Source organism: Sapajus apella, unplaced genomic scaffold (genome assembly GCF_009761245.1).
Source record: "Sapajus apella isolate SASKATOON/1434 unplaced genomic scaffold, GSC_monkey_1.0 scaffold92, whole genome shotgun sequence".
NCBI classification, from domain to species: Eukaryota; Metazoa; Chordata; class Mammalia; order Primates; family Cebidae; genus Sapajus; species Sapajus apella.
The window spans coordinates 3,164,003-3,236,091 of NW_022437032.1; positions in this window are offsets into that span (position 1 = coordinate 3,164,003).

Consider the following 72,089-nt stretch of genomic DNA (forward strand, 5'->3'; position numbering starts at 1 on the left):
TCTTTTCCCCTAGCATGGTTGATCAAAACCTTTTCTATTATTGATAGTTTACAAATATTTATGTGAGCTCTATAACACATTATTGGTAATGTCACAGACATTTTTAGAATTTGACATTTTGCGAAAGCCTCTATCAAATTTCTTTCATACATGAGCTGTAGAATTTAAGGGAAATTTCAAGCTTTTTTAGTGTAGTGACTAATCTTAAACACTCTTTGAATTAAGGATCCCCAGTTACCAGTTTGTCACTTATACACTTACTTAATGGTGTATTATGAGTTTTATGTTATCTTCATCTATGTTAGTATTCTGTGTCAAATCAGCAAGAAATTTAAACACTGGAATTATGATAATTTTTTAAATTTCCATCAAAAAAGAAAAATAATATGTGGTGCATTTATAATTGTGCATGCCGCATTAATGAATATACTCTGGAGAGAAAAGAACTTCCAATTTGACTAAGTGTTGATGAGAATCAAATCCTCTACTTACAAGGGCACACATATCTGATCATTAGACGAATTTTCAGCAGGCTAGCTTTCTGCTCTTTTTATTCTCCTTTATTTATACTCTTTTTCTCCTCTACTTCCCACTGACAGTACAGACATCTTAGGATATATTTATATTGCTGTGTTGCCATTGGTCTCACACCTACTCACCAACGCATTGGGTTCATAGGCCCTGCGGCTGCACAGGTGTTTGTAAAAGTCATTCCTACACCAGGATACTAGCAGTACCTTAACCATAAATGAAAATGAGGGACTACCATCATGCAGGTAACCCATCACTCCCCATATAAACCTATCCTCAACTCACCTTTCCAGTAACTGGATCCTAAAATGCCAATGGCCATGCTAATGCCATCTAATTCAAAGAGGGGTATGGTAGAGAGGAGGTAAGCATGGGAAAAGATAGCATCTTAACCAGTTGAGCCTAACACATTATGCTTTACAGATTTTAGAGGTACTTATAGCCATGACAACACCTTGGTAGGACCTTCCCAGGGCTTGAAATGTGAGAGTCTCGGAAGCTTAAGCTTCCTTGGCCTCAATGTTTATCAGCACAACCGGAAACCAGATCTGAAATTTCTGACTGTAGCAGAGCCTCTTCCCACTATGCCTGAGGATGTCCCCATTCCAAAAAGCATCTGCATAGTCTGGGGACATCTTCTTTCTCTATATTAGCCGCAATTAATAATCAGAAGCAGAGACACAGCCACTTGACATGTATCAACCACTCTTTTGGGAGTGAGCTGTCATCCTTCAGTTCTCTTTTCCCGAGATAGGGAAATTGATAGGTCACTGGTGTCTGTGAATAGCACTCAAAAGGTATCATATTTATTTTAGCTGCAGCTTCAAATCAGTGGCCATCTGTATTATGAAGAACATCATTCTATAAAACACATTTGGTCTTCATTTTTCAAATGCTCCTGAAGGAAACATATGGTAATCTGTTTAACCCTGTATTCCATAGAGATACCTAAACTCCATCCACCAAACACTCACGCTATTTTTACTGTAAAATTCATGTCCTTTTTCTACCTTAAATATTCCCCCTTTCTGCTTAGATGTTTAAAAATACCTGAGGCCACAAGACTACCCTGCTTACCATCAAATTCATGAGTCATGCCCAATAGTCATTAAATATACCAGAAATATGATTCACGAGGGGGTTGACAAGTACACATTGGTGGAGCCCGTATTCTTCTGAACTATTTTGAAGTTATTTGTTTTGTATTAAGACTCACACTAACACACAGCCTTGATTTGATCTTCCGAATTTTTGTCTCCCACTAGAAGCTAACCTTGGCAAGTTTCTTTTGACTGTCTAGTTTTGAGGCTGCACCTTAGAATCTGATTAGTTTTCCAGATCTGAATACTGCTTTTTCTTGCTTCTATTTTCCCATTGATAGTGTCCTTTAAAATATGGACTCTACTTTATAAATATTCCTAAACCGACTGCCCTTCCCTTTTCCCAATGAGAGCTCCATGTGGAATGTGACAATGAGAACTCCAGGTCTCCATTCTAATGATACAGTTATTACTGATGTTCAAACCATAAACCAGAGTTGGCGTTTAATTGGAAGTTGCTTGCCAATGCAAGGAAGGAAGCATAGTTCCTAAAATTTTGTTTGTGGGAGAAGTGGAGTTTCTCTTAAAAAGTCAGTACAGTTCTTTCTCCCAAAGCAGGCATAAACATGAAATATTAACCTGTCTTTTGTTACACATAGCAGTATTTCCAAAAGATGGTCTGTGACCAGATGATTCTCTGTGGTCAAATATATTTAGAAAACATGTCATTTTAAATCCCCCTCTTTGGTTTTCATAATGCTCATTAGCATATCTGAGGTTCTAGAAGTCGTTCACTAAAGTAAACAAACAAAATCTTTTTGCTTTTTTAAGTTTCTCACTTGCCCTTGATTGTGGAACATTTTTTTCCTCTAACATCCAGTGACACTCATACTCCCAAACCATACTTTGGGTAATGTTGCCATAACAAATTCGTTCTAAAGTAACATGCTTTTAATGAATAGATTTTATGCAACAGACAAACATCTTAATATGCTTACAACTGTTTGATTAAACTTTAAGATCGATAGAAACAATAGAAGAAATGTTTGCATAAAATAATGTAGAAATTTTATGTAAACAAGAAAAATCAGAGTTGAGAGTTTGAGTTCTTAAGACCTTGAGTGACCTTTCTGCAACATCCTCAAAGCATAATTAATGGGTAGGCAGCTGACTAAGCATTTATTTACTCATTCATTAGTCACTAGTTCAGTCTTTGATTTATTGAGCAACTGCTATGTGCCAAGTACTTTTCTAGGTACTAAAGCTACCATAGATGATGTGCCCACCGGGAGTTGTAGCCTTTTGAAAAAACATTAAATAATAGCACAAACACATGTTTAATTTTAATTGATGTCAGTTCTCTAGAGGAGAGGAAATTGGTGGAGTAATAACATGTAACAGGAGAAAATGACACAGTTAGGGGGAGGAGGAGGTTGTTTCCTGAGGAAGTAACAATTAGACTGACATTGACAGGATGAATTGAAGCAGAGCAGGTTGAGGCAGGGAAAAGGATGTTAGCCCCCTAAAAGGAGTATGCAGGAAGGAATTTTATTAGTTCAAGAAAATGGAGGGAGCCCCTGAGGTGGAATCTGGAGAGAAAAAGAGGAGTGGGATGAAGCTGGAGTGGGGGGGACAAGGGTCAGGTCAGCTAAGGCCTGGCAAACCAGGAACATACATGTGCGTATGTTAATTCCAAGTTCAGTGGGGGGCATGGTTGATCCAACCTTCTACTTTCAAGGTCATATGAAAAAGAGTTATTGATTTAGTGAACAAAATGGATTCTCTCCTGATCTACTTAAGCAGCATTTAATGATAAAAGACTGCATGCAATAAATGATGAGAATTAGGCAACCCAAAATAAAAGAGGCTTCGGTTATACAAAGTGAATGAAGCCAGTTTCAAATCCAAGAATTCCACAGTGATGAGATGAGAATGTGCTGCTGTGTAACCGGAGGTGGTATCCCACATGAAAGCAACCAAAAGACCCGTCACCTAACCGGGTGGCCCCAAATCCACTTTCCTTATTATCCCTCTTTGATACATCTCAAATAAATTGGTTTTAATCACAGTTCATGAACAAAGAGAGAAGGTGGGATTTCCCTCACTTCAGCATAACAATTTTCTCAGAACAAGTCATCTTTATAAATAATTCCATATTATCCCAGTCATACTGTCTGGATATCCGGGACTTATTTAATGGAATGGTTAGCTTTAAATATTTCTGGAAGAAGCTTTTTAAAATATAGAGAGTATGTCTTCATGACAAAAGGTTAGGGTGTGTGATCAAATATTATGTCTTTGGATTTAAAGTATCGTATTTGATGTGTGACTGGGAGAGGGTAAATCTCCCAGAATTTAGCAGATAATTCTTGGGTGGGAAATGCCTGCTTGACATTATTTATGATGGTTAATAGCAGTTATACAATTGCCTTAATTCTCCAAGCTATTCCTTTTGTCTTCTTTATCTTTGCAATATGGCATTTCCAGGATTCTAGGCACCCACCAACAGAACCGTTCTCTTTCCTATGTCTCAATGGCCAGGTAGTCTTTAAGTCTTTTTGAATCTATTTCTCACACCTGCTCCCTGCTCCTTCTCAAGCCCAAGAAACCCAGATCAGTTTTCATTACCTCTTTTTAGAGAGGTAATTGTTTTGAAGGTCCCAGAAAGAGATATTAGTTAAAGTGGATTTGGGGTCACAACTACTATGTTAGTGTAGTAAAAAGATCACGAGCTCAAATTCAGGTTCAAATCTCAGAGAAGTCACTGCACTTCCTTAAGTCTTGTTTCTGGAGACAGAGCCAGGTTATGACTGTGCTGGTAACAGTGCCTACCAGAATGGATCCTGGAGTCCAATCCGCCTAAGCTCTATTCATTGCTCTCCCATGCGACTTTGGAAAAATCATTTAGCCCTTATACACCTTAGTTTTCTTATGTAGAAAATGAGAATAAAAAATGGTACTTCCCTAACGGGTTTGTTGTGAGAACACAGTGAGATGATATATTCAGGCACTTAGGGTGCTGCCTAGTGCCAAGTAAGCACTCAGTAATTATTAGATTATGAATATTAAGATTACACATGGCCCTTTGAGGGCTCATCCAGATGGCACTTTAGGACTGACACTCTCTCCTAAAGCCACGTTATCAGTCACAAAGTCATAACCTGGCCCCTGTCTGTCATATATGTTGACACAAATGCACCAATCCCTGTTCCCCCTGGAAACCCTGGAATGGTCCCCCTCTTTTGCATTTCCCCTGCCGCATCTCAAAGCAGCCTCGTGTTCACCTGCCTCCCTGCTTGACAGTTCTGTAGACCAGGGATGATCTCTTGTTTCACACTCATGTAATTGGCAATAAGTATTTCTTGGTGATAAATATTTGCTGCATTTGTTGCATGGCCCCATAAAGCTGTATTCTCAATGGAGTCATTCCACACTGAAAGGTCACCATTACAGTCCTACAGAGTGTCGGGCTGGCGTCCCTGATGCAGAAAGCAGCCCGGTACAGAAGGAAGTCAACCCCCTCCCGACAGCTTGAAGACCAGCTTACCCAATTTCACTCTAGGCTTTTGTAGGTTCAGAATTTTAATTTCCCAAAATCAATCCATAGGTGGAAATTTCTCCTTTTGGAAATTGACTGATTTTGCTAGGTTATCTCTCTGATACACCAGGACAATGTGACCAATGGAATGAACATTTACAGTATAGTCAGGTTTTTGGTTCTTTGTTAAGGGATTTTAACTTTTTAAGAAATGTTTGGTGAGTGGGCGCTATAATAGAGGCAGCATAGTATAGCGTTTAAGAGAAAGAATTAGACTTTCTGACTTCTAATCCCAGACTTACTAGCAACCTTATTCAAGTTATTTATCAGTTCTTTTCTTATCTATAAAATGAAAGATAATATTGACTCTTCATAAAATTGTTAATACAAAAAATGGTTAGAACCTTACCTTGTGCATAATACTCTTCAATTCCTGTTAACTTCTAGACTTAGGAGTTCCTTCAGTGATAGATTTTACTATCAATAAAATTTGATCCTCTCCAGGACCAGTTAGGTCTCACTACTGAGAATGTTCTTGTAAGTTTTCTTTATAGCCTACAAGTGTGGTAGTCGAGCGTGATGGCAGGTTGGGGGCATCCTGCTATGTGCTGAGGTTCCAACAGGTATAAAGACAAAGAGCGTGTCTGCTTTTATTTTAAAAGAAAGATTTAACAAATATATGAACAAGTTAATTTGGGTTATATGTACCACGTAGCTCAGAATGCAGGATGTGTGATACAGAACTATCAGAGGGATGATTTTTGATGCATTTTTCATAGGTGGTGAGGGAGGAGCTCTCTGAGAAGGTGGGAGTTAGACTGAGACATGAACACAACAAAGGAATTATCTTGCGGAAAGCCAGGGGACAAAATACCAGACAGATTGTTTGGAAAATATAACTAGTCAAGCATTTATCTGAATAATGTCTGTCTTACTAATCTAGACCAGAGATCAGGAAGCTCCAACTATAGGGCAAATCTAGGTAGTGGCTTGCTTCTTATGAAGTTTTATTAGAACATAACTATACTCATTGGCTTACATAGTACCTATGTCTGCTTTCGTGCTACAATGGCAGACTTAAGGAGTTGTTGCTATGGGAACCTATGGTACACAAGTCTAAAATAGTTACTATCTAGCTCTTTACAGAGAATCTTTTTTGGCCTGTGGTCTAAGCCTTAAGACCCACAAGGATGAGGATGATATTTGTCTGCCTTTCTCACTGCTGTCTCCTTCAACTTGTGTTTGATAGTAGACTCCAGGAAATAGCTGGAGAGGCAGCCAATGTAAGGTGTTTGGTGCCAGTAACAATTTTTTTTTAAATTTCTTCAATGATGGATTCAGGACACACAGTTGTCCTTTGAGAGAACATCACTGGTTCCCACATGTACCAAGAAGCAGAAATACAAAGTGGTGGCCCAGGTAGTAGGTAGACATTGTAACCCACCACCATATGAATGTTCCGCAGGGTACTTAGATTAAGATTGTTTCCACCCTGAAAAGCAGCAGTGGTTCTGTAAGATGTCACCCAATTTGGCAAGGAGCAACGTACAAGGAAATCACCCCCTTAGTCAGCATTGCAGGAAACCTTAGCATGTGTGATATGCTAATGCAAAGTAGCGTCTCTTTAGCTCGGCACATACCACAGCTTCTCCATGTCAGCTCTGTCAACATTTTGGGTCAGACAAGTCTTTGTTGCGGGGACTGCCCTGTACATTGTATGATTGAGGGCACCTACTTCTCCAACCAAGACATATCTGACAAATGTTAGAGCAGGGGACAGGAGAATGAGCAAAATCACACTCAGTAAAGAAGTGCTGACACACACTGAAAATCTCTTCTTCTTCCTTTCCTCCCTTTTTTTTTTTTGGACACAGTCTTGCTCTGTTGCCCAGGCTACAGTGCAGTGGTGCAATCACGGCTCGCTGCAGCCTCTAGCTCCTGGGCTCAAGTGATTCTCCCACCTCGGTCTGTCAAGTAGCTGGGACATAGGCATGCGCCACCATGCTCAGCTAATTTTTTTAAAAAATTTTGAAGAGAGGGGGTCTCCCTATGTTGCCCAGGCTGGTCTTAAACTCCTGGGCTCAAGATATCCTCCTTCCTCGGCCTCCCAAAGTGCTGGGATTACAGGCATGAACCGCCACCTCCTCTTCTTTTTATGATAACTTTTAGGTGTTGGAAGCAGTTGCTCTCACAAATGAATGTTTAGCAATCTGTGATTTTAGCAGCCAACTTTTCAATTCAAATCACCCTGTGTATGTTCGCATCCATTGAGATGTGGGTGCCAATCAAAGATGACAGTGTTATAATTCCTAGTAACATTATGGAGAGTAATTTTTCCTACTATGAGAAAAACTTTTTAAAGTCATGAAATTTAATTTGAGGTTGAAAGTTCTGTGCCCTCTTTGGAGTTGAGGAGTTGTTGGGGTGATTTTTTTTAACACTGTCGGCACAAATGAAATCAGTGCTATGATTCCCACACCATTCATAGATCAGATGTGATAAGAAACTTCTGAATTCTCTCTTTGATCTTCATGATGGCTGAACTAAATCTGCCTTTTTACCGATAGCTGGTACTCAGCAAGGTACAGTACCAGAAGCAGATGCACATGTGGGTGGCATTCTTTGCCAAGAGGATCCAAGAGGGGAGAACAAAAAGAGAGAAATAGGAAAAGTGAATGTGGCAGGCAGGCGCATTCAGTCTTCTCAATGAGAAACGAACCAGTAGGAATATGACCTCTTGGGAACAAATATCAGAACAGCGCCATCTTGGCCTACCTGGGTCTTCAGCCTAAACATTTATGATTACTTTGCTTTATACTCCCAATGTTATTATAATTTTTGATATATTTTATTATTATATTTCAAATAAAATTTGCAAAATTACAAAAATTTTAGCCTGGGTTGCAAACCAAACACCTATATATATATATATGTATACATATATATAAAGCATGTACAAACATGTGTGTGTATATATATATTATATGTACACACATATACAAGTATATATGCATATACATATATACATATGCACATGGGTATATACGTATGTACATCTATAATAGATACATACACACATATATTATGTTCACATTTTGGTTTTAGCTTTAAATTGTCAATGTTTACAAATAAAGAAATTGGCTGGGCATGGTCACTGATGTCTGTAATACCAGCACTTTGGGAAGCTAAGCCAGGAGGATCACTTGAGCAGGAGTTTGAGACCAGCATGGGCAACATAGTGAGACCCTGTCTCTAAAAAAAAATTAAAGTAAAAACAAATTAGCCTGGCATGGTGGTGCTTGCCTGTGGTCCCTTCTACTCAGAACGCTGAGGTGGGAGGATTGCTTGAGCCTGGAAGGTTGAGGCTACAGTGAGCTAGGATTATGCCAGGGCGACAGCCAGGGTGACAGAGGGAGACCCTGTGTCAAAATAAATAAATAAATAAGTAAAAATTTGGATCTCTGTCTTCTCTTCAAAATCCAAAATATATGACACCCCCATTATGCTTGCCTTCTTAAATGATGACTCCACTCAAGTCAAGCAGCAGGGCATGTGCTTAGAGTTTACCACACTCCCCACCATTCCCTAATACCTTATCCTTGCCCATTTTACACATTTAGATCAGCTGCCTGGGATGCATTATCATCTCTGTTTGCAGCCTCTTATATAGATTAATTTGATCTTTATTTGTGGCCTCTTTCTGCAGCCAAATCAAGTCCTTGTGACTTTCAAATAATTTTGCCCCCAATGCATCACTTCCATAAAAGTTTGTCTGATTGACCTTACCAAGATTTCTTTCTCCCACAACTTCTCCACTCAAATATATCATACTTCATTTATGACAGCATTTCCCAAAATGTGCACTATGGAACAAATATATATTTTGTAGAAAATATAAGAATTCTATGATTGAGCAAATTAAGAAAATTCCATAGTACACAAAGTTAAAAATGTCTTTTCAGTAGTACTTTCCAGAGCCTATAAAAATGCAAATATGCTTTGTGATTCTCAAAGAATATGTGAGCATTTCTTAGTTTTCCATGGAACTTTAGAAAATTCATTCTCTCATGAGGCAAGATTTGCTTGCCCTTTAAAAAAATGTATATTTGTAGTCTCCAATACTTTTGATAATTGTTTTCAACCATAGATATGTTGCAGAAAAGAGAGGCATAGACTATCATAGGGGCATCATCTTTTCATTTTGCAAAGATCATTAAAAAGAAAAATGTAACTACCATCAATAATGAATGACTTTACATAGAAAAGTCATTTAAGAAAATAGAAAAAAATACAACATCTAGATAAAAGACCATCATTTAAATTGAATGTGTTTGCCTTGTAAAATGTGTGCTATGTTTCCCTTATTTCATTGTATGCGTATTTCCTTTATTTCATTGAATATTTGTATTAACAAAAACTTTGTCACAGACTGTCAGCAGTATACAAAACTGAGTTTGGGCAACATTGGTCTACATTGTGTTAAATCTGGCAATGGCACACACTCAAAAACCACTGTAAAAACAGTTCACCTGTGAGAAGAGAGACCACTGGTTTCTAAGGAAGGATTTTCTGTGAGGCTGTGGAAATACACTGAAGCAATGAGAGAAGACAAGAATAAGATGAAACTGGGATTTCCTTTTCAATGATGTTTGTAGGTTTCTTTCCACCAAATGTGATCTTACCTTGGGTCACACTGGGGAGGTTTTGAAACTTTACCTGAGCTATAGGGACTGCCAGTCACGGACTGACACGGACGGGGACAGAGTGATGATCAAGATACAAAGTGAATGACCTTAGCAGTTTGGATCAGAACAGAGAGAAACAGAATGGTCCTTTGTGAGTTAAGCCAGTGCAGTGTAAAATCTTGAAAATGTGTTATTTATTTAAACCATTGTAAGATGAAAAGGGATGATGATACTTATAGTAGATTTTAAGAAGGCAGAAACTCAGGATATAAATATGTTCCAATTATCCATCGTATAGATAGATCTTGCCTTCTGACTGGTGGGTTGCTATTTCTTGCTGAGCAAATTCCTTGAGTTATGCTCGATAGGAACTCATGAAAGTCCTAATATATTTTATAAAGTTTTTTTTTTTTTTTTTTTTTTTGCCATTTGACCATTACCACTTGAGGGGGGTGATAAAATATACAGCCTTCAAATAATCTACTTTTTTATTTTAAGAAGGATTTTGTTTGTTTTTTTATTGTTTTATGTATTGGTGTCTTCCTGAAAGATTAGTAAATCCTTGAGAGCCAGAACTAAAACTACACATTTTAGGATCCTCACTGCCTGGTGCCCAGGAAGTCCTCACTAAAAACTTTTATGAATAAATGAATGTAAAAATAGTGAATGAACAATAGAAGACAGCATGTCTATTTTTTTCCATTTTTCACTTTTTATGTCAAACTGCATTGTAGACTCACATGCAGTTGTCAGACAATAACACAGAGAGATCCTTGACCCAGTTTCTCCTGGTGGTAGCATGTGGCCAAGCTATAGGACGGTGTCACTACCAGGACAATGACACTGATACAAACACAGAACATTTCCAGCATCACAAGGATCCTTCCTGCTGCCCTTTCATCCTCACTTTCCTCCTGTCCCAGGTATAATAGAAGTACAGGCTCCCTACTCAGCTTTGGTTGACATCGGAAAGGTTAGGAGGGGTCTGGGTTCCCTAACTACTGCTGGGTGGGGGGTAGTTCTAGATCTCCCTTAGGCCTCCGCTGTGGTGAAGTTCAAATCCTCCCCTGGGCCTCCCCGACACCAGCCAAGTGAAGGTACTGTGGCACCTCACTACAAGTCTCATGAGAAAGAAAGTCTTAGCTTACCAGTTGGCCTTGGCTTGCATGAGTAGTTTGGGACCATATATTTTTCTGTGTTGTTTGGCTAAAGTAGAATGTGTTTCTTATTGAAAAGTTTTCTGTCTTACTAGGCTGCCCCTTTCCTGGCCCTTTGGTTAGAAATAACAGGTTTTGTTATGGCTTTTTTTTTTAATGTGGTGATGTGTGCCTTCTTCAGCTCCAAGTCTGGCATGTATGAGGCACAGAGAACCCAGGGAACTCACCATTATGTAATTCTTTGAGTCTCAATAACCCTAGCCAATCTATCTGCTTTTCTCCACCTTTTAGCCTGAGATATTTATCTATACATACACATACATATATAATATACCCACATACATATACAATACATACACATGCACATATAATACATATATAATACAGACACACATACGTATAATATATACACATACATATTTAATACATACACGTGTATATATAATACATACACATACATATATGATACATGTACATACATATAAAATATATACACAGTCATATATAATACGTACAGATACATATATAATACATACACATACATGCACAATACATACATATAATACATACAGATGCATACATACATAATACATACACATGCACATACAATACATACTCACACATATATAATACATACACATGCATATAAAATACATACACATATATAAAATATGTATACATACATATGTGTACATATTTATAATATCCAGATTTTTAATAGTTGGACTCAGTGGGAAATTAGGAAAAATTATGTATACTCTATCTTTCTGGAAATGGAAATCCTCACTTTACATTTAAAAGGGGGAAGTTAAAAAAAAAAGCCCCTGAGTATAATACATTTCAAGGTTCTCATTAAAGAGTGTGTGTCTTTTATCTACATGGACACCTATTCAAATATTATTTTAGTGTTCATCCATCTAAAAGCAGTACCAATCGAAATGTAACTGGTGAGTAGTAGGCACCCCATAGTCAATTTAATATATAATAGACCTTCTACTTCAAAAACAAATTCTTATGCATCCTAACTTTCTTACTTGCATGCATAAAATGTGCATATATACATTTTGATGTATTACTTTTCTGATATCGACTACTCCCTCATAGAGCCAAATGGTTTACTTTGAATTAACTTTTCTGAACATAAAAGAAACAAAAGGTCAAAAACGTGTAGTTAGAGGCGTGCATCTTGATCTTACTTCCACTCTATTTAGCTAAGGTTAACAGAAACAAACACCACAAAAAGTATTTTCTTGAATTTCTCCCATAAAAACATGTTTTTCCTTTTTTTTAAAGAAAGTTCACAAATGTAAGAAATCACTGAAGCCTTTTCAAAATAGAGAAAGAAGTTTCAAATCACAGATCCATTTCTGATGTGCTCTCATTTAGGAAATCATGTTATGTTAGCACATGGGGTTTTTAGCACATGTGATGTTGAAATTTGCCAGACTTTGGGGAAGGTTGCAAGAATAACAATGAGGATGGGAAGAAGCCTTATGCCTAAGATGTTTCGATCTTCCCCACTTGCATGCATGCCAGGCCCTTGACTTAACTTGACCTTTCCTTCTGCCGTTGTGTGGGGCAGGCCTACTGGCAGTCTCAGAGGAAAACACGCAGTCCGAGATCTAAGAATCAGAAGTAATTAAGGAATAGAAGCTGACGTTACAGGCTTAGAACGTGGTAGAGATAAAGTGAGGCCTTAGGGTTATGACAGGAAATTTGGAGCTGAAAACCAGAAATGTCTTTTAATTATAAAAATTCCAATTTGAAACCTCAATGACTAGAAACCTAGCTAACAGAGTCACTAGATTAGCTAGGAGCAGCAGATTTCTTCCTGTCTTAAATACACACACGTGTATATATACACACATTCATACACATTCATATAATTTAACTTTGAAAATTTCCAAGACACATGGATAGGTCAATAGACATTCACAATCCATTAAATCTTCTCCTTATTGCTTACCGCCTTCTCTCCATGCTCAGTCTTAAGAATACCCTTAGCAATGTGAGTTGAAACCTTCATACAAGATCACATTATCTTCCACACACTGTCTTTACCAAGGTTGGAAGGAAAGACCTGTGCTTTTTGAAGAACAATTCAAAAGAGTGGAATCAAATTGACAACCCCTTTCTGGGAGCTTTCTCTAACTCTCCATCACTACATTTGAGGGAGAGGACCCTACTGTGTGCCACCCGTCTCTGTCACAGAATTTATCACCTCAGCTGCCTGAGGGCTAGCGTGAATGTCTTAGTTGATTTGATCTGATTTCCCCAATAACCTGCAGGAGTGACTGACAGATGGTTAGTGGGTCACAGCTGAGTGAATGAATGAGTCTTCTACCAACTGACCAACGAAGAAACTAAAATGAAAACAATAGGCAATCTAAGAGACAATACCTTGGCACCACATCACCAATGTGAGGAGTAGTAGACAAACCAGGATTGTCATATTTTTCAAGATAGACATGTACCGCAACACCATTTAAAGCGAAAAGTTAGAAACAACCTATGGCCTCAGCATGAGACTAGATAAATTCATTGTAGGATATTCAGCTGTTTAAAAGGAATGAGCAAGATCAATACCAACACAAGGGACCTTAGAAACACAGTTGAACAGAAAAAGCAAATTGCAGAATGGTCTGTGTCACAACGCTTTTGTATGAAAATAAAAAGAACAGCAAGCAACTCTATACATTTCGGGTAAAAATAACAAAATAATGATATACATTTTCTCAGGGAATAGAACACAGAAGCAATTTAATTATTTGAATGGTCAGAAGGCTATATTTTAAACCTCATAACTGGTTTCCTTAGGGGAAGGAAAGAGAACTAAAATGAGGATAGTATCAAAAGAGCCTTTACTACTATTCATGTTGTTCGTTTCTTTTCAGGAGTGTACTTAATTACGCCTATAACTTGCATCTGTAACGTGCAATTTTCCTATACACCTAAAGCTGGTACGTTTGTAGACTTGAAACCTTTGCAAATAGTGACCCCAGTGCTCTAGAATATCTTATGAGGATTTGTGGGACTTTTCCCCCTTTCTCCTTCTTCATCAAAAGCTGAGAAAAACATTTGTGAAGGATATTGTTTAGGCCAATCCTCCTCCTTTTGGAACGATCTCCTTGTTTGTCAACTGCCAGCTTTGACATTCTCTCTCACTTCCCACGGTCTGGCAGCCGAGCAGGGATCTGAAGCCAATTTGATTCTCCCCCTCTGAACAAACAGCCTAGCAGTCTGTACTGTGTTTGGAGAGAACTAGTCAAATGCGCCTTTTTTTCCCTCCTTATTCCAAATGCCCAGGCCTGTGTGTTAAGATGGGGGAAATCTGCCTCATGGCAGAAATGTGCTGTCAGCATCTTCCATAGGAATTAATCTTCCGATATGTCTGGGTGTTTGATGAAGGACTTGATAGTGCAACAAAAAAGCTTCCAGACCCATCCATGACTTCCAAAAGTTTGCAATTGAGAACAGACACTATGGACCCAAATGTTTCATAATAATGACAAACGTGGATTGAGTACTATAGATCGCAACACCTCTCTGAACTAAGTCCTACTGCTAGCCTACCCATTTTAAAGATGAGAAAACTGAGGCTAGGTGAGTTGCAGAAGTTGCCACATCCCTAACATGTGGCAAGGCACAATTCAAACTCCTGATGTCTGGCTCCAGGTTTTCATTCTGTCTCATGTCAGAGTCTCTCTTATCTAGTTCTTAGCATATAGAAACCCCTCAATAAATACTTATTGAATAAACTAATGAATAATTTACATCTGATAGACCTTTGATTAAAGGACATTGTGCAAAACCAAGGGCATGGCTAGCCTCTTTAGCAGTGTTGACAATGAATGGCAGGACTTCCGGTAGGGATTTGAGTCAGAAACACATGAATACACTCTTTGACTCCTCCACTTACAAACCTGGGTAGTTTCTCCATCTTAGGCAGGATTCTAAGATGCACCCAAGATTCTCTCCCTCTGGAGTTCAACAGCCTGTGTAGTCTCCTCCTGTATAGTGCATGAAACCTGTGAATATTATGGGCTATCACTCTTATAATTGGGTTATTTATCAGTTGACTTGAAGTTAATCAAAAGAAAGATGATCTGGGTAGGTCTCTGACCTAATTAGAGGAGCCTTTAAAAGAAGACCAAGCAGCTGGGCATGGTGTCTCATGTTGTAATCCCAGCACTTTGGGAGGCTGAGGTGGGTGGATCACTTGAAGTCAGGAGTTTGAGACCAGCGTGGCCAATATGGTGAAACCCAGTTTCTACTAAAAATACCAAAATTGGCCTGGTGTGGTGATGCACTCCTGTAATCCCAGCTACTCGGGAGGCTGAGGCAGCAGAATCGCTTGAACCTGGGAGGCAGAGGTTGCAGTGAGCTGAGATCGTGCCACTGCACTCCAGCCTGGGTGACAGAGCGAGACTCCATCTCAAAAAAAACAAGGAGATGGAACATGGAAGGGATGAGTTCCTGCTGGCCTGGAGGAGAAAGCATACTGCTGCCCTGTGAGCTGCTTCTGGGGCCATGTGACAAGAAACGATGTGTGACCTCCAGAAGGTGACAACAGTCTCTGGCTGACAGCTAGCACAAAAAGAGGATGTCAGTTGTACATCCACAAGCAAATGAGCTATGTCAAACACCAGTGGGAGGCCAGGTATGGTGGCTTATGCCTATAATCTCAGCACTTGGGGAGGACAAGGCGGGAGGATCATTTGAGGCCAGGTGTTCAAGAGCAGCCTGAAAAACATGGCAAGACCCACCTCTACCAAAAAAAAAAATTAGCCAGATGTGGTGGCAAATGCCTGTAGTCGGAGTTACTCAGGAGGCTGAAGTGGGGGGGCATTGCTTGTGCTCAGGAACTTCAAGGAGCTATGATCAAGCCACTGCACTCCAGCCAGGTGACAAAATGAGACCCTGTCTCTAAAATAAGTAAAAAACCAATGAGTGCGGGAGCAAACCAGAGATTCAGATGAGAATCACAGCCTCAACCAATACTTGATTTCAATCTCCAGAGACCCAAAGCAGAGGACCAGCTAATCTATACCCTGACTCCTGACTCATGGGAATTGTGAGATAATGTTTATATTTTTTTTAATCTACTAAGCATGTGTTAGCTTTTACGTAGCAATAGAAAACTAATACAGAGAGTGACCCGTCATGTAGGGACATAATGAAATAATATAGGTGAATTGTCTAGCACATGTGTTTTGGCAGTAAATTGTTTGGCCCCCTTCCTTCCTTTGAGATGTGAGGCTGCCACTTACTACTCTGAAGTGAATGTGATGGCTGGAGCCCCAACAGCCACCTTTGCCAATGAGGACAAGAGCCACATTAGAGGAAGTGGAAAGTCGGAGGGAGCCGGGAGTCTTTGACCATCACAGAACAACCACACCAACCAGGACTTATATATGAAGCAATGGCTCTCATGATGGAGCTACGCTTCTGGAGTTGCCCTGTTACTTCAGCCCAAATTGATTCTAACTAAATCAGTTATGTAAATTGGCACATAATTCAATTTACTGACTCACGTCAAGCTTTCAACAACCAAAAAATTGACAATGCTGACTTTATGTCCAGAAGCAGGTAATTTGGACTTTCTAGAAAAGAGGAACCCAAGTTATATGTATATATGTGTGTGTGTATATACACATATATATGTACATATGTATAACTTGAGTTATAACATATAGATGTATATATACTTACATGTACAACTTGAGTTATTCATACATACCTGTATAATTCAGATTATATATACATATATAAATATATATTTATATATGTATTATGCACATGCATACATATATATTTATGTATATTTATATATGTATTATGTGCACATACATAAATATTTATGTATGTTTGTTTATATATGTATTATATATATGCATATACATATAACTTGAGTTATACATATATACCTGTATAACTTGGAGTATATATACATAATATATAAATATATACATATATATGTATGTATGTATGTAGGGTTACTTCATTTTTGGTCAAGAATTCTGGAGAAGAGAGGTGAGATTTTGTCTTTGATTCTAGGAGGTAGGAGTAAATAATGAGATTGCAAGAGAGAACAAGGCCTCCAACATTTTTGAGACCCATCGTTCAACAGCTCCGTCGGAGTAAAAGGAAGACCATTAGCAGAGAATTCGATTCTCTCTTGGAACCCATTTTGACGCTTAAACCACAGGCCTCTCTTTTTCTGGAGAGAATTCCTGTTTTATTAAAACTGCTGAATGTAACCCCACTTATGTATGAATATTGCTCACACACACAGAAAAGAGCTAATGCGATTAAACACAACACTAATATTAAATTACCGTAACTCATTTACCCCTCCTGCACATGACTTTCTCCCCCCTCCCTTCACAAGAGCTTGTACATGCACACAAAATCTATAAACTCTTCCCGGGAATACAAAAGCATCCTCTATGATGTTGATAAGAAACAGGACAGTCACTCTCTCCTGACATATTTGTTCTTTAAAAACAAATCAATGGCACAGGCATTTGGCACCTGAATGCAGAACAACGGCTTGATGAGGCAAAGATTGTCTTCATTAAGGACATTAATATTCATAGGGAGTAGAAAATCTGACACAAGAGAGGACTCACTAACCTTTTCTCATATTAGATTTTTACTTCTTAACACAATTACAGTCCGGCAATGACTTAATTAATGCTGCTTTTCGTCAGCCGCCTTTAAAGAGCTGTCAATTTGGTCCTGCAGAGGCTGTCAACGAAACAGAAAGACAGTCATCTTGGTGAAAAAGACACAGGAAGAAATTCAAACACTTAATAATATTCAAAGTGCTAAGCAAAGTCACATATCAACTGGGATTAAGGAGAATTTTTGTCTTTTCCTTCCATCTTGTCTAAGTGAGTCCTGCTGGTGGCGCGATTAGGGCCTGACTAGTGCTTGGGGTTGGAAGATGCAGGGAAATACAGAGTGAAAGACACGGGGTGGAAGGAAAGGACCTCCCTACCAGAAAAAAAGTGGCATGTCAACGACCTGGGTGTTCTGCTTTTTCACCGTCATGGGATGTGGAGTTGGAAAAGACTTGAGAAAGCATACTGTCCAAGCACCTCTCTTTATAGATGAGGAAGTCGGTCAACTCCCTGTATCTTTGACCTAGATGTTGCAAACTTAATCTCTGTGGGACAAAATTTCACCTACAAATATTTTTTTTCTTTTCTTAGCATGCACAGTGTTAAAACTGATTCAAATAAAGAATTTGCCAAGATATAAAGTCTCAAGATGCAAGCTTTTTTTTTTTTTTTTTTTTAGACAGAGTCTTTTTGTCACCTGGCGCCAGGCTGGAGTGCAGTGGCGTGATCTCGGCTCACTGCAACCTCCGCCTCCCGGGTTCAAGCAATTCTCCTGCCTCAGCCACCTGAGCAGCTGGGACTACAGGCACACGCTACAATGCCCAGCTAATTTTTGTGTTTTTAGTAGAGATGGGGTTTCACCATATTGGCCAGGATGGTCTCCATCTCTTGACCTCATGATCTGCCCGCCTCGGCCTCCCAAAGTGTTGGGATTACAGGTGTGAGCCACTGTGACTGGCCAAGATGTAAGCTTTTCTTCGAGGCTTAGAATGTTTCACAGCTCTAAATCTAACTTTCTTCACGGTCGTAACAGGCAGAGCCTCAGAGCTGGTGACTCTCTTTGTTTTTAACATGATTTCCCTTGCATACACCTGCTTGCTTCACTCCTTTCTTTCGGCCACTTAGAGTTTCAAGGTCCATGCAATTGACTCTCCTGCTTTAGGAAATTTACCTTCACCTCTCTTCAGAAACAACCTCAGGAGTATCAGTTTGAGAAAAAAAAAAAAACTACTTTTTTCTGATAATATTTTCATCTGGCTGTTTCTTGGCTGTTCTTGTCAGTCTATTCTTGTCACATGGCTGGAATACTCCTCCCAGCCCTTAGCCTATGTCAGTCTCCCTTCTGTGGCACTATTGATATTTGGGCCTGGATCATTTTCTGTGGTGGAGGTTGTCCTCCACATTGTAGGATGTTTAACAGCATCTCCGGGTTCTACCCACTAGATGCCAGTAGCACCTCCCCGTACCTTTTCAGAGTGACAACCCAAAGTGTCTCCAGACATTGTCAAGGGTCCCTAGCAGGTCAAGTCACCCTCTGCTGAGAACCACTGGGCTAACTGTTCTCTTCAGTACCTTCAGCTTCAATGCCCCATCCTCAGGGAGGCCTGCCCTGATCAGTCTAACCATTCTTCCCTTATGCCCTGCTGTGGTGCCCTGTGCATTTCATACACTGTATGGTGCAGGGTTTTTGTTTGTTTTTTTGTTCAGTATCTAGATTAAAAGCAGCATGGGAGTAGAGACAACTATACATATTATTTGAATAAATAGGATTTGAGTAAATGCTTCAGCCTCTACGGTAAGGTCACCTCTTAATTATGCCTCATCAGCAATGAGTTTCTTAGATCTGGTTTCATGAATGAATGGCTTTGGGGGAGAAAAGCACAAGGCTACCATTCCTTCCTGTTATGCTATCAGTAATGGGTCACACGGACTTGAAAAACACCCTTTCTTATGACTAAGAAGCTCTGAATTCAGTATTCAATGGCTTCTGAGATTAAGTCCCATTTGTCACATTCCGGACCTTGACTTTTGGTTTGGAAATTATAAATAATCACATAAAAAAGTGACAGAGTGGGGATGCCTTTATTTTTCCTGCCTGAGAAGCTACTAGCAGTGACTCTGCCTATGAAGACACAGAGGAATATTTGTGGATTTTCTTCACCCTGGGAGGCTGCTACACATCCTACAGTGTACAAGACAGCCCTCACCACAGAGAAATACCCAGACCCAGATGTCAATAGTGCCACAGTTGAGAGCCACTGATGTACCCTAAGAGCTGAGAGGAGTATTCCAGACACATAGCAAGAGTACACTGTTTTAGCTAAGAAATAACCAGAGGAAACTATGGCCAGAAACAGCATGGTTTGTTGAAACTGATCATCCTGGGGTTGTGCACAGGAGATGGCATGTGGAAAGGTCTGGGACTGTGTTTGAGTGAAGCTACTGAGGCAACCGTATGAGCTAGAAGGGGCCAGGTGGCAAATGAACTGTCCTGGGGAAGCACTTCCCAGCCACACAAAGGAAGTCCAACTGGTACTCATTTTCTGAAAGAGGAAGATATTGCAAGACTTTGATCTGCAGTGGACATCAGAGTTGGTCACTGCACAAGAGAGGGTCAATTTACATAGGGCACAGGAAGCCTGATGCAAAGAAATGGTTCTTGACTTATTTTCCTTTTGAGGCTCATTATTTTTAGACCATCTGACTGTCTGAGGTATCCCCATGTAAAGTCTCCTGACAGGCCCCAAAGAACATTTTAGTAGGTGATCCAGAGTCAATATCAGCCCCTAAAGATCTGTTGGAGAGACCCGTCCAGGGCATATCCCATGAGACTAGGGCCCAAGAGACTTCAGATCCTGCCATTCAAACACAGAATGGCGTACTGTCTAGAAATCGTTGAGCACACAAGTAAAACCTAGTAGGGTTTAAACTATTGGATTTTAAGTTTAAGCTTCCACTCTGGTGGGAGCTAGGATCTTAAGCAGCAAAAGGCATCCTTTCAGGGGTGGGCAAAGCCGCAGAGGCTGCGTGGGACCCGTTCTCAACAGTGACACCTTGTGGAAGCACCAGAAACAGCAGCAGCTGGGACCTGAGGTCAGTTTCCAGGCTTAACCAACCATTTCTCTCTGACTGCTTTTGAAGCAATGGTGACGCTACAAAATGAATGCAACCCCTGAAATTCAGGACCAATCCATGTGGGCATGAGAGCAGGGTATGAGGTCAGGGAAAATGACAAGAGAAATATTCTAACGTTTCTACTTATGAGCTTATGGGAGTTCGAGTAATTAATTGGAGCTAATAAAAAAGGTGTGGCTGTTTTTATTCCTCAAGTTGTAGAATCACATTATACTAGTCACGCCTTTCAGAGTATGTGAATGAATCCGGTACTGATGTCAAAGACAACAGAATCTGTTATGGGACTACCAGTGAAGATAACCTGAATGTTAAAGTCTCAGAACTTAGTATGTGAGATTTATTGCATTTATTGTTAGGCTTTTTTCTATCTATTAACCCATTGATTGATGGAAGCACATTCATTCAGCCTGGCAAGTTTTAAGATACAGAAGCAGAGAACTAATCGTGCCTTCCTTCTGTGCCCTCAGCCCCTAGCTACATAGGATTAAATACATAGGCCTTAGCACGACACGGGACTGGGTTCAAGTCCTGGCCCTGCCACTAGTTCGCTGTGTAGCCTTGAACAAGTTACTTAACCTCCCCAAGCTTCAGTGTCTTCAAATGTAAAATTGTGATAATAATTTCAAGACAAAGTTAACATTTACAGTACAGAGAATTTACTGTAAGCCAAGATAAGTGGGTTTTTTCTGCATTATTTTATATAATCGTTTTGAAATCTCTATGAGGTGCAGACACTAGTTTGACAAGCAAAAATCCAAGTTTAGAGATATTAACAAATTTTTCAGGCTGATGCAGCTAGTAAGTTGTAACAACAGGAGGCAAACTTCGGCTGCCTTAGAGCTTGTGCTCCAACCATTACGCTATGCTGTTTCTGTCATGAGGTCTTGTGATTACTAAAAAAGATCAGGTATGTATAAGCACTTAGCACAGAATACAGCACATTGAAAGTGATCAATAAATGCTCTCTCTTACAATGTACACACATTAGAATCCTACTAAAAATCACCCCCTCCCTTATCCTTTTCAGCTACAGTGAAATCACTTTGTTCACTTATCTCACGTTGGCCTAATTCCGCACACTTCTGTCTGATGTCAAAGTCTTCATTCTAAGAATTTTTGTTCACCAAATTACTCCTGTCATTGCTTGAGCTCTTGTCTTCTTGCCCATTTGCATGTATGCAATAAGTAAAAATTTTCATACAATTCTAGCATAAATGTCGGAGTGTCTGTCTAAATTGAAGGTCTGGGACCCATAATAGCATCCTTGCCCCTAATAAGACTTCCCCAAGTTGTAAGTGAGCTTTTCAGTATAACTGCATGTATTGAACTGAGTCTGCAAATAGACTGAAAGATTACAGTTGACTGTCAGTGGAAGTTGATTTGGCCTAGAAATCTCTCCAGGGGTTCAAATCATATTTTATCATTATCAGATTCTATAGATGAAACAATTTGCCTTTAAAATTATCATTGGAAGAAAGATGTCCTGATTTTCCCAATTCAGTACCACCTAATCCTTAGCAGGCCTGGAGCACGACGTGGTGGGTGGTTGAGTGGGCATGGAGGGCACTGATATTCTTCATTCTGCTAAACTTGAACTCAACAAAATGTCACCCACAGGTGGTCCAGCAGACGCTCAGAGGGTGAAACACATTTATCATTGAATGAACCTACTTATCTCTGAGGACTTTATGTCTTTCGGGAGTCACACCTGTCGTGGGGAAGACTGAAAACACCTTTCAAAGAAAACCTAATTTACTTAAAGAAAAGTGTGTGCGCCCCTTCAACAATCGTTTTGTGTACTATTCATGGACAGGATGATGGAACAAACAATTTCCAGCCAAGGCACTTTTCTAAGACACCTGTCTGCAGATAACTGATCATGAAATACAAGTGTCTCCAATGCCCAGGAAGAGGGATTGCAGCTGCATCCACTGTGATAGGCTGCGGCAGAGATGGATGCTTGCACACCTGTTTTAAGTAAATCCTTCCCTTCTTAAGGAAATGAAGAAAGCTTGTCAAATCTAACAAAGAGTCATCTTCATCCTGGACTCCTTTTGCCCTCCTCATGATGGAGTCTGAATCATGTGACAGGGAAATGGAAAAGATCATTCTCATTCTATAAAATGGGCTCAAAGCAATATGGGGAGAAACTTCACTATAAATAATGATAAGCAATCTACTTGCTTGGGAATCAGAATGCAGATATAACAGAATACACTTAAAATGCAGATCATACTACTATTTTCATAATCATTAACATTTGTTTGTGTTGATGTATATTTACATAAAGTCAAATGAATAGACAAATTTATTGAATGTTTACTGTGTGCCGGGTAACATTCTAAATTATTTACATAATGTATTGTATTAATCCGTTCTCATGCTGCTGTGAAGAAATATCAGATACTGGGTAATTTATAAAGAAAAGAGGTTTAATTGACTCACAGTTCTTCATGGCTGGGGAGGCCTCAGGAAACTTATAATCTTGGTGGAAGGCACCTCTTCACAGGGTGGCAGGAGAGAGAATGAGTGCCAGCAGGGGAAATGCCAGACACTTATAAAACTGTCAGCTCTCGTGAGAACTCACTCACTACCATGAGAACAGCACAGGGGAAACCACTCCCATGATTCAATCACCTCCCACCGGGTCCCTCCCAGGACACCTGGGGATTATGGGAACTACAATTCAAGATGAGATTTGGGTTGGGACATAGCCAAACCATATGACCCCTCTAATTTATTCTGGACAATAATCCAATATGGAAGGAGTCACTATTTACATTTTATGGGTGGGAAACTGAGCTTGTTGAGGATAAGGTCCTTGCACAATATCACAGAGTTAGTAAGGAGAAGAGAATTGAAGTGAAGCCTGTTCTCTCTCACTTTGACATTTTATTCTTACTATTATGCAATATAATCTCATCTCACACACACAATGTGTATACAAATTTGTGTCTTTGTTCACATTCCCAACTTCTCATGTATGTTTGTAGATTGCATTCTGGGATGTCTCAGATAATGCATGAATGCAGAAATAGTGGGATTGAATAATTGTGCACAGCAATAATCTTCAGGGTGGCTGTCAACAAGGCTTAATTTAGAAATAAACAAAGTGAAACAAAACATGCAAATATGGTAATAACAGGATGCTGCATTTACCCCTTGTCTCTTTAATAAACAACACGGAACCCTGAAACAGAGAAGGATTTAGTGCTTGGGTGTGTGGAATCTCATCTAAATGCCTAACACAACTTCTATATCAAAGGCACTCTGTGACAGGAAGTATTGCATTTAGCTGCACCCATTTGGGACACTTTTCTGAAGCAGTTATTGGAGGAAGAGATAAAAATAAAATTTTCAGGATAAACTTGTGCTAACTCTTACATTCACTTTTAATGAACAGGTCATCTGTGGTTCTAAGTATTTCTGCAGTTTTCTTTAGACCTCATTTCTTCCCTTCGACTGTAATGAGAGGGGAAGAGAAAAGTGGAGAGACACTCCAAGTCCTGCAATAGTTCATAAATATCTTTTTAAATATGAAACTGTCTAAACCCTCGGTGGCTATTACTTATTTATTAAGCTCCCTCTCCAAACTTCTCTTCATATCATGACCACTCTCTGAACTCACACGATGGTCTCTCAATATGTCAAACATCGAACCATTCTCTCTCAGATCCTATCATTCTCTCTTATCCCTTTGCAATCACCTTTGCATTGGCCCACCTTCTCTTTTATGTTAAAATTCAGTGCAGTGTGCAGTTTGCCGCTGATTCTGTCATGTCCAATGCCCTGGGATCAGGCATGAATGTTGGAAATCATTCTTAGAACATGAATATGTTCTCCAACCAAAATCCTTTATCCAAAAGATAACCACAAGCGTGTCGCTTTACATCTACCTAACAATACACTTATTTTTACAAAAAGAAAGTAAAACACATAGGGTTCATTAAAAACATTTTTAAAACACACAAAATAAAACGGTGAAAAAGAAACATTTTTTAAAGCACGACAAACACTCTCACCCCAAAATAACAATTTTAAATATTTTGGTGTGTTCTTAAATGGTCTTTGTGCGTGCATTTTTTACACACCTTTTAGAATGTACTATATGTAATATTGTGAGTTCTCCTTTTAGTAGAATATAAGATTTTCACTAGCCAGTAAAAATGTCTTCTAATCATCACGAAAGAAGCACAAAGGGAATGCCGCTCTTAAAACACAAGCAAAATAACATAAAAAGAGGGGGTAAAATTTTACTCCAAAAAGTTAGTTTCAGATATGCCAGCTTGTTTACAAGTCAAATAACATTCTTCCTAGTCTGCAATACAGTATATCTGGTATATTACGGATGGTCTGTATAGCTGACTGTTGTCTTGCTTATTCATAATTATTCTACCAATGAATTGCCTTTACAAATATTTTAGCTGATTCTAAGTTCCATCAGACAAGGTACCGTATTTGTCCGATTTTTGCTGTAAATCCAGTTCCTAGCACAATGCCAGGCACACAGTAGAAGCTTAGGAAGTATATGTTGAATGAGCAAGTCATTGATCTCTGGTTCCTGTCTAATCCTCAGCTGAAAATTAAATGCCAATCAAATGGCATTGAGATCAGACTCAGAGAAAAGGAAAACAAGGATGCTTCATTTTGATAGTGAACATAACAAGAGGTAAAGACACTCCTATCTAAAGCAGCATTGTTGTTTTTTTAATTATTCTGCCTGTTTAGAGAAATAAATAATTACAATCCTTTTGTGAATTTCAATATGTTTAATCTCTGAAAGATTGGATCAAGCCAGGGAGCCCTTATAAACATGTTAAGCTTTCTTAAATGCCTTTTGGGCAATTCTAAGACTTCTTCATGTTGGGTTGATGGTAATTAATACCATCCCTATAGTACACCTGAGCACTTTATTATTCCAAAACGCAAAGGCAGGAAGCAGTCTTATAAAAACAGCAAGCAGAATTAGGTGACATCATTAAATATTGGGCACACCCTTGAATTCTGTGAGATGTTTTATAAGCCTCAGTATATGAGAAAATTGTGTGCATAAGACTCTAGATGTAGAAAGAATCATGGCTCCTTTCCAGATTTATTTACCAATTGTACTTTATTCTCCTTTAGAAGTAGGGATAAAAATAGTGTCTACCTCATAGAGTTATCATGGTAGTGATTAAAGAAATTGATATCTAGAAGCATTGCCTAGCACAGAGTATGTACCACAGTTTATACTTCTACCCCGTAACAGATAGTTTCCATGTTTCTCATTAGAAATGTTAAATTATTTTTTTACAGTAAAAATTTTAAGAAAAAAATGGAAAAATCACATTTCGCTCTCCATCCAGAGATAAGCATTGCTATTACAAATAAACATCATTTTATTTCAGTAATGCTGGTGGGTTTTAAGTGTTCACAGAACCTTTCACACTCCTCACTTCAAAAGGTAGAGCCTGATATGGTTTAGATCTGTGTCTCCATCCAATCTCATGTTGAAATGTAATCCCCACTGCTGGAAGTAGGGCCTGGTGGGAGATGACTGGATCATGGGGGTAAATTTTTATGAATGGTTTAGCACCATCCCCTTGGTGCTGTTCTCATGATGGCGAGTGAATGAGTTATCACGAAATCTGGTTGTTTAAAAAGTGCGTGGCACCTCCCTCCTCTCTCTCTTCCTCCTGCTCTGGCCATGTAAGATGCACCAGCTTCTTCTTCACCTTCTGCCATGCTTTTAAGTTTCCTGAGGCCTCCCCAGAAGCCGAGCAGAAGCCACTATGCCTCCTGTTCAGCCTGCATAACTGTGAGCCAACTAAACCTCTTTTCTTTACCAATTACCCGGCCTCAGGTATTACTTGGTAGCAGTGCGAGAACTAATGCAGAGCCTAATTCTCCTTGATTTGAATGGAGGGCTGACTTAGTGATTTTGATTCTAATGAATAAGTTGAGGAACAGATGCTGTGTGACTTCTGAGGCTGTCATAAAAGGCTTCACTACTTCTGCCTTACTCAGTTGGATTGTGCATTCTAAGAGAAGCAGGCAACCAAACTTGGGGAGGCATCAAGATGCTTGAGGACAGGCCTATGTGAGAAGAAACTTATACCTAAGCCTGTCTCAAACAACCAGGACCACTTTTCAGCTGTGTGAGTGAGTCATCTTGGAAGAAGAACTTTCCAAGATGCAGCCCTAGCTCACATCTTGACTATACCTTTATGAGGCCTTGGGCTGGATTCTCTCAGCTAATCCATCTGCAAGTTCTTGACCCAGAGAAACCACAAGATAATAAATGTTTGACTTTTAAAAATTATTATTATATTTTAAGTTCTGGGATACATGTGCAGAGCATGCAGGTTTGTTACATAGGTATGTACGTGCCATGGTGGTTTGCTGCACCCATCAACCTGTCATCTACATTAGGTATTTCTCCTATTGCTATCCCTCCCCTAGCCCCCCACTCACCACAAGCCCTGGTGTGTGATGTTCCCCTCCCTGTGTCCATGTGTTCTCAATGTTCAGCTCCCACTTATGTGTGAGAACATGGGGTGTTTGGTTTTCTGTTCCTGTGTTAGTTTGCTGAGAATGATGGTTTCCAGCTTCATCCATGTCCCTGCAAAGGACATGAGCTCATTCTTTTTATGGCTGCATAGTATTCCATGGTGTATATGTGCCACATTTTCTTTGTCCAGTCTATTATTTATGGGCATTTGGGTTGGTTCTAAGTCTTTGCTATTGTGAATAGTGCTGCAATGAACATATGTGTGCATGTATCTTTTTAGTAGAATGATTTATAATCCTTTGGGTATATACCCAGTAATGGGATTGTTGGATCAAATGGTATTTTTGATTCTAGATCCTTGAGAAATTGCCACAGTCTTCCACAATGGTGGAACTAATTTACACTCCCACCAACAGTGTAAAAGCATTCCTATTTCTCCACATCTTCTCCAGCATCTGTTGTTTCCTTACTTTTTAATAATCATCATTCTAATTGGTGTGAGATGGTGTCTCATTGTGGTTTTGATTTGCATTTCTCTAATGACCAGTGATGATGAGCTTTTTTTCATGTTTGTTGGCCGCATACATGTCTTCTTTTGAGAAGCGTCTGTTCATATCCTTCTCCTACTTTTTGATGGAGTTGTTTGTTTTTTTCTTGAAATTTGTTAAAGTTCCTTGTGGATTCTGGATATTAGCCCTTTATCAGATGGATAGGTTGCAAAAATTTTCTCTCATTCTGTAGGTTGCCTGTTCCCTCTGATGATATTTTCCTTTGCTGTGCAAAAGTTCTTTAGTTTAATTAGATCTCATCTGTTAATTTTGGCTTTTGTTGCCATTGCTTTCAGTGTTTTAGTTATGAAGTCTTTGCCCATGCCTATGTCCTGAATTATATTGCCTAGGTTTTCTTCTAGGATTTTTATGGTTTTAGGTCTTGCGTTTAAGTCTTTAATCTATCTTGAGTTAATTTTTGTATAAGGTGTAAGGAAAGCAACCAGTTTCAGTTTTCTGCATATGGCTGGCCAGTTTTCCAAACACCGTTTATTAAATAGGGAATCCTTTCCCCATTGCTTGTTTTTGTCAGGTTTGTCAAAGATCAGATGGCTGTAGATGTGTGGCATTACTTCTGAGGCCTCTATTCTGTTCCATTGGTCTATATATCTGTTTTGGTACAAGTACCACACTGTATTAGTTACTGCAGTCTTATAGGATAGTTTGAAGTCAGGCAGCATGATGCCTCCACTTTCTTTTTGCTTAGGATTGTCTTGGCCATACAGGATATTTTTTGGTTCCATTTGAAATTTAAAGTAGTTTTTTTATAATTCTGTGAAGAAAGTCAATGGTAGCTTAATAGGAATAGCACTGAATCTATAAATTACTTTAGCAGTATAGCTATTGTCACAATATTGATTCTTCCTATCCATGAGCATGGAATGTTTTTGCATTTGTTTGTGTCCTCTCTTACTTCCTTGAGCAGTGGTTTGTAGTTCTCCTTGAAGAGGTCCTTCACATCCCTTATCAGTTGTATTCCTAGGTATTTTATTCTCTTTGTAGCAATTGTGAATGGGAGTTCACTCATAATTTGGCTTTCTGCTTGTCTATTATTGGCGTATAGGAATACTTGTAATTTTTGCATATTGATTTTGTACCTTGAGGCTTTGCTGAAGTTGCCTATAAGCTTAAGGAAATTTTGGGTTTAAACCACCAAGTTTTGGGGTACTTTGTTACACAGCACTAAATAACTAAAAAAATGACTTTACTTAGTCATGTATTATTTCTAGAATTTCTGTTAGATTTTTTCCTTTCAACTAAGGTCATTCTTTTTTCATCAACTTCCATTATAAAGTCTATATGTGGCTTCATCACTTTGGATATTTTACCATAGTGTTTTAAAATCTCTTTTAGATTGTCTTATTATCTGTAGTTATTTGGGAAACAAACTGTCAATTTTTGTATGCTTTTTCTCTCATGGTTGTTTACTTAGTTGTGGGACTTGTAATTCCTGACTCTAAACTCACTTGTCAGTGAGTTCAGGGAATTCCTTTAATTAGGAACACCTCTCCGTGGGTATCCACCCACAGAGTGTTCCTCTGCTGAAACCCAATGGCTTCTTCCAGTTCAGACCAGTTCTATGTAATTTATGGTTTCCATGTTTCACACTCAATAACTAGTGTGACCAAGGACCCTACATCCATGCATGATATGATGCAGGCTTGGAATTTTGAGTTCTCGTTTTGGATTCTTTCACTGGTCAACTAACAAGTAAGCTTCTTTACAACGGCCCTGGAAGGCAGAGGAGCTTTTAAGCTCTCCTTTTACTGATTTCTGGCTTCTGACTTTATGCAGGGACCTTATTTCCAGCTCCCACCCACCATACAAACTCAAGGCTTCATTCTCCCATTCCCACAGAGACAATAACCTCCAGCATTGAACAAACACTTTGAGACCTCTAAAGATTTCCCCTTCTTGCCTTCAAGATTATGTATTCAAAATATATATGTATTCAAAATATATAATTTTCCAGGATTTCGATCTTGAAATGGGACCAGGAAATTTCGTACTTCAGCTGAATTTGCCCTATTAAGCAGAAGTCCTCCAGAATCAGAATCTTCCCTATGTGTAACATTTTTTTGCAAAATTATGTTCATACTGGCTCTGCAATTTTTTATTTTGCTTTTTAATTTAATATTATAATAAAATTATTAAAATTTCCCAAGATTATTAAAACTCTTTGTGGAATTTGAATGGTTATAAAATATCCCATAAAATGAATACACACTGATTTACTTAATATTCCCTGTTTTTTTGGGTGTTGAGCTTTTCACTATTGATGAATAAGAACTAATTTTGTCTTTTGTATTCTTCAGAAAGAAAGGATATATCTCAGTATTTTTTTCAAGAACTGAGGGTGGGAAGAGATGAAATAGTTTGTTCATGACCATATGACCAGACAGAGACAGAAGGATACATTCAGGTAGTTTGACTCCAAAGTGAGCACTCTTCCTAGGTACAGTTTGGTGTCCTATACTCTCTTAAGTAATAAAGGGCATGGAGAGCAACTGCATTCTTTAGCAACCCAGGTCTGCTTATGGAAAGCACCAGGAGATGACATCTCTCAGCACAGGTTTTGGTGATAGTGCTGGCTGGCAGGACCAGCCAGTCAATATGGATCTCCTAGAGCTTGGGTTATTTATATTGATCTTTCTTAAAATAAAAACCAATATGGAGAACTGCAGCCGAGAAGCTCTGTAGTTGGAGCTTCAGAATATTTCTACAGACTCAAGTTCCCTGAACATACAAACACTTTTATTGTGTGCAATAAAAGTGCAATTTTGTGTTCCCTTAACAAACTCTTTCCAAAACTTCACCATAATTTCTTATTCTCTTTGGTGATGATCAGAGTACAACGATAAAGTCTCTTCCCTTTTTTGCTTTGTATTTGAAAATGCTATGCTCACTGAGACAACAGCATTAAATTCTGTTGATTCAATACAGTTTATTTAGTCCAAATATAAACTATTTCCAAACATATGTGCTTACTTACAGAACCTCTCTACTAGGACTATTTTTCCACAAATACTGTTTAATCCTATTATTTGTTGCTCCATGACCATTACTACCCACAATATAGTATTCTTCCTCTTTTTTAACATACGAATTCCAAAAATCACGTCAGATCCTCTTTAATATCACCCTGGATACCTTGGGGGATGAGATTCCGTGCCTTATATCATGAATAGTGGCTTACTATTCAATTTTGACTACAATAATCTACCCTATTGTCCAAGGTATTTGGGGCAACACCATGTGGCCTTTCTTCTTCTTTTGATAAAATGGATGACTTGCCTAGTCTTGGACATCTCAGAACATGCCAAATTCCTCTTCAAAGCACAGTTTAGAAACCAGAACACAATGTGCATTGGGTCTCAGAACACAATGAGCACAGGAGCTCCATTTTCACTAAGAACAGCTTCTCATTTGCTGTGGAGAAAAGGCCTCAGGGTTAGAAGGGACCGAACTATTCAGCCTTTAATGTTTTTACAAAATTATTTTGTTGACAAGTGCAGCATTATAAATTTGAATCCATTAGCTAAAAGGATCCATAAATATTTGAATAATTGCCTTTTTAGATTTTCACCAGTCTATCAAACTTGTCACATGTCCACTTCTTACATTTTTTTTTCTATTGCTGAAAAGAAAAGGACTGAACTAAATCTTATGGTTGGTTTCTAGACATGGGTATTTTGTCCTTGCTTTCAAAATGGAAATGCTTTGCTGAACAGAAGTTGACTAACCAAACCAGATCAGTGTGTATTTGATAGTAACGGCAGAAGGCGTACTATCCATTAACATTTTCCTTCCCAATCCACACCATGGCATCCGGCCAGCAGTGCTCCATTTCCTGGCCTTCCATGCAGGAACGCATGATGAGCTCTGGCCAATAAAATGTGAGCAGATCTGACCTAAGTCCCATGCAAGGAGAGGTTTTATGGAACCCATATGTCTCCTCTCCTGTCTCTTTTTCTCATTTTCTCGCTAGAAAGGGAGAACTGTGGGGAAGTGAATGATGGAGCCAAAACCTAGAAGGAACTTGGAATCTTGAACCACCTCCTGGAGTCAAGCGAGCCACATGCAAACCGTGAACACCAACATTGCTATGTTGCATGCTTGAAAATGCACTTCCACTGTGTTGAGCCATGGAAATTTGAAACTGGCTTCAGTAACTAGCAATAACCCAATTAAACCAGTGACCTATTATAAGCTAAAATGATAGCAAAATTTGTTTTTCATGCTCCAGAATTTCAGATATATTTGTTTTTTATTTTTCAGAAGAGATCAACTAAATTTTGAAGTGGTGACCCTTGAATATTTCTAAAAGGTGAGATATGGCTTGGCTCTGTGTTTTTTGTATTACATGAAGATCTATCAAAGAGTGCCTGTCTGAACATCTTGATGACTAGCATAGGTAGGTGTTCAATACCTCTTTCTATCACCTGCTTGTCTGATTTATAGAGAATGTGGTACAGCTCTCAACCAACAACTACGAATAACATCATTCTGAACTCCTGGCAGAGAGTTCAGCCTCAAACTGTCTCTCTGGTGGTACCCATGGAAGGTCATTGTATCCATTCATCCACATCTCTAGGCTTTCTTAAGGCTGTCAGTAGATGAAACAGTTTACAATAGAACTTCATCCTGCAGCCCCTCTCAAAGCATAACCATCTTCAGGGAATAACACTTTAGTGTTTCTCTGCCTATGAAATTATTATAATGGTTAGCATTCACTGAGCTTTCACTATGTGCCAAGTACTGTGCTAGGTGTTCTGTAAACATTATTCCTGCTAATCCTTATAACAACCCTGTAGGATTTACATAATTATCTCCAGGAAACTGAGACTTAGAACGGTTAACCAAGTTGCCAAAAGTTACACAGCTGGTAAGTTGTGGAGCATGAATCTAAACTTGGATCTGCCTTGTTCCAAAGCCATGTGCTATGGGAATACCACTGAGAACATTATGAACATTCACATGAAAATTTATTTTATAACCTAGGGTTTCTCAACTTTGGATTATTGACATTCAGGGCCAGAAACATTCGTTGTAAGGATGTTTGTAGGTTGTTTAGCAGCATCTCTGGCCTCTACTCATTAGATGCGATCTCCTCCCTTCTCTCAGTTTTGACCACCAAACACATCTCAAGGTATTTCCAGGTATTCCAGGGGATGGATAATATTGCTCAAAGTTGAGAACCACCATTAAAACTTAAATGTCAGAAATAAATGTTCTTCTCCTAAGGAACTGATGCACTCTTTTCTTTCTGGTAAAGAAAATGATACAAGCAATCATGTCTCCATTTTTGCTGTGGCCACCAAGGAGCTCGAAGGCAAATTCAATTTTCAACTATAGGCAATAGGTATTCCCAATGTGCTGGGCAATTTTCATTGGTCATTTTCTAATTCTTTATTTTCTCTGTCTTCTTGCCCCTCTTCTTTATTTTTCTACGTATTTTTCCCATTATAGATGTCTTCCTCTAAAGTTATTTGAAATGCTTGACAGAAGATAGCGAGGTATAGATACGAAAACATTTTTATACTGATTTTGAAACTGACTTGCTTAATTATTTGATCAAAGCTGAATCTTTCTAGGAATAATAAATATTTCTGTTTTTTTAAAAAAAATCTTTCAATAATTCTGTCTCATATTAAGCAAAATCAAAGTTGGATTAAAAACCTGCACTTTATTGAAATTTTCTGGCTCCCAGAATCTTATTTTAAAACGGGTTCAAGTGTAGTAGAATACTCTAAAGAACAAAACGAAAACCAAGAAGAGCTTTGGAAATAAGCATTTTTTCAAGTTTTTCCACTGTAAGTGTTGAAAAATATTACTTTATTAAAATATCCTTGTTATTAAGATGCCATGGAGAAGGCATGATGATAAAATGGGTACCTTTCTAAGATGCTTTTCTAAGATTTTGCCACTACTTATGCCCCGAATTGATGCACAAGGATCGGTTCAGCCAGTTGAGAGGCTCCACTTTTAGAATTCCACCACATGTTTTCACAAATGAATTTTCCAGTCTGTCAATTACTGGGGAGATAAAAATTGGTTCCAGAACAAAGGGTGACTCAGAGGCTCATTTGGAAATTTTGGATTTCTGGTTCTGCTTTGACAGATTTGGGAGAAGAGGCAAAACATTTCCTGTAAATACCATCGCTGGGATGGATTCTCACTCTCCTGTTCCTCCATCAAACAGAAATCTATATTGTGCTGAGCCCCAGAGAAATTATCAATATTCACACATCTGGCACAAATCTGTTGGAAGAAAAAAAGCCATCATGCCATCTGTATTTCTTCAATTGTTTTACAGCACGGCTCCAGTCTCTGGCCGTCATTTTGTCACTCAGTCTTGTAAATATAAAGTTATATTACTTTTTGGCTTGTTTGAGGACACTGTTCATCATAAGGGGAGGATGAGGAGATGATGTCACTGCCAGGAAGAAGAAGAAGAAAAAAAAAAAAAACTTCGCCTTTCTCAATCCCCCACCTTCCCCAGAGTGTGGAGGAGCCAAATTTCATCGAGTTTGGCACAGTTGTAGGAATTAACATGACTGAAATGTATGCCAGATTTCAAAACAATTTCTAACAGTTTCTGTGAGACCGTGTAAGCAACTGAAAATTGACATGTTGTGTTGTGCCCGAGTCAGCCAACTGCTGTCACTGCATAATTAGATTTTCCTGCATGAGAGGAAAGAGTTTTCCCTTAAAAAATTATGAAATAAAGCGGAAGCTAATATAAAATAAAGTAGGCCCATTATTCGCAAAGAGATAGCCTTCCGCCAAAGAATGACTTTGGACACACACACACACGTGCATGCACACAAACTCACATACACACACACCTCCAGGAGAGGTTGATGGACCTGGTTTCTGCACCTCACGTGCAAAAAACGCTCTTTGCAAAGGGAAGAGGATTTACGGCACAGGCCAGATGGAAGTAGGCCCACTTGGCTGCCCAAGGAATGGCTGAAACCCAGATCCAAGAACAGATTTGGAGCTAATGAATGTGCGGTTCCTTCCTTCTTATATGGAATAATAGATGTAGCAGAGTATGCTGGGTGCCCCCAATACTTATTCTCCCCTTATTCAACAGTAACAGTTGTTTTTGTCTGGCACAAAGGCACCCAGCTAAAGAATATATTCTCCAGGCTCCCCTGCACCTCGGGATAACCGTATAACTAAGTTCTGGCGAATGAGGTGTGAGAGGAAGTGGAAGTTTCCAGATTCCATGTTCTGTCCTTAACAGGAAAGGAGGGGGTTCCCTCTGCTTTCTCCACTCCCATCTTCCTGAGGGTGGGAGCACAGGCATCTTTGTCCCCAGAGGATGAGACCTATACCATGTGGGCAAGAGCTGCACCCTAGAGGCGGCAGAGCCCTAGGCAGAAAGCTCCAAGTCCCTGGTAATTTTAAGTCACCTTACTGACGTTGGACAACGTTCTGCACTGTTCCATGAGAGAAAAACCACTTACTGCTCATTTAAACCATTGTATTTTGGGGTTTCATATGGCAGCAGCCTTCTCTGCATCCTAACTAATACTGCTCTCTTGAAAATGACCTTCAGAGTACATCAGAGCTAGACCTTGCAGACGGGAGCATTTACATCCAAGGACACATGTATCATTGTTTTCTAGTCATGCCTTTCAAGGTAAAGACCTTTTTTCAAACAATTGTATATGTTCAAAAGACAAATTATAACTCAAAATATCATTCATGTGTAATAAGGTGATTACAATTACTGTTACCATTTTACAAATGAAACTGTAGTTTAGAGAAATGAAGAAACTTACTCAAAATTACATGGCTAAAAATTTGGGTTTTTTTTTTTTTAACATTACACACTCAGGTGAAATTGGTCTGTAGCATATGGAAAGGCATTCAAAAAATATTGGCTAATTAACTGAATCAGGGACTACATTCTTAAAGCAGTAGAGCCAAAAGTAGAGCTCAGGTCTTCTGCTTTAAAGACAGTAATTTTTAATTCTGCACACTCTTTGCTCCCTGAGTATGTCTTAAATTAGGATACTTGGAGTTAAATTTGTGAGTAAAAGTTTCAGTGCATCTGTTAAAAAAATAATTAATTAAAAAATTTTTAATCTGTTTAAATCTTACATCAAGTTTTTCCCTCCCCTGCGCCCTATAGCCAATAACAGAAACCCTTAACTTAAACTAGCTTAATTATTAATGGGGCCTTGTTGACTGATGTCACTGAATCCCCAGAATATGATTTGTGCCATCCCTCAGCACAGCGCCTCTCCAAGTTGGCTTCCCTCCCAGGTTCCATATGATATGAGCATGGCTGCCAGCCCCTCCAGGCCTACATCCTATCCCGTTTAATTCCAACAGAAAAGAGCCCTTCTTCCTTGGACTGATTGCTTTATAGATCTGTTTGTCAACTAAAAATATGTCCTAGAGCAGCAGTCCCCAATCTTCTTGGCACCAGAGACTGGTTCTGTGGAAGACAATGTTTTCACGGACTGGAGGTTGGGGTTTGGTTTCAGGATGATTCAAGTGTATTACATTTATTGTGCACTTTAGTTCTATTATTACACTGTAATATTTAATGAAATAATTATAAAACTCACCATAAGGTGGAATCAGTGGGACCTTTGAGCTTGTTTTCCTGAAACTAGATGGTCCCATCTGGGGGTGATGGGAGACAGTGACAGATGACATCAGGCATTAGATTCTCTTAAGGAGGGTGCAACCTAGGTCCCTTTCATGCACAGTTCATAATAGGGTTTGCATTCCTATGACAATCTAATGCTGTGGCTGATCTGACTTAGGTGGTAATGTGAGTGATGGGGAGGAGCTGTAAATACAGTCGAAGCTTCACTTGCTCACCCATTGTTCACTGCCTGCTGTGCGGCTCTGTTCCTAACAGGCCATGGACGGTATGAGTCTGTGGCCCTGGGACTGGGGAACCATGTCATAGAAGGTTCAGAAGTCTGATTGGTCAGACCGCTAGCTCTAAGACTGTAAGATATGTGGTTCCCAAGAGGTCAAACAGAGTGCTGTTCCCAAAAGGATACAAAAAAGATATTGGATAAGCAAGAATAACAAATGCCCACTGCAAGACTCTATATATTCAAAGCTGCCCCATGATAGGAATCACTTATGTTTTACTACGCCCTCCCCCAACTTTGGCCTAAACTGTTATTCTCAAGAGTCCTTGGCTGATTTCTAGTTCTAGGCACCTACTCATAAACATGTATGCACTGATGTATACACAATCAGTACACACATTCAGATACACAGACACTGCTCATTCCTCTGCCCAGTGCTGTTCTAATTTCCCTAAATATCACTCATCTCTGCATGCAGCACTCTCCAGGGGCAATCCCACACCACAGTCCTGGGTTCCAACCACCAGTTGGTCTGTAAAAAATTGGTTGTGTAATCTTGAGCAAGTAACATATAACCTTTGTAAGTCTCGATATCCTCATGTGATCACAATCATCCCCACCTCATTGAGAGGATGAAACAAAGAATACACATAATACTCTAAGCCCAAGGCCTAAACTTACAGTATATGCTAGTCCGTACAGGTGGTAGGTCACTGAGTCCCCCTCCCCAATCCCCCTTCCTCTAGAGACTCCTAATTTCTGCAAACGATATGGCCTGAACAGTTCTTCTTTGAACTTCCACAACACTTAGAAGTGATGCAATGTTTATTGGCTCTGAGGCATAAACTATCTGCATTAGTTATTTGTCTTCCTAATAGATCAACTTCTGTGCCAGAGATTGGCCCCATTCCCACACTGTGATTCTAACCTCTTTTTGAAGGCTGAGCTTCATAGTAGATCTGGAGTAGGGTAGACCAGAGTCCAACACCCAGTTTTGCCGTTCATTAATGAGATCATAAGAAAATTATTTAACTCATATAAACTTCAGTTTTCTCCCTACAAAATACAATTGATGTCAAAAATAAAGAAGACAAAGTAAAGAGGACAATCATCCTGAGAAATGGCCATAGAATGAGTTTAACTGACCTAAAATCCCACCTCTTCTGTGAATGATCGAATCAATCCCCTGACATGTTTGCAAATATCATTTGTCTACATGGTCACATCAGAGCAGAAGGTACACTCAGATTTTTGACTAAGGAAATTTTGCCAGCCAAGCTCAGAGCCAGAATAATGACAGAGAACTGAGAAGAAATGAGTTCCTATTATGAACTGAAAATGCACTAGAGACTACTTTTATTGTCTCATTGGGTCTTTCAATAATCCTGAATAACGAACCACCCATAATACATAGTGGCTTAAAACAATAATCATGTAATATTTTCACTATTCAGTGGGTTGGCTGCATAGTTTCTCTGGCGGTTTTATTTGGGTTCATTCATGCAACTGCATTCAACTAGATGAGCAGGTGTGCTGTGATGTCCAAGGCAGCCACAATCATAAGTCTGGAAGTGGCCGCTGCCTATTAGTTAGACCACCTTCATTCTACTGTAAGTCATCTCTCAGGTGAGCCAAATCATCTTCCGTGCAGCATAGTAGTCTCAGGGCAGAGTTCCAACAGATGGGTTTCAACAGGGCGAGCACCAATGGGCTAGTGATAACAAGCCTCAGCTTGCATGGTTTATTCCAATGGAGAGTAATGTTCCACTGGCCAAAGGAGGTCACATAATCAAGCCCAAGGCTAATCTTGATATGCACTTAGCCTCTACCATTGATTAAAGGTGTGGCAAAGAACCTTTGGTCATTTGAAATCTATTACAGAGAGTTTAAACAAGGTAACCAAAATGACAACCAAGTGACAGAGTTTAGAATCAAATTCAGGTTTGAATGTCTGTGTATTTCTTTCACTACACTGATATACAGTATCAGAATAGATGAAGAATGGCAATTTGCATAATCACTTAGATGGGTGTTTTATTTCTTGTAACACATATTAGGTCCCTAATATCATTCCTAGCTCTGAGGATAGAGCAGTGTACAAGACAACCAAAGACCCTGCCTTTTGTAGGATACGAACATGTTGTAATGTAAGATTAATGGGATGACAGTAACCGAAGAAGGGAAGACTTTAGATTGATTGGTTAGGAAAGGCCTCTCTGGGGAAGCCTGAAAGAAGTGTGGAAAAAAGAAGGAAGGCAGCTATGGGAGAACTGTTTTTAAGCCAGTGTCTAGCAATTGCAAAATCCCCAAGACAAGAAAGCGTGGTGTCCAAGGGACACAAATTTAACCAGCATGGCTAGAACAGAGAGGGCAAGAATTCTGAAAAGTAGAAAGAGACTAGACCTTAAGGGATCTTGCAGGCACAGAAAGGTGCTTGGATGTTATTCTAATTGAAATGGGAAGTAACTGGAGCATCCTAAACAGGGGATTAATCTAGTTTACCTTTGACCTGGGTAACACTTGCTAAGGCACTATAGCTCTAGCTACTAGGTAATATGTAGATTACGAGGCAGGAGAGGAGAAGCAAACTCAGTTGCAAGGTTAAGTGCTGACTGTGGCAGTGGGCATAGAGACAGAGGATATTCTGTGGCACACTTTGACATAAAGGTTTATGAAACTTCATGATGGATTTCTTATGGGATGCTGACCAGTAAGGATTGAATACCAGAAAGAGATTTAAGAATGTCAGCAAATGCCACTCACCGGGGTCACAAATAATCAACAAAGGGCGAGCCTATCTAATTATAAAACAAAATGTCTTTGTTTTACCTTGTTTTCAAATAACATGAATGAGAGTCTTTTTAGATTCTTTTCAAATTCATACAGGTACGTTAGGTGGAAAGGACAAAATGCTTTAGTGATGTGCAAAGGGAGAAACAGGAATTCAGAAATGCATACTTCCTGGTTGCTGAGAATGTTTTATATCCCAATCACCTTCTCTTATTAGAACATGAGCGTTCACCTATAAACCAAAAGGCAGTCAAATCTAATACTCAAAAAAGAGGAGATGATCATCACCTGGGTTGTATTCCATTGTCCATACGGACACTTAGTCAATGATACATCCCAATACAGTGCAATAATCATGGCAAAAGTAATATTTCTCAATAAAATTGAAACACATTGCCTCTCCCTAATCTACTTCCCAATCCCCATGGCTCCTCTAACCTCTATTCAGCCCTTTTCCAATTCATAAAATCTAAAATTGCTCATGACGCATATATAAGTGGAGCAAACATCCAATTTTTACATATACCTGTTAGCTTCAAAATACCTATCAATCCGTATGATTCAGGAGGCAGCTACACTATGTCAAGGCAAAAGACCTAGATCCCCATCTTGTCTAATAAATTACATCTTGAGACTTAGCTCTCTGTTGTCTGCATATTTTTCCTGCATAAATCTTCCCCAAACAATAAATCATCTTTCTGCCTAACCCATCATGTATGGGCTCATTACTTCACACATCATAATTATAATCAACGAACAAAACTCAAGAAAAAAATCTGAACAATGGAATGGTACTTTTTTTCTTAACATCAGTGCAACTTTACATGATCAAAGCCTGTAATAAGATAGATGGGTGCTTTGGATAATTTCATTGTAGGTCTTTCTACATTTTGCAGAAATTCTTAACAGGTCCAACTACCTAAGGAAAAAATTGCTCCTTTTGCCTTTAAGACTTCTAACTCTGATTTTTTTAAGTGCACAGATAACTTTAATACTTAAATTGAAAAATGAGAAGAATATCCGTAGGGAAAAAGGAGCTCATTGCTGCCTCCCTGAAGTTCATCAAATGTTGTCATATATTTCTCTAACATTTTTGACTTGGTTAAGTGCAAATTTAGGTGAACACACTCTTTTCCCAGGGTTCATGGCAACAGGAATATAATATGTATTTTCTGATTAATGAGTGCAGCTCTACTGTCTGAGTGATCTTAGGCAAAAGGAACTTCCTAGAGGCAGAGGACAGAACCAATGACCTCTCATTTCCATTATTCCATGACTTGGTTGTCCCTAACTTTTTGAACTCTCTCTTCAAACTCCTTCTCAGGTATATTTGTGGGATATAAAGCCCCCAAATCCCCATTTGCAGAATTTAAATCATAAATGAGAGTATACATTAATTTCTGCTAAAACTATGGAAAAAAACTTAAGTTGGTTATTAATAGGTGAAAGGTTAAAAAAAAGCTCACCTTTAGTCTCATCAATCAAGTTATTAGATCACTTGGGAAACCAGTGAATTATAATTCATGCAATTAATGAAACACTGCCATACATATAAGTCCGAATCTTTATTTTAATGTGTGATTTTTTTCCAGCAATGTATAATTCATTGATAATAGACAAGATTCCCTTGTCCATTTCACTTTTTATTTCATGGTTATTATTGATGCCATTTCATATGGCTTGTGGTTATCAAGGACAAATTGGAATTGACTCCTAGGTCATGAGAAACCCAGTCTTGGCTAGGAAGCTTATAAAACGCTGACCCCACAGAATAAGGCTGCCCCTGAGAAGATTGTATTTGCAAACCATGAACATCCCATTTTACATTATAAAATATTTCTCTGAATCTTTCTCTCCTACTAGCTATGTTCCCGTGAGTGTGAAGCGTAACCATTCTTTACCTCAGTTTTTCCATCTACTGAATTTGGGGCTTTTAGTTAGGATTCAATGAGTTAACACTTGCAAAATGCTTAGGATGGTATTTGGTAAGTGTTAGAGTATTTGTTGTGTTGTGGCTATTGTTGTCATATTTCTTCATTTAGTAAACTTACATTTGTTCTTCCTAACTTAACTGTTTAAGCCCTTCTCTGAGATGGCTTCTTCACCTTCATAGGCAAAGTTAGTCATCTCTTCTTTTCTAGTTCCACATTTCTTTGACTCTTAAGAAATGTGATTATAACGTTTGTTCTTACATCTGTCTCCCACACTAATCTCTGTCTGCCACTTTAGCTGGTGTTTTTCCAGAGCAGACACAGTGTCTTCTGTGTTTCCACACCAGGTACCAGCATATCTCCTTGCATACGTAAATGAAGAAATGAATCTGCTTCTGGCAAGTGTATTGGTTAGTAATTGAGGCTGCTTCTAGAAATAAATATAAACATAATAAATCATTTTGCTTAGTCTTCACATTTTCAAAAGTTTCATTTGAATTAAAACATCACCATTTTGCAAGAATAAAGGAATCAAGTCAATGATTAAGGGCTACTGTACCAGAAAAAATAGCTACAACTGGATAGTATGTACCTCCTGATGGAGAAACCAACACTACCTCTAACATAGTCCTTTCTCCCTAAAAAAGAAGTGACCCTGAATTAGATTAAGCCCTTTCACCTGTTGATTGACTTATAGAAAATACAGGGAACAGAGGAACATGTCATCAAACACGATGATGATGAAGTTAGTAAATTCCAGACTGTGACAAACTCTGCAGGGCAAATTGCAAAATAAATGATCAAATAAATTTCAGGTGAATAAAAAGAAAAAAGGAAAGCTGTAAACTGAAAGGGACTTAAGAGACATGTCACCCAATTGCAATATGTGAAATGTACTTGGATCATGATTTAAACAGGATCCGAATCCTAAAATTCTAAAATAAATTAAATACTGCCTGAAGATTTGATAGTATTTCAGTTTGGTCTACGTAGGGCTTAAAACGTTTTTGAATAAGTTGCCAATATTCAGAACTCATAAGATTTCATGTAAAAATCTATATTTGGGGCTTTCCTTAAAAAAAAAAAATAGAAGATCTGGCAACACTGGGCTCATGTTTCTAGCAAGTCTTTAGAAACTGAAGTTCTGAAGCAGGAGAGGGATTTGCTGAAGGTAACATTTTAAGGAGTAGCATAGAGACTGCATTTAAGGGAAAAAATACTAAAATCAGAAATGCTTTCAAAATCTGGTCTGATAATGAGGTCCCGGCCAACTCAGAGGCAGACAGAGTGGAAAGAAAGGAGGAAACATCCATGTACAGACATGTCAACAGGACTTGGGGACAGAATGGACTTGAGAAGTGAAGGGAGGAATGAATCATAATTAGCTCTAGGTCATATAACCTCCAAGACTAGAAGAATGAGGATTTGGGAGAAGGACCTTTGCCACACTGAGATTTTTAGAAACCAGGAAGGATGTCAAATTTGTCTTGGCATCTTCTGAGATATGGTGACACAAGAAGTCAATATACACAATTACTTAAACCAAGTAACAGTGCAGTTTCCACTTGGACATCTTTTAGACATCGAGAAATATAGCAATAAGATTTATGTAAGAGGCAGGCAATGTAGATATTGGAGAACTGGTTAGCCCTCTGATGACTGCTTCAAAAGATACAAGACCAAGGGATAATCAGCCCTCCAATCAAGAATGGTATTAAGATCAGAGGAAGGACTATCCATGAATAGTGTATGCACATGGCCAGTGTGCATCTGAGGAAGGCAAAGCAAAGGAATGTTTGTGTGTCCAGAGAAATTTCTGGAGGGAATCACCTCTTCTTGAACCATCTCATGAAGGAATTGTAGACACAGAACAAGAAAGTGGGATCAATAAGACAAAGTTTACACTGACTCAACCAATATTTAATGAGTGTCTACTAAGTGAACAACATAGACAACATACCTCTCCACTTGCTGTATTTTTCTTCACAACACTTATCAATGACAGACATCATATTCTATGTTACATATGCACTTACTTGCCTGGTTTTTACCTCTCTCCCCCAGTAGAATGCAAGCTCCATGAGCACCAGGACTTCTTCAATTAATCAGCATATCCCCAAGGCTTTGAACAGTCCCTGAAACATAGCTGAGTTCTCAAGCAATATTACTTGGAAGTGTCCATCCTCATGGAATCACAGCCAAAGTGAGGGCAGAAAACTGAGCTGGCCACTACATACAGTGTGAGCCGAGAGGAAAATTCGCAAGATTGGGAAAGCACTCAGGTTTCCCTGAAGCATCACTGCAAGAGACACTCTTGTTCAATCTGCAGACACTCTACCTCATGGAAAAAGAAACCCAGAGAGTTCATTCTCTTTGCATATTTATTAAATAGCGGATACTGAAAGACATACAGTCCAAAGCTACAGGGATGACAAAATCACACCGGTTATTGGCTTCTATATCCACACCTTATAGAAATTAAAAATCGTGTGTGATTTTCTCACCAAATTGGTTGGGTTCTCGTAGCATTTAAATGGGGGTGGGGAGACACAAGCTGGAAATGAGTGTGTCTGTGTCATTTCATGAGACACACAAAATCAGCTTAACTTCGGTGGAATTAATTTAAAGCACTGGATGAGGGTGCGTGTGGTGTGTGTGTGTGTGTGTGTGTGTGTGTGTGTGTGTGTGTTCCATTAGCTTGCATTTTCAGCCTTGTGAGAGAAATCAGGGAACACTCATCTTGCACTACCCAGGGGGTTGGGAGACAGACGCTTCCCCTCTCACAGCGGCTAGCCAGTCTGAATATCAGGGTAAACACCACCGCCCATCTTATCGAAATGCTTCCGTTGCAAAGCAGCAAGAACTCGTCAGATACAGATGGTGATGCTGACTTCTCAATAGGGGGAAAAAAGGACCTAAATTAGACTTCTATAAAAAGAATATTGCATATTTATTTCCACAATAACATCCAGGAAAAACGTTAGTCAAGGAGCAAGCAATTGGGTGAATAAATAAGCTTGTCTTTGTTCTCATCAATTAAGTTATTACATCAGTTGGAAAACCAGTGAATTATAATACAGATGTTTAATGAAACACTGCTGAGCCTATAAGTCAAACTCCTATTTTGTGGTGTGATTTTGGCTGCATAGTTTTGTGTGTGTTAAACCGTATTTATTAGCTGATACCCATTATTATTTTGAGCAAGGTATAATTCAGTTGTCAGGCTCCATCGCAGGCAAGGAGATTTAATCAGTAAGAGGCGCTTTGCTACTGAGTATAAAACAATGTGGGTTTCATGAAGCAATCACGGCAGTGTGAAAAAATGGGATTAATTAGTATTGTACAAGAACAGGCAGCATGCTCATTAAAACCTTGTGAGGTGGCTCTTGATAAACTGCCACTTGATAGGACCGCATTAATGTGACAAGGCAAAGACTTCATTTCCAAATCCTTTCTGATTGTATCTCGCTTTTAAGTTACCTGAAATGACCTGCGTTGGTGTTTGGAATACAAAGATCAAAATGACTGCCAGGGATCCCGGAGTCACCTGGACCCAGGAAGCCAAGCATAGATGGGGAAGCTTCAAAGACAACTTTTTTTGAACTCACAGTCAAACATGAATCAATAACTGCAAATGAGGCAGCGCCGGGGGTGGTGGATTTGCATTTGCACTCGGCAGGTTGGGCAGAAACTAATTTGACAATTGGCAACCCACCTTAACGAAGGCCACATACAAATCCTCGGTCTGTTTGTTTACCGAGAGCTGAGGTTGGTTGGAAATGTACATGGCCCGAGGAAGCGATCCGGGGCTCCAGAGAGATATGGGGGATCTGGGAGGGGACCGGGAAGGCAGGAACTCAGAGGGCTGGTCTTTCACATTCCTCTCTCTTAGTGCTGGTGATAATTACAGCCATGCGTTGCTTAACAACGGGGGTAGGTTCTGAGAAATGCGTTATTAGGTGATTTTATCATTGGTTAGTATCAGAGTGCACTGACATAAACCTAGATGGCATACCTAGGCTATATGGGTTAGCCTCCTGCTCCTCAGCTACAAACTTGTGCAGCGCATGACTGTACTGAGTTCCACAGGTAAATGTAACACAATGGCTAGTATTTGTGTATCTAAACATGCCTAAACGTAGAAATATTGTATATGCAATCCCTTGTAGACCAAAAAGTCGTTATGCAGCTCATGACGGTATTCGGATTTCCAGAATGCCTCTCTTGCTTCTTGAAATGTAGAGTCATTAATTATTTTGAGTTGTTTCCACAGTAAAAGCATCTGCACATGAAAAAAGCCCTGTGACAACAATCTGCTTTGGGTGAGGAATATTTTTGATGTGCCTTGGACTCATTTTTCTCTTTGTGCATTCGATTTTATTTTCTTTCAGACATGGAATGGTTTGGGTTGAATGTTCATGCTATAGTCATTTGGGGAGGGGGTGTGCTCTCAATTTAATGTCCATAGAAATGCATTCTGAGCCGTTCACCAAATCCATACTTTCCTCAAAGGATCTTCTCTTGCCTCTATCCCTCCAGGTTCTCACTTCCTTGGCGGCTTTAGTTAACATAGCATGTAAGGCAATTGTACAAAGCACGACTATTTACTGGGGGTATATCCAGGACTAGAAAATGCTGCTCAGAAACCTCAAAATCCCTGCACCCACCCACCCCCAATCATTTCACTAGAAGAAATTAAGCTTGTTACATCTCACTAGTATACTAAATTAATGCTTTCTACCATGAAGCTCAAGTCCCAGCTCGCAATTATGGGTTGTTTGCAATTGAACTTGGGTAATTCCACTGCAATCTGCAGATTCAAGGCACTGGGCAGAAGTCAGGCTACCTGAGCAGGCTAGACGGGATTAAATACACCGCTTTAGCAAGTGATGTGTTGCAATATTATTAATTTAAACCCTAACATCTCATTGTTGTGATCTGAGCTGCATGATGTAATGCAATGTGACAGCCATTGAATTAATAGAAAATGGAATTCATCTCTCAAAATTTCACACAAAGTAAAGGCACAGAGACAGACAAAAATAAAGGGAGAAAGACAGACAAAGAAATACCTTGAATACTTTTTCTGTATTCGATTGGGTCTGTCTCTATCTGGTAGCATTTGGAGTATTTTGTAGCATCAGGCTATTTGCAGAGAGACCCTTGCCATCTTATTTATTCCTCTATAATGCAAAGGAGTGAATATGTTCCTATTTTGTTTCTTTTATTTTAGCCAGTGAATTGCATAGAGGTAATACGCTGTAAGCGGATGTTCAAGCATTACCATTTATGCATGACACAGTAATAGGAAATTTTCTGCCCCTCTTAGCTTGATGAGAACCTTCTGCAAAGACCCTACAACTCCTTCAGGTAGTAGCCACCTACTTGATTTATAATCTTGCAGTGGCAGAAGAGGTTAGCTGGGTAATTTAAATCACTAGATTTCACTAATGAACTAAGGCCAGGGAGAAAGCACTTTATGTTGTAAAGGTTCCATTTCACCTTCCTTATGCCCCACATACTTTATCTCCAAATTTTTACATTATTTATATAAAAAGGGAATTGGCTCTCTCACGGGAAAATGAGTGAGCAAAGCATCTCTGCTGATGGGGTATCTTCTACAATTCACTGCAAGTCAGATACCCTCTCCCAGGGCAATAAAAATAAAGTCACCAGATTTAGTGACTCAAAATACAGAGTTCCCAGTTAAATTTGAATATCAGAAAAACAGTAAAGAATGCAATATTGGAGATATTCATATTGAAAGTTATTTGTTGCTTATGTAAAATTTAAATTTAACTGGGCTTCCTGCATTTTATCTGGAGTCCTAAACTAAAAAGAAGGTAGAAAGGAGCCCTACTTAGCCCAGTGAGGACATTACATGAAACTGCAGAAGTGAATGCTCTGCAAAGCTTGGGAAACCGACTGTCCAAAGAAGCCTTCTGGCATCTTTTCCTCTCAGTGGAGAATTTTAATTCAGCAGATTACCAAAGGCTTCACTAAGCTTTGAAATAAACTGTTGCTCACTTTTTTCCAACATGGATAAGGAAGTTTGTTTGGTTGTTTGTTTTCTGTCACCCAGGCTGAAGTGCAGTGACACAATCTCAGCTCGCTGCAACGTCCTCCTCCCAGGTTCAAGCGATTCTCCTGCCTCAGCCTCCCGAGTAGCTGGGACTATAGGCATGTGCCACCACGCCCAGCTAATTTTTGTGTTTTTAGTAGAAACAGAGTTTCACCATAGTGGCCAGGCTGGTCTCGAACTCCTGACCTTGTGATCCACCCTCCGCAGCCTCCCACAGTGCTGGGATTACAGGCATGAGCCACCACACTCAGCTGAGACTTTGTATAAAGAAAATATACGGTGGCTCTGAAACCTGAGAAATCCTAGAGCCTTCCACCATCACCACTCAAATATCAAACATCTCCACCTGTCTCCATAAACTTCAGTTCCAAACACATCGATTTAACATGTACCCCAAAGAACTGAAACAGAGACACAGACAAATCCATACAGATGCGTGTCTATGGAAGCACCACTCACAATAACCAAAAGCATTGTAGAAGCAAACCAAAGGGCCACCCACTGATGAATGAATAATCAAACTGTTGTCTATACCTACAACGAAATATTATTCAGCCATAAAAAGGAATAAAGTACTAATCCATGCTGCAATGTGGATGAAGCTAGAAAACTATGCTAAGTGGAATAAACCAGACATGAAAGGTCACATATTCTATGATTCATTTTACATGAAACATACAGAATAGGTAAATCTGTAGAAACATAAAGCACCTTAGGGGATTTCAGGAGCCTAGAAAGGTAGGGCGTGAAGGGTGGTTGGAAGAGTGACTGCTAATGGATACAGGTGTCCTTTCTGGGCGATGAAAATGTTTTGGAACTAAGTAGAGGTGGTGGCTGCGTGGCATTGTGCTAAATGTGTTAAATGACACTGAATTTTCATTTTAAAATGATAAATTTTATGTAAATGTCATCTCAACAAAATAAATAAATAAATAAATAACAAGTCATCTGTCTTAATGAGAAAATGAGATTTGCTAGTCCGCTTTTAGAATCATTTTGAATTCTTTACCAGCTGTGAAAAGAACTTCTCATTTTCCATAAAGCTTATTAACTAAAAGACACTTCCATATAAGGTATTAACTAATATGAATTGAGCAGATATTAAAGAGTCACAAGTAGCCTTGCAGACCCTTCATGCAAATTATTAGAAAATGGTGCCCCACTGGGGGCCACTTGATGAGCCGAGGCTTTGAGGTTCATGTGTAGTCTTTGTTGTATATTCTTCTTTGCTTTTTTAAAGAATAAGCTTCTAAAATGTAAAAAATCACTCTTCACTCACAGTCCACAGAGAAAACATTCCACAGGGTCTAACTGGCTCACAGATAGCAATTTGCCAACTTCTTCTCTGTATCTTGATTCGGTGCTGGTTACATGGATGTATATATTTGTCAAAACTCATTGATCAACACATTTAAGACCTATGCTTTATACTATATGTATTCTCAATAAAATATAGAACAGTGCCTGACAGTTGAGTTAATGCTCAAATGAATGTTAGCTAATGTTATTTCAGCTTCATATAAATGACATACTTTATTTTCAATTATAGAAAGTATTAGTCTCCTGCATTATAAATCAAATTCAAGCTAAGTTTATGTGTGTGTACATATATATATATATGTGTGTGAGATATGTATGTCCACACACATATAAATATGAGTGACAGAGAGAGAGATTGAGGGAGAGAGACTCGCTCTGTCACCCCTACCCAGGCTGGAATGCAGTGTCACGATCTCGGCTTACTACGACCCTTGCCTCCTGAGAAGCTAGGACCACAGGTGTGCACCGCCAAGCCGAGGTAATTTTTTGTATTTTGAGTAGAGATGGGGGTTCCACCATGTTTTCTAGGCTGGTCTCAAACTCCTGAGTCCAAGCCATCCACCCCCCTCGGCCTCCCAAATGCTGGGATTACAGGCCTGAGCTACTGCGTCCGGCCTCTAGCAATATCTTTTAAGATCTCCATTGTGATTCCTTCAACACCCTACTATTGCCCATACACACACTTCCGTTCCCTTCTCACAAAGAGAATTTGATTTATTAGGGCAGTAACTTAAACCTGGGGGCACTCCAACACAGAAAAAATATTTTCAGACCTCAAAGGGTCCTTGAACCCTAGTCAGAGAAACAAGCATCTGTGATGGACCAGTCTGTTCCTCTTACCTGGTGCCTCAGTAAGAACTCACCATAAGGCCACAAGGCTATCTTGCCTTTGATTAGCATGCTGCGTGCCTCTTTTCCCAGTGAGAGCTCTTACTAGTGTCAGCATTGAGAGGAAGATGTTTTTGAAGAACGAGAATGTATTGCTTTTAGGATCTAGCCAGATAACCACTTGAAACATTTCCAAACTCTAAGACACTATTTTTGAGAATATTTTCTGTGCATTCATATTTACTTATGTACATATTGGCATCACTTTTCATTCCTGCTGAAGAATATTTCCTGTGGAACCAGCATTTCAAAACTGCTGAGCAAAACCGCATTAGAAAGTGGCATGAAGAAAAACTCCATGTGGAGTGGAAAAGTTCTCATCTGTTTCCAACAATGGAAGCCCTGGTATTGGTGGCAATAGGAAATGTGAAAGTATTTTGCTAATTGAAGCTTATGAGAACACTGAGGCGTGGCTGCCACAAACCAAATGATTGAACTTCTGCTTAAAGTTCCATCAGAACTTTGCAGTTGAGAGATTGCTGGGAATATACTGTTCCTAGCTAGGGCTTCTGATATGTACATTTCTTCTTTCCCTCTTTCTTTTTTTCTTTCTCTTTCTGTCTTTCTTTCTCTTTATTTTTCCGCCTCTCTTTCTTCCATATGCCATATAATTGGGATGGGGACCAAACTGCTTTATTAAGGGAATAAATTTAATTATATTGAACCATTTTTATCACTTTTCATGTCTATATGTATATGGTTGCCACACATTATTTGGAAAGGGGAGAAAGAACAAAGAGGTGCTGTCTACTGTCCTTGGGGAGCCCACAGTCCCGTTGGGCAGATAAGATGACATCCTCACACCCTCATTACAGCAGATATAATGCCTGGCCTTGAACCTTAGGTGCCCTGATGCATTTAATCATCATGATACCTTTGGAAAATACAGACTATTTTTATATGCATTTCACAGATGCAACAACTGAAGCTAGTCAAGTAACCTGACCAAGATTTGACCCAAACAATAAAAAACAGTAATGGAGCTAGCTTTAACACACAGTTCCACCTGATTCTAAATTCTATGTTCTTAAACCATATCCCTTTACTGAGTTCTTGAACATAACTGAAAACATAAGTAACTATGGGCCACAGAGTAGCTAAAATTCCAGAAAAGAATCCAAGATGACTAAGGACTAGAATGGAAAAACAATAAATTAAGTAAGGCTTTAGCTGCACCCAAAAATAGGAGTAATGTCTGAGTATGCAATGCTAGGAGAGAACGGTATTTCATAAGAAGATCCCAGCTTATCTGGGATGGATTCCTAGAACTGTCAATAAAAGAAATTAAATTCTCACAAGGGGACTTCAGTCCAATTAAAACAGCTTCAATTCATTTGCTGACAAGCATTATCTTTTTACAGATACCCTGATCTGTTAAAATTGATCAGGACATGAATATTGCAAAAAAAAAAAAATCATTCTTCTTCACGGTTGGAACAGTGACAAGTCATAGAATTTTGGACTACTACTCACCTTAGAATACTGCAGGGAGCACTGCAATTTTGCCTGGTAAATGTGGTTGGGTATTGTGTCTCAAATACAAGTTGATGCACAGTTTATGTACACAGAGGTTGATGAAGAGAGAAAGGTGCAAAAGGAATGAAGAATTGCTAAACAATTCCAAAGGAGTATCCATCTAAACTGTCGTTTCTCTCTTCTACACTAGGTAATAGAGACTGAGTAACTTTCCTACACTGTCAAAAGGGATATCGTTGGCAAACTAGCTGAGTGCCTGGGAAATGCCCTGCCAGCCCCACACCTGGGAGGACCATCCTGTTGCTTCCCCTTGGCCAGAGGGATTCTGGAGAGCAAGAGGAGGAGCTCTCCTGGTGGCTTCTTGTGGCCTCTGTTACTATAGCAACCTTCTCCTTTGTTTCCCTGGATCCAGAGCTGTCGCCTCATTCATTGACTGGCATTCAGGTGAGGCAGCTGTGTGACGGCAGGAAAATGAGGAAGCGGAAAAACAAACCTGCTTAAGCAAACACATGCACACACATATCCTGGCACTGAGAAGTCATGATCGGGATGAGTTTCCAGACCTCTTGCCATTTTCTCTTTAAGTCTCAGCATCACAGGTTTGCAATTGCTGTTGAATAATATGCTTGGAGAATTTTTGCTTTATTCTGGCTGTCATGTGGATGGTTACCTTTCACATGCTGTTCCGCTGCCTGCAATGCTTTGCTCTTCCTTACCCTGTGGAACAGTCACAACTCTAAGAGGCTTTCCCTGACTGCCACCTCCACCCTCTGCTCATATTCTCTGTCTCTCTCTCAGCATCTGGTCTGTTCCTTCCTATCAGTGAGCACAATTTATGACTATTTTACTGACCGTCTTGTGTTCATCAGCTTTTGCTTCATCTTTGAAACTAGATTCCAAGGTCCATGAGGAGAGGAGCACATACCACTTTTGCACAGTGATGTCAAACAAAATGTGCCATGCAAATGAAAAATGAATATGCATGAAATAAACAAATAACGTGATAGTTTTGAAAACAGAAGCTCGGGAGCTGGGATACTAAGTGCTGTATCAGTTGCTTAGAGTCTCAATTCTCTTAAATGAACAATAAAATGGGAATGTGTATCATTCTCAAATATATGCCAAAACAACAGTATCAAACAAACAAAAACTGAACTTCAAAACCTAAACAAAAGCTAATGTAAAAAGATCTGTTAATTCTACAGCAGTGGCATACCAGAAGGTAAATCTAGAGATAAACTTCATGGAAAGGCAAAGCATCCTTCCTTCCTACCTCTATAAATAGTTCTTGAAAGGGGAAACCATGAGCCATCAGACTTCTGTTAATTTGTCAGTGTTTATACTGATGACAAAAGCAGAATTAGTTTGAGGAGCTGAAGGCATATCTACCTTTTTTGAGAATCTAACAATTATTTTCTAACTTACTGACTAATGCCATCAAGGGTCTACATTGTTCCTTCTTTGCAACATTTCAGGTTTAATGGTCTCAAATAGGTATGATTGGCCCGTTTTGAGCTTATGTCACAAGCCTAGCTGCAAGACAGCCAGGAAAATGAATACCTGGTCTTCAGGGTTTAGATGTGGTATATGGCCTCTACCTTTCACCAACACTCATATTATGATATCATGGGAAATTCATTAAGCCTACAAAAGAGATTGAGATTATGATTTGTACCAAAATTAAGTACAAATGTCCACTATACATCTGGAAATGCACTAGGCTATGCAAGAACTGATGAGTCTCTTGACTTGAAACTGTTTAAGGAGAGGTTGGGTGATCCAAGGTGATATATGAAACGTTTTTCTATAAAAGCCCAATAGTAAATATTTTATGTTTTGGGGTCTCTGTCACAACTACTCAGCTCTGCCATTGTAACATGCGAATAGACATAGAAAATGCATAAACAAATGAGCATAGCTATGTTCTAATAAAACTTTATTTATAAGCACAGGCAGCAAACTGGATTTCATCTGCAGGTGTAGTTTGCTGACTGTGGTTTAGAGCATGTGTTCTGGGATCTGGCTGCCTGGGCCTGACCTTAGTCACACTCATCACCAGTTATGTAATCTGGGGCAATTTCAATTAAATTTTCTTCTCAGTGTTCTCATCTGTGTTGTGTAGCTCTTAATAATGTAACTGACTTCACAAAGTTACTGTGAAAATTACATAATATCTGTACAATTAATGAAACTAAGCCTGATACATAGAAAGCACTAAAAAAAGTTCACAATATGCTGATATTCTAGAAGGAATTTAAGCATCAGATAGGATCATTATACACAAATTTACTTTGTCTCTACATTATCCTTTCTTTGGAGGTAACCCTCCTCTAATCAACAGATAGACCCTGCGAAATTTATATGGAGGGTGAGGCGGACCATGTCATCTCTTTGATTTAAAGATGGGTGACCCCAATCACATCAAACAGGGCTTCCTTCCTCTCTGGCCACATTGAGTATTTTTTGGTCAGTACATGATCCAAGCTGAGTTATCCCTGAGACTTCTTTTTTTTTTTTGAGACAAGGTCTCACTCTGTCGCCCAGGCTGGAGTACAGTGGCATGATCTCAGCTCACTGCAACCTCTGCCTCCTGGGCTCACACGATCCTACCACCTCAGATCCTACCACCTGAGTAGCTGGGACTACAGGTATGCATCACCAGGCCTGGCTATTTTTTAAATATTTTTTGTAGAGACAGAGTTTCACTGTGTTTCCGAGGCTGGCCTTGAACTCCTCAGCTCAAGCAACCTGCCCTCTTCAACCTCCCAAAGTGCTGGGATTATAGGCATATACCACCATGCCCAGCAACCCCTGAGACATTTGTCTGTCAAAAATGACTTTAATAAAAATAATATGAAAGGTCTAATCTGAGGAATCAGTAAAAACACGATAGATATAAAATAAATGTCACAGAACCTATAAAGCTGTGGTTCTCCACCAGGCATACCTGGGCTTTTTTGTTTGTTTCAAGCACACATTTCATCTACACCAAATAAATCTAATAAATCAGTATTCAACAGAAGGGGATCCTGGCATATCTGTCTAATTGTAAAGCAGTTTACAGAGATACTAGGTTGCCGTGGGCAATTGAACTATGCTTTACATTTTATTTGGATCCCCTAAAAATGACTAAGTAGAATAAGATTATGGGGAATTCATTCAACTGCAACTTAAAAAGACTAACTTACAGTAAAAAGATTTATACCATAGAGCTGTAGGATAGAGCTATATGTATATAATTTAACAGATTAAAATTAAGAATTATCAGAAATAATCATATTAATCAGGATTCTTTTGGTTGCAAGTGACAGAAAACCCAAATAAAAAAATTTTAATTTAAAAGTGGATGCTTGATTGGTTCATGCAGTTGAGAAGTCCAGGGGTAGGGTTACCTTCATGTAAGGCTGCATCTCGAAGGTCAATATTATCCAAGCTGTCTCATTTCCTCTATTTTCAGTCCTGCTTGCCTTTGCTTGGATGTATTCTTCAGTGTTATGGGAGAGATGACCCCACACATCCCACCTCCTAGGGTCCACTGTTAAAGCTCATCAGCTCCAGTGGAGAGATTTCTTCTCTTCAATGTCTATTTGTTAATCCCAGAGAAGACCCTAAAGAGATGAACTGTTTAATAGTTCACGCCCAGACTAACAAGGTGACAAAGATAATGGGTCCTAGTAGGAGAGGCCTATTTGGAGTCACAGTCCATAGAATGGAAGATCATAATGAAAATCCTCGCCAGAACACCTGGTATGAGGAAACAGAGATCAGCTCCTTCCATCCCAAGCCTGCAAAGGGGTGATAGGGAGATCAAAGCTAACGTATAACCACTACAGTCATTCATAGGCTGAGTCCCACTGAAGACGTATCTCCATTCTTCATTCCCTATAACCTGCCAATGACTCCCAAATGGATTAGATACTTACCAACAACAGAGAAATCTTATTACTGCTCAAGTGCAAATCAATGTGTACAGCACTGGCCTGGAGGGCTGTTAAGGAGAGCTCAGGTCTGCAAGAGCCTTCCTCAATTAGAAGTGAGTCTTAGTGGACAGAAAAATCTGAGCATTTCAGATGACTGGGGCTTTATAGTATAGAAAGTTTCTCTTTCCTTCTAGTGAATGTAGTCTTCTTGGTGGTAAACTAACTCCAAGAAAAGGGAGGTATCTGAGTAAATCTCATGTCAGTTTTGATAGAAGCCAATTCCAAACTGTTGAATGCAGCTAGTTTAGGAATCCAATAAGCTTGCTGTAAAACATGCCAAATATGGTTTTTTAAATCAGCTCCCAAGTGGAAATAACACCATTAGTCCAAATAGCTGAGTTTCCATGAAGACTTTCAGCCAAAAAGTTTCACAAACAAAAATTCTACAAATTAATTCTGTTGGAATGATACCCCTTCAAATCACCCTCATCCACCACCACCACCACACATACACTGCAAGCCCAACTGAGAAAGCACATGGTAAGAATTCCAAATGCACCATGATTGGGAATAAAGGAATGTCTGAAACTCTGGGAAGAATTTTAATGTCTTGAAGTGTCAGGAAACAGGCCCACTCCATCAGATTGGCCACATCAAGCCCCACAAATGAAAGCGGGGACTGGCTAACAGGCTGTGAAGACAATGAATGGAGCTGCAGAAAGTGACTATGTTTTCTGGGATTCAAACCCCCTACGGTGCAGAGCAGCCTTTTATTGTCCCATGGAGTAGAGATTCAGATGATAGAAAACTCAGTTCCCGGGCCCATAATATTTGCATTATTTTTTTTTTATCAAACAGGGATATATTGTGAAGATTTTTTTTTTTTTTTTTGAGACAGAGTTTCACTCTTGTTACTCAGGCTGGAGTGCAATGGCGCGATCTCGGCTCACCGCAACCTCCGCCTCCTGGGTTCAAGCAATTCTCCTGCCCCAGCCTCCTGAGTAGCTGGGATTACAGGCGCGCGCCACCACGCCCAGCTGATTTTTTGTATTTTTAGTAGACACGGGGTTTCACCATGTTGACCAGGATGGTCTTGATCTCTTGACCTCGTGATCCACCCGCCTCGGCCTCCCAAAGTGCTGGGATTACAGGCGTGAGCCACCACGCCCGGCCTATTGTGAAGATTTTAAATCAGATTGAATCTAGGCTAAGTTTGGCTTGAGCCAAACTGTAAGGAAAACCCCTATTTAATTCCAGATTTTTTTTTTTTTGGAGGCAAAGTCTCACTCTGCCACCCAGGCTGGAGTGCAGTGGTGTGATCTCAACTCTCTGCAACCCTTCGCTTCCTGGGTTCAAGCAATTCTCCTGCCTCAGCCTCTTGAGTAGCTGGGACTATAGGTACGTGCCACCACATGCGGCTAATTTTTTGTATTTTTGGTAGATACGGGGTTTCATCGTGTTAGCAGGATGGTCTCAATTTCCTGACCTTGTGATCCGCCTACCTCAGACTCCCAAAGTGCTGGAATTACAGGCGTGAGCCACCGGACCCAGCCAACTCCAGGTTCTTTAACTCCAACATTTTTGCTTTACAAATAAACTAAAGATCTTCATTTAAAAAATTATTCTCCAAAGTTTTCAGAGAAACTATAGATTTGCTTTGCACTTCAAAACAGTAGAGTACAATAGCACCACCACCACTTAGGGGAGACATTTTGGTTCATTTATTTAGCCTATGTTTATGGAAGTTCCTAATATGCTTTTATGTGTTTAGCATACAGTGGTCGTTGACATCCATAATCTGCAATGGTAGGTTACTCAATAAATTACACTGCTGGCTCATTCATCTCAAAATCTAATGGAGAAAGGTGCATAAAAATCTGGAAAGTAAATACATGCACACAAAAATTTAGGGCACTACGTTATCAGTCTCTTAAAGCAGGGGTTGGCAAACCATGTCCCCACAGCCTGTATAGTTGACCATTCTTGCTTGTTGACACATACATAGTCCATGGCTACTTTTGCACTAGAGTGGACGGTTGAGCAATGGGAACAGAAACCATGTGGTCCACGAAGTCTAAAATATTTGCCATCTAGCCTTTTACAGAAAAAGTTTGTTGACCTCTGTAAAGAAACAAAAAGGTCGACATATTGAAGTGCCAGCAGTGGAGGTGAAGCAGAAAGTCTGGGAAGAACTCACTAAGGCGGTGGGTGGCATTTGAGTTGAGATCTGTGCAATAACAAGCCAGCCATGGGAAACCACGTGTTTTGGACAAACAGAGTGATATGATTTTGGTGTTTTTGGTTTGTTTGTTTCAGCAAAGTATGGCCTTAAAGCTGATGAACAAGTTGCCAAGCTGTCATATACATTAGGCAAGCCTCAAGTGGTAAAAGAAACACACACTCAACCTTCAGCTCGTTTCCTGTGTCATGTGATAAAAGCATTTTCTAGTCATCTCTGTATTCTCATTAAGAAGAGGGAGGTGAGCTCCCCACAGTTCAATAAGCAACTCTACCAAGAAGGAATGCTGTGGCCCACCCCTAAAGGAAGGCACTTATTTTTAAGGTCAAGGGTTAGAGCAAAACTCTACTTTCTTTAGGAAATCTTTCTCCTTGCTTTGCATGGGATGAACTCACCCTCCTCTTCAGTTCTAACTTTCTCTCACCTTCATGCCTTTGTGCTGTTGTAGCACACCTGCTTGAACCTTGCTGGGGATCTCTTTTCCCAGAAAAGGTATTCCAATATCATTTGGGAAGAAGCAGAAGGATCAAGACAAGGAAATCTAGGCGAACAAGATAATAAAGAAGTCCAGACTCTTGTCCATGTATTTGCCCCTGCACTGTAAGTGGCCTGTGTTGCCGGAGAAGGTGGCAGTCGTGCCAGCCAGGGACTATTGTTCTTCTTCTGGAATGCTCCATGTCTTCAAGTGGCCCACTTCTCAGAAAAGGCTAAAAAACCACCTTGCCTTTTGTGCAGTATCTCACACCAATGCCCCTTTAACTCTCGATTCTAAAACCACATTTGAAACTCTTTTGGGTGGAAATTCACACTTAGCAAGCATGTCCTTGCCTCTATTAAAAATATCATGCTCCAATTTCAGATATTTTCACCATACTTGTGGTGGTCTTGATGGATAAATTAAATCTGCTTCTCTCCTGATTGCCTCGCTGGCCCTCTTTGTAACTTCACTTTGTATTCCTTTCTGTTCAATACTTTTCAGAGTACCGAGAGTTTAAAGAGGTACAATAAATCCCAGATCAGTTTTTAATGACCACGGTAAGCCTGCTTGTAATATGTCAGTAAGCTGAACCTAAAAGCCAATGGGGAATAGGCCATTTCTGCCTTAGTAATTGCCTCCACAGAAAGATTTATAATGTCATTATCTGAATCTATAAGAAATAACTCATGGAGCTGAAATACCCTAAAAAAAATATTACAATTCTCTTAAAATCTAGTCATTCATAAATGCTAAATCATAAAACTTTTTTCAAGATGTTTTATGTTAAAAGTAAAACCCAGTAAAAATATAAATGCTCGTTTCTTAATCAGATTCCTCATTCTTTATGTATCTGTGTGTGGATTTGCAGTTTTCTGGGATATATTTATAAACCTAACACCGAGCTGCCAGAATCTCCAGCTACTACAAGAAGCTACTGCATCTGAAAAGGCATTTCTTCTTGCCTTTTTATCTCTGTGTGATACCAGGGAGTGAGGAGGAAGAGGGCTAGTTAGCATGGCAATAAAATTAATTTCAGCAATAAAAGTCACCCTTTTCCTTAATTTCTCCATGTAACACACACACACACACAAACACACACACACATGCACACGTGCACGCACGCACACACACTTCCTGCCAAAGGCTTTACAGAGATGTTTTAAGATATTTCTGCAGCGTCCCTTCCCCCTTAACATTTCCAAATCAAAAAAGAAACAGAAAAGAAAAGTTGGGGGGGTGGGGGAAGATCAGTCACTTCTTTCAAATCGCCAAAAGCATCCTCCCCAATTTGTCCAGAATTTAATAAAGTCTTGATATTGCCATTCTTCTCACCTTCCTATAAAATATAGCAACATTTATTCTAATTTCCGTAGTTCTAAAAAGTTGTTGGGAGTAGAGAATGTATTACAATTTTTAAATGATCCTCAAGATGTTTTCCATAATTTGAGAAGTCCTATACTCTCCTTTTACTTGCCACAAACCTGAACATTAAATAGGCTTCTTTGCAAAATTATCCCCTTCCTTCATTAATGTGCTCAAGGTTGGGAATTTTCTGTACGTTTTTAATATCTAGGATTGCAGCTAAGCCTTGTTGGGGGGCGGGTATCTACAGAGTGTTATTCAAAAGCATTTGGGAAAGAAGAGAAAGCTTGTGTCTTATGTTCACCACTCCTATTGACGCCTCACTGAGCCAGCCATCATCACTTCACTCCTTGATTACTTTCTACTTTGACATCTCTATAAATGGTGGCTTTCAAGTATCTTGAGGTGTCTTGAGTCAACATATCCAAAACTGAACTAACCTTCCTTCCAGGAGCCAGCTTACCTCCATGAATAATACCACCTGCCCATCTGTTCCTTAGAACTAGAAAGCTGGGAAGAAAGCAAAGAAAACCCTTGTCTCCCTTTCTCCCACCATGTGCATCCAAAGAATCACCAAGAAAACTCCTACCTGCAAATGTCTTCCACTTATAAATATTTTTTCTGTCCTCACCCTAGTTTAGTAATTTCTCATGCAGACTATTGCAACTATCTCCCAACTGATTGCTCTATGTATGTGTAGATATATACATATATACTTCTTTAAATGTATATATATCTGTCTATATTTTTGACTCACATTAGCAACTTTATCTGTCTTGTTTTAATCTATATAATTTTATATATTTTATGTATAAATATATATTTATATAAATATATTATTATATATTTATATATAACATAACTCCATGCTAGCAACTCTATCTGTCCTGTTTTAATCTATATAAATTATTGTATATATTTTATATATAAATATATAATTATATGGAACATAATTGTTATATATTATTTCCATATTTAGAGAAATAATATGTATACAATTTCTCTATATATATTTCAATACATAGATATATATTATATATATTTCTATATATGATATGTAAAGAGAAGTAATATATAAATAACTTCTCTATATATGTTATATATAGAGAGAGAAATCATATATATATATATATATATATATATATATATCGCAACAGATAGAGTTCCTAGTGTGGAAGCAAAAAACGAAAAACCATATAAATAAATTAGTTTTAATAGTGATAAGAGCTATAGAGAAAATACACCAGAATCATATGACAACAATCCAAGGAGGTGGAATGAGCTTAGCCATGAATGCAGAGAGGTAATTAATCACTGAAATATGCAGAGGAAGAGTGATCCAAGTCAGAGGCCAAGCAAGTAGAGGGTTCCCTTGATAGAAACAGGATTCCTGTATTCAAGAAAGAAGACGGTGTAGCTGGAACATTGTGATTTGGGTGCAAAGATGCCTAAAATGAGGCTGAGACTGGATTGCAAAGGTTAATTTATGTGTCAACTTGACTGGACTAAGGATGCCCAGATAACTGGTAAAACATTGCTGAGTATGTTTATGAGGGTGTTCCCAGAATAGATAAGACTTAGTAGAGAAAATCACCCTCCCCAATGTGGGCAGGCATTACCCAATCCATTGAGGGCCTGAATATAACAAAAATGTAGAGAAAGGGCTAATTTGTTCTCTTTGAGTTGTGACAACCACCTTCTCCTGTCCTCAGACATCAGAGCTCCTGGTTCTTGGGCGTTTGAACTCTGGGACTTACACTATTGGCCTCTCTGGTTCTCAAAGCTTGAAGTTGCACTGAATTACACCAGCAGCTTTCTGGTTCTCCAGCTTGCAGATAGAAGATGGTGAGACATCTCAGCTTCTATAATTGTGTGAAGCAATTCCCAAGACAAATCCATTTATATCTTTGTTTATACCTATACTTATATCTATCTATATCAATACCTATACTTATACCTATTCCCATATCAATATCAATATACTATTGGTTCTATTTCCTTGGAAAATCCTGACTAATAAAACATGTAAGCTGCACTGTGAGATGCAGGTTGTATTTAAGTGCCATAGAAAATCATCTGACGGTTTTAAGTGAGCGACCAACATGATGAGATTTTTTTGTTTTAAAGAGTCAGTCTGTCTGACTTGGGGAGAGGACATTAGATAGGGGCCATGAATGAAGGACAAGGTCCATTAGGAAGCTGTTTTAATTTGCATGCATGCTTCTTCAGTGACTATCCTTTAGTTTGCCTGTGAAACAAAGTTCCGGTTCCATGACATGACATTTAAAGTTCTCTAAATTCTGGTTCCTGCTACACAATTAGGCTTACGTTCTCACAGTCCATGATAGTCTCTCCACTACAGCTTGTCAACACAGCATCTTCAACCCATTGTAAATGATTTTCCTCCAGCCTTTGACATATAGAGTTCTCACTTTCTCCAGTTTCCCTGAGAATATATCCCTCTTTCAAATTCCATCTGTTATATGAAGACTTCTGAACAAACCAGGTCATAGCAAATTTTATTTCTCCTAAACAATGGGCTGCATTTAAAAAAAAAAAAAAAAGCAGATATACCTCCTGCCACCTCTTGGATAATTGCTTTGTATTTTCGTTTACCTTTTGTTTAGTTATTTCATTTTCCATGTGTGTACATATGTCCCACTTTCCCAACCACGGTGTAAAACCCTTAAGGGCAAAGACCCTCCTTATGTTTCGGTGGATCCCCCGCAGTCCCTGGCACCATGCCATACTCACAACATGGCATTGGGTATATGTTGGTCTGCTGTGGAGGCAGCACTAAAAGCCATTCTCAGAACTGAAATAACCATCACATTATCTAATGACTAGGTAAGTAAAGGAGTTGAAATTTGGAGAGAGGTTTTTTTAAGTACTCTATTTTTCAATAGTTTCTTTCCTGAAACTTGCTTTCTATAAAAATCTCCATGCTTTAAGTAGAACTGGATAGGAAATGTAGAATAAACTCGATGCACTGTTGAACATTAGCTCTGTAATTCTAATCTGGATTGAGATCAAAGATTTAGAACTAAACCCCTCTGAAGGAGCACTGCAGAGAAGCTTACTAAGGACAAGGTTACATGCTAAAAGTGGTCCTGGATGCATCTGACATTCATGCAATGTGAGGTTTAAAGGCAGACTGTAGATTATAGAATTGAGGCCAGAGAGAGGCAAACTCAGATGAAAAGGGAAAGATAACAACATAGCCTATTGCATTGTACGTGAGACCATCTACCTGTCGGAACCATAAATTTGGTTTGGGGAGAAGGGGGCTCTGGTTTCACATTACTCTGCAGGTAACTTCATCTTTTATGGACAGGGAATTCTATTGACAGGTTAAGATTTTAATTGAGTGACCCTCAGTAATGGTACATCTATTCTCTAAGGGCAGTTTTCTGTGTTGATCATGTGGAAAGTCCATGAAAGGACAATGGGAACTCATACAGAGGAAGGGCAAGAGTTCTCTAGTCCCTTGCATGGAGAATGTGGAACTAGTGGCTACTGGAAAAATAACATTATTATTAAGACTCTTTCTAAGAGGAAGAAAGAGGTCATTCAGAAGAGATGGATGGATGTAGTTACAAATTGCTTCCCTGGGATTTAGGAAGAAGCTAGAGGACTCTGTAACATCTTCTAAATCTAAATACTTTTTTTTTTTTTTTTGAGACGGAGTTTCGCTCTTGTTACCCAGGCTGGAGTACAATGGCGTGATCTCGGCTTACCGCAACCTCTGCCTCCTGGGTTCAAGCAATTCTCCTGCCTCAGCCTCCCGAGTAGCTGGGACTACAGGCTGCGCCACCATGCCCAGCTAATTTTTTTTTTTTGTATTTTTAGTAGAGACGGGGTTTCACCATATTGACCAGGATGGTCTCGATCTCTTGACCTCGTGATCCACCTGCCTCTGCCTCCCAAAGTGCTGGGATTATAGGCGTGAGCCACCGTGCCCAGCCTAAATCTAAATACTTAAAAGCCTCTATTACTTGTGCAAGTTTTAGTACAGGATCCTTCAATCTGGGCACCACTGACATTTGGGGCCAGGTGATTCTTGGTTGTAGGGCACTGTCCTGTACATCACAGGATGTTTACTAGCATCCTTGGGTAGCGATTAAGATCCCTTCAGCACTTACCTAACCCAGTTGCAACCTAAAAAGTCTTCAGATGTTGCTAAGTGTCCCCTGGGGTGGGGTGGGAAGAGGAGATCAAAAATGACCTCCAGTTAAAACCACTGGACTACAATCAGATAGATCTGAGTTTAATCTTCAGATAGTCCATCTTCTCATCTGTAAAATGGGAATAAATATCACTCACAAGTAGTTTGGGGAACTCTTTAATAGATAAGGCATGTAAACCACAAGCACAGTTCTGTAAGTAGTAAGAACTCAATCAATGTTAGCTATCACTCTTATTGTTATTATTATTTACTGGCCATGGCCAGGGCAGATCATTCTACACTCTGAATATTAGTTTTAACTCTTTAAACAATTTAAAGAAAGCCATTTTTCTCCATGTGACATTATTTCTTATCCTGCTAATGAGAAACAACGCATCTCTCACCATGTGATTTGTCACAGACAGGCTCAAGGCACCTGAATTCTCTTAAGCTCACACTACAAATAATTTGGGTGTGAGGGGAATCTTCTTATATTTATCTCTTTTTTAAAAAAAGAGAGGGAATGCTCACTTTTTCTCATCTTTAAGTCAGTTTTTAAATGAAACAGTAGACGAATGTCACGCATACCAATTATCTAATTGTGAAACTGATCTTCACTTACAGTGTCCATGTGTTTGACATAAATAGTCATGAAGTGGTAAGTTTTCAGCATGATCGCTAAGCTGATTGCTGAGTGCCAGATACCAGAGGCTAAGGGAGGAATGAGTTTAAGAGAGCTATTGTACAGCATGGTAGCTATAGTTAATGATGATCTATTGTTTTCTTGAAAAATGCTAACAGAGTGGATGTTAAGTGTTCTTACCACTAAATGATAACTATATGAAGAAATGCATCTGCTATTAGCTAGATTTAGCCATTCCATATTGTATATATACTTCAAAACATCATGCTATACATGATAAATACATATATTTTATATGTCAATTAATGAATAAATAAATTTTAAAAATAAAGTGGTTTTAGCCTTGAAAATTACATTAGCATTTTTCAGTTGAAGGAAAATCACTTTAAGTCAATTAAAATAATGTCTTCAGTGTTGGCCCAAGGTAGTCACTGACCTATGTGTTAGAATTGGTAGTCTTGTGACAGATCAGAAAAGGATACCCCAAAAAATCAATCATGTTTTAGTTCTTCCATGGCTGATTTTGTTTTGTTTTTAAATTGAGGACGAGATATAAATAAAAGAGAATAAATGGGTCTCTAACTTGTGAACAAACATTTTCTCTTGTATGTGAACTCTGCAGCTAAGCTTGCCAATAAATGGTAAATGTGTGAAGCTAAAAAGAGTATTTTCATGCAAAACAATTAGATGTGTGGAAATCTCAAAATGAACACCAAAAAATGCATCAAGGTTAAGGGTTGGCAAACTTTTTCTGCAAAGGGCCAGATAATATGTATTTTAGGCATGTGAGCTGGTATCGTCTCTGTTGCAACACTCAGCTCTGCTGCTGTAGCACAAGAGCAGCCAAAACAATAAGTAAACAAGTAAGTGTGACTGTCTTTCAATAAAACTTTATTTACAAAAAGACTCAGCAGGCTGCATTTGACCCAAAGGCGCTAGCTTCCTGACCCCTGATTGAGGTAATGCCCCAATAAATGCTTATCCTCAATATCACTGGTCTTTATTATGTGTATCTGTCCCCTTAGCGTGTTTAAAACCCTTTCTGGGCAAATGCCCTTAGGGAAATAATAAATACAGAGAGGCCTTTTCATGTTCCTGTAACTTGACAGAGTGATCTCGAAGTGTGCTCATTTTAACAAAATTATTCCAACGTCTTTGCAGACTAAATAAGCCTAGCATAAAGCAGCACATTTAATTTAATTTTTTTCCTCCAAAAATAAAAAAGCAGTAGTATTAAGAAATTCCATCACTCAACGCTGAGAGGAAGCTCCTTCAAGTCTTCAGTGCTATAGTAATTACTGGCAAAGAACCCCTGATGAGAGATCCTTGAAAAATGGAAAATGTACCCTAAGAACTAATAAAAACCCAGTCAATTGCTGTTAGATATCTCCAAATAGGATACAGGGAGGAGATAAGGAGAATTACAGGGTTGCAGCATGCACTCCTCTTAAAATAAAAGTAAGAGAGAAAGACATCAAGAGGGTGATTATGGGCAAAGGGACTTGTAAATATAGAGGGGGGTTTGAAATTTTTCCTGCGACATGAGTTTGGAATGTGGTTCATAGCTCTGTTATATAAAGGTTAACTCTACCCATCCAGATAGCAGGAAGACAAAAAAATGAGAAAAAAAAATGCCATAATCTTAGAATCAATGACGCACATTGAAATAGCTTACAAATTAAAATTTTGCATGGAAGGAAAAAGGAAGGAAAGAGAAGTATGAATGCAGGCAGTTTGATCTACTGGGGAGAATTACATCTTCCTTATTTACCGCTATATCTCTAAGGTCTAGCAGAGGCCTGGCCCTTTATAGGTGCCCAGTAAATTTTAGTCAAAGAAGGGAAGAAAGGAAGGTACAAGTAGCTGAGCAGCCCATGAAGTCACATGATAAAGAATTCTATCCCATTAGTATGGAAGAATACTGGGATTTAGAGATGACTCTTCATGTAATACGTAGTAATTATGTGCTGGGCTAAATAAATCCTCATGTAACAAACATTGAAAGAAGCTCTTTGTATGGTAGAAGATGGTGCCCATGAGTCATGTCAGAGGGCTGAAGCCTTCTGCCTCTGAAGAGAAAATCCCTGGGTGGCATCATGGCCCAACTGACCATCAGAAAAGAGGAGAGATTCCTGCTTTATCTCTCAGGAGCACCTCTGGGTGAATTGGCAAGTTTCCGCATATAACAACCTTTATTCTGACTGGAGATTATAAACACCAGACTATCAACGTTCTCCAGAGAGTGGCTGTGCTCGCCAAACACCCATGTGAGCCCCACAGTTCTTAGCCTCCTTTGCAGCTAAGTTGGGGCCACGTAGCTAGAGAATTATCCTGGAAAGGATGTAACCTGGGCCAACGTCTGGCACTTAAAAATAAACCATTCCACCCTCTAGTGTGCTATCTGTTTGCCACAGCTCTTGCAAAGGATATGGGTTTCAGATGCGAAACTAAAAAGTGGCTCAAATCTTGAGTCACTCTTGAGCCATGCAAGAGACTTGCTAACCCCCAATCAACTGTGACATGAGTGAGGAACACACCTTTTTGTTGTTATGCCACTGTATTTTCAGGGGTTAGTTGTCACGTCGGCATTGGCAAACTTTGCTCTGACGTATCTAATCATCCCACTCTGGCTATAACAATTAAAATCATTTCAGATGCAAGTGACAGAAAGCCTAACTCAAACAGGCTTAAAGAAAGAAAAGAATCCAGGCAGACCTGGATCCACAGTTTAAGCAATGTAAATTGGAATCCCATTCTCTTCATCTCTTAGCTCTGCTTTGTGTTGGCTTCACTTTCAGGTTACACTGGGGATCTTCAGAAGCCTAGGCTCTTCCCAGGTAGATGAAATAACTGCAGCACCCCCAGACCCTACCTTCCCATGAAAATGTCGGAGGGGTTAAGTGTCTATTTTCTAGTTGCACCAGGATTTACTAAGATTGGGTCAGATCAGCTCACCCTGAACTTGAGCTCATCTTTGTGGCTAAAGGAAAATAATGTCATGGTCAGCTTAGGCCTGCGTCCTATCCTCTGTCCCTGGAGCTGAGGACGAATCCTTATCCAGGACACGTGGACTGAGACTGGGAAAGGAGAGAGTCTTCACATGAGAACATGTCTGTTGCTGGAAGAAAAACAAAGGTGAGCTGTGGAGGTAAAGAAATTGTCTCTAATGACACAAAGTGGGATGCCGTCACAACTGTTGTACTTGGTTAGTGCCCAGAAGTGTCATTTATCTCTCTAATTTTCAGGAGTGAGGAGTTCCAATGATTAAATAATGTTCTTATTTTTAAGGTGCAATATAACTTACAGCACTGAGATTAATTTATACTTCAACTCTCCTGTTTATTCAAACTCATCAGTTAATCCTCACAACCCAGGAAACTAATAAACTCTATTAGTTTATTTTAAGACAGCAAAGATGAGTTGAAGAACACAGGCTGTGTTACAGAGAGAGTTTTCTTCACCTTAGTTCTACCTTTACCCAACTCTGTCTTTGTGACTGTGGGCACATTACCCTCTTAGAATCTCAGCTTCTTCTCTTTTGAATGGGACAAAGATGCTTATTTTGCAAGGTTGCTATGAGAATTAAAGAATAATGTAGGAAAAGAGCCCAACACAGTGCCTGATACAGATGGAGGAGGCATTCGATAAAAGCTAGTTCTTCATTTTAGTATTATGATTATTCTGCTTAGGTGGTGTCTGGTACATTGTAATCTCTCAATAAATAATTGGCTATTATTATTGCAAGTCATATAAATGCTTGAAGAAGAGAAAATGAGTGAATGAATAGAAAAACATGGAAGAAAGAGAAAGAGGAAAAGGAGGAGTGGATTTCATTCATTTATTGTGTATTATTGGAGGATTATTGTATGCCAGTCACCATGAAGGGTATACATTGATAAAACAGATTTATCCCCTTTTCTTCTGGAGTTTCAACCTAGTGAGAAAGACAGGTGATAAACACCTATATGTAAAAATAAAAGTGCATGCATGGTGATAAACATCAAAGAAACTGGAGGAATGTAGTATTAGGTAACAATTAGTATAACTAAAAACAGAATGGTCAAGAAAACCTCGCTAAAGAAGTGACAATTAAGTCAACACTTAAAGGTTAAACTGTAGCAGTTATTACCAATACTAATACTACCATTATTTACTAAGTCCAGTGTAAAATTACAAAGATGTAACTAAAACATACTTATAAAATTCAACTACAGTATTTTGCATAAAAATTAAACTTGGTAAAATTTATGCATTTTCTATACATTTACTGAGTACTCAACCAACTGTTGGCTTTGCATCTTGAAAAGAACGTGAAAAACGTTTGATCCAACCAAGATGAAACGATTCTTACAAATGTCCACAGAACAAATATGTATGCAAACAGAACAAATCTCTTTATATTTCTATTACAAACCTTCTAATTTATTTCAATCAAACTTCTTTGTCAACATTAAAATCGTTACTGTCTATCAATAAATGATAATAAAATGATGTCTCTATTTATTTTGTGTATTTTCTAATTCCCAGTGCTAGAATATAAGCTCTCAAAGGGCAGTGCCATTTTCTGCGTGTTTCCCCACTGTATCCCCAGTGCTCAAAAGAGCACTTGAAACATGCTAGACACTCAATAAACTGTTGTTGAATGAATGAATTAATGCATGGATAAATGTGTTTGCATTTAACCAGGTATATTTGCATTACAGACCTGTAATTTCACACTGGGTTTAGTCAATGCTTTTTAACACACTGACACTTATAATCAAGACTCAGAGTTTTACTTATGCTAACAAATGCTGATTCTCCCTAATATACAGCATTGCTTCTCCCAGCTCTGAATATTAGCTTCTCATTCAATCTTTATGACATGTATTTCTGAATAAATAAATGAAGTCCCATGTGTAGTCGTGTGTATTGTAAAGCTGATCACTATCCTTTTATTTCATTAGGGGCTGGATGCAGGATTAGAAGCCTTCTGGGAAATAAAGAACCATGGCAAGACCATGCAAATAATTATGAATGGAACCATAAGCTAACAAAGTGAATGGATCTCTACATGGTTAAAGTCCCTTGAAAGGGTCAAAAAAACAAGGAAGTCAAAAGTAGAAAGCATGGTCAATACCCTTGGGCAAGGGGCTTTTGCAATGGAAAATACCTTTGAAGGACTAATCATAGTTGAATTGGCATGTTTAAGTCATTCTGGCCACCAGAAGTGCAACCCTGTCTCCTGAGTAAGATACTGCTGCTCTTGCAGAACAAAAGAATCATTAACGACACCAACTAACCCGTGTAATTCTCATTTATACCTTTTTATTACCTTCCATATACTCTGTGTGATACATTACCCATTCCATTAATTGTTAACATACATGCAAGTCAAGATCTTTTATTATGCGAGGTCATCAGTCAATGATAACAGAGATATTGATGAATTAGTCTCCTCATCAGAAGTTGAGCAACATTTCCATTCAAGATGATACATGGACCTTTAAAACATACTCAATAATATTGAGTCTGAGTCTCCTGTTGCTTTTTTCTGAATGTGCATTTAGACCTTTACCCACCTATTTAGTCACCCATTCATTAAACATTCAGTATTAATTTTCTACTCATAGCCAGAACCATGTTTGTCTTATTCACCATTGTACCCTTATTGCAAGGATCTAGAATATAGTAGGAGTTCAGTAAACTCTTAGGATTCAAAATAAATGAATGAGGATGTGGTAGGAAGAACTCTAATATAGCCCCCATGACCTTCATTCCCTGATGTTACTGTGTTGATAATGTTGCTTTATATGACAAAGGGATCTTGCAGATGTAACTAAGGCTAATAATTAGTCAACCTTAAGACAGGGAGAATATGTATTAATTTTGTGTATTAATCAATTTTGTGTATTACTCTAATACACATGAATTTTAAAATCTGAGAGATAAGCATGTAAACATCTCTAGATAAGAGCCCAGCCCAGCTGACACTTTGATTTCAACCTTGTGAGACCCTAAGTACAGAACCCAGTCGAGCCCGAGCCCACCTGAACTTCTGACTTACAGAGCAGTGATACAGTATGTGTGTGTTCTTTTGCTAATAAGTTTGTGACAATTTGTTTCCCAGCAAGCATAGCTAACTAATACAAGGGGATTTGGGGAGGATGGTGGTAATGGTGTAATATTTTAATCTCCTAAAACCCTTACATTAAAAACAAACATAACAACTAAATGGAAAAAACAAAATTCTTGGTCAAATTTAAAAGAAGAGAAGCAAGTAACAAAGTATCTCTACAAACCTCATATTTCAAGCCTGAGGGTGGGGACTAGAACCCCGAGTCCTCAACGAGTCAGACTCTGCCCAGAGGAAGCAGTGGTGAGAAATGGAGTGTCCAGATTTGAGAATAAGAGAAGCCCTAAATAGCCAACAGGAACTTGCTGGGAAGCAGTGGGGCAGCTGAGGTGGCAGGCAAAAATGGGGCTGCTATGACCGCAGTAAGAGCCAGTGGGTGCAAGAGGCCAGTGTGAGTCCTGAAAGGAGCAGGAGCTCTCCGGGCCACAGGAGCCCTCAGTGACAACAGCCAAAGCCCCCTGCCAGGACCAGGCTCCATACTGAGAAGAAACTCCTGGAAAGAGAATCTAAATTAAAGGTAATAAATAAAAGTGTGGAGTCGGAGGAGTTTGGAATAACAGCCAGAGAAATTTTAGAAATCAAGCCACCATGTTTGTGAATACTGTATGAAAACAGATGAGGAAGCTCTGTGTGATTAGAAAAATTACTCTGAACCACATTTCCCCTAAAAGTTCAGGACAACTAATTTCATATAGAAATGACAACAGAAATGTATTGAGGTCAGATCCCTCACAACATTACAAGAGAAAAAAGAGAAGTAAGAACCAATAACATGCTTATAGAGATGAAAGCACGCCAAGAAAGATATGCCCACAAACAGATCAAAACTGTAGCATACTACATTATACAATAAAATTATACAAGATCTGAAAATACAGCACAAATCAGAATTCAATTGCTTAGAAATGAGGTGAAAAAACATGAGAAATATTTAGAAATGAAAAAATCATTTAAAGAATGAAATCTAAACTAGGAAAATATATTAGATTAACATGTGATAAATACAAGAGAGAAGTAACACAGTATACAATTCCTGAACATAATGAGTTTAAAATAAAAAAATTAAAAATTAAAAAGAAGCAAGAAAATAAGAAATCCGAGAGAAAGTGGAAAATATTGAAGGTAGGCAGAGAAGATTCAAAAATAGATGGGAAAAAAGCAATGCAAGGGAACAGAACAAATACTGAGATATATAATTTAAGAAACTCTCCTGAAATTGAAAAAATATATTTGAAACTGCATAGGGAAAGGGCACACCAGGCACCTGAGAATAGTAACCTAGAATGACAATCTCCAAGAAATGTACAAATGAAATCTATGAGGCTTTAAAGCAAAAGGAATGTTAATTGGACATTTAGGTTAAAAGAATATTACTTATTTTTAAAATATTGGCATCAAACTTTCTGACAGCAACACCGTATGCCGGTAGAAAATGGGGTACCACAGTTAAGTTATTCAAGAGAAGAAATTGCGAGTTGAGGATTTTATAACTAGTAAAACTGACTTCCAGTTACACAGGGCACAAAGCATAATCAGCATGCGAGAACTCAGGGCAAACATTAGAACACTTATAAAACTCAAATTCAAAGTGAGGGGGTGGGGACAAGAGGCGCAGTTGCTGGGTGGGTAAGATTGTACAAAAAATGCAAAGGAAAAATATTTGCATTGCTGTAATCTGAATGTTTGTGTCCCTCCAAATAAAATTTATATATTTGTGTGTGTGTGTGTGTGTGTGTGTGTGTGTGTGTGTGTACTTTTATTTTAGGTTCAGGGGTACATGTGCAAATGTGTTATATAGGTAAATTACATGTTGCAGGGGTTTGGTGTACAGACTGTTTCATCACCCAGGTAATAAGCATAGTACCTAATACCTAATAAGTAGTTTTTCTATCCTCTCCCTCCTCCTACCCTCCATTTTCAAGTAGGTCCCAGTGTCCATTGTTACCTTCTTTTGTCTATATGTACTCAATGTTTAGCTCCATCTTGTGAGAACATGCAGTATTTGGTTTTCTGTTCCTGTGTTAGTTTGCTTAGGATAATGCCCTCTAGCTCCATCCATGTTGCTGCTGCAAAGGATATGA